The sequence below is a fragment of the Petromyzon marinus genome, unplaced genomic scaffold, assembly GCF_048934315.1.
Source record: "Petromyzon marinus isolate PM22_M1 ecotype Great Lakes invasive population unplaced genomic scaffold, UKy_Petmar_22M1.pri1.0 PM_G_Scaffold_32, whole genome shotgun sequence".
NCBI lineage: Eukaryota > Metazoa > Chordata > Hyperoartia > Petromyzontiformes > Petromyzontidae > Petromyzon > Petromyzon marinus.
In genome coordinates, this window is record NW_027422895.1 from 1,772,825 (window position 1) to 1,844,913 (window position 72,089).

At 48.7% G+C, this 72,089-nt stretch overlaps 3 protein-coding genes and 1 pseudogene across 3 annotated transcripts; 1 reads left to right on the plus strand and 3 right to left on the minus strand.

Moving 5' to 3' along the window:
• Positions 1-1,985: 1,985 nt before the first annotated feature.
• Positions 1,986-4,112, minus strand: LOC142915547 (uncharacterized; annotated as a pseudogene).
• Positions 4,113-7,279: 3,167 nt separating this feature from the next.
• On the plus strand, positions 7,280-13,933 carry LOC142915514 (uncharacterized). The gene is made up of 3 exons (XM_076061271.1): positions 7,280-7,452; positions 9,910-10,569; positions 13,919-13,933. The coding sequence occupies exons 2-3, from the start codon at positions 9,961-9,963 to the stop codon at positions 13,931-13,933; spliced, it is 624 nt and encodes a 207-aa protein (XP_075917386.1). The 5' UTR covers positions 7,280-7,452; positions 9,910-9,960.
• Positions 13,934-16,599: 2,666 nt separating this feature from the next.
• On the minus strand, positions 16,600-24,838 carry LOC142915515 (uncharacterized). Its single transcript, XM_076061272.1, has 2 exons — positions 24,815-24,838; positions 16,600-18,176 (listed from the first exon to the last, which is right to left on the minus strand). Exons 1-2 carry the CDS (start codon positions 24,836-24,838, stop codon positions 17,286-17,288), a joined length of 915 nt encoding a protein of 304 aa, XP_075917387.1. The 3' UTR covers positions 16,600-17,285.
• LOC142915549 (uncharacterized) lies at positions 23,487-33,641 on the minus strand. The gene is made up of 3 exons (XM_076061320.1): positions 32,725-33,641; positions 27,069-27,077; positions 23,487-25,855 (listed from the first exon to the last, which is right to left on the minus strand). Exons 1-3 carry the CDS (start codon positions 33,635-33,637, stop codon positions 25,032-25,034), a joined length of 1,746 nt encoding a protein of 581 aa, XP_075917435.1. The 5' UTR covers positions 33,638-33,641; the 3' UTR covers positions 23,487-25,031.
• Positions 33,642-72,089: the final 38,448 nt, after the last annotated feature.

The following is a 72,089-nucleotide window of genomic DNA, read 5'->3' on the forward strand; positions in this document are numbered from 1 at the left end:
TGTGTGTGTATACACTGTGTGTGTACCCTATGTGTGTACGCTGTGTGTGTGTACACTGTGTATACACTGTGTGTGTGTACACTGCGTATGTGTACACTGTGTGTATAAATTGTGTGTGTACACTATGTGTGTGTACACTGTGTGTGTGTACACTGTGTGTGTACATTGTGTATATTGTGTATACACTGTGTGTACACTGTGTGTACACTATGTGTATACACTGTGTGTGTACACTGCGTGTGTACGCTGTGTGTGTGTACACTATGTGTATACACTGTGTGTGTACACTGCGTATGTGTACACTGTGTGTATAAATTGTGTGTGTACACTGTGTGTGTACACTGTGTACAGACACTGTGTGTGTACACTGTGTGTGTGTACACTATGTGTATACACTGTGTGTGTGTACACTGCGTATGTGTACAGTGTGTGTACACTGTGTGTACACTGTGTGTGTACACTGCGTATGTGTACACTGTGTGTGTACAGTGTGTGTACACTGTGTGTGTGTACATTGTGTGTGTACATTGTGTGTGTACACTGTGTGTGTGTATACTGTGTGTGTACACTGTATACACTGTGTGTGTACACTGTGTATACCCTGTGTGTCACTGTGTGTACACTGTGTGTGTGTATATATACACTGTGTGTACCCTGTGTGTGTACACTGGGTGTATACACTGTATGTACACCGTGTGTACACTGTGTGTGTACACTGTGTATACCCTGTGTGTGTGTACACTGTGTTTACACTGTGTATACACTGTGTATGTGTACACTGTGTGTGTACACTGTGTGTGTGTACACTGTGTGTGTACACTGTGTATACACTGTGTACGCACACTGTGTATATACACTGTGTGTGTGTACACTGTGTGTACACTGTTTGTATACACTGTGTGTGTGTACACTGTCTGTATACACTGTGTGTGTGTACACTGTGTGTATACAGTGTGTGTCACTGTGTGTCGCTGTGTGTGTCACTGTGCTTGGCACAAGCGTCGTGGTGACGTCACCGCCACTTAGTAGCAAATGGCGGTTGTTGTTGTGTCACTGTGTCACTGTGTGTCACTGTGTGTGTGCACTGTCACTGTGTGTGCGTCACTGTGTCACTGTGTGTACACTGTGTGTGCACACACACAGTGTACACACAGTGTACACTGTGTGTGTCACTGTGTCACTGTGTGCGTGTACACTGTGTGTGTACACTGTGTGTGTGTACACTGTTTGTGTTCGCATTGAACCGAACCCCCGGCAAGGCCGTCTACTTAATGACGAGAGAAAATTCACACGAAATGTCCTTTTCAATGAAGTCTTCCAGATGTAAATTGATACAAGCTTTTAATGAAGAAATGAAAATCATCTAATTCAAAACACAACACAATTCAAAGATGTTTCATTTTAAAACTTCAAAACGGAGCACCGGGTGTTTGCGTGAATGCGTCCTTCGTGTGCAAATGTTGTGACTTTCCTGGCCTGAAGGCCGTTAATGTGTTGGACCCTTATTGGTGCACAGCGTCTCAACAACAGCAGTGGGGTTTTCTTCAACCGACAGGTACGAACATCCAGACGTTAATCAGCAAGGTGCATTTCTAGTCCTAGTTAGACAAAATCTACGTCAACACGTAAGACAAAACTACAATTCGTGTTGTAGAGAATGTACCTCCTCCGCTACATGTAACTTTTAAGTGGTATGCCTTGTAACTGATGAATGATCCGAGCGTGCTACCTATTTCAAAGACGATGAGTTGCTCCAGAGGCAGACGCTTCGTGGAACACAAAAACACCATTTGACCTGTATCACAAGAACAACGGGTCCCACCTGAGTTCTCTGTACAAGTTACTTCCAAAACACACACACACACTTTGTCCTAACATCACTTATTCAATGTTTGACCCTTACAGATCAAATGTTACAAGTATGCACAAAATCAAACAAGAATTCATTCTAAATTATTGACAGGCATATTAACAAAATTGGATTACTTCAGTGAAATATACTGCATCACGTTACATCGTATTAACAAGAAGCTTTTAAAAAAAAGTTGCAGTCTGCTTCACAGTGTATGTAAAACATACTATTGTGTCATTCAAAACGAGTAGGCCATTGCATGCTGGCGTCTGAGTGAAAATGTAGCAAATTCTAAGCATTACCTACAAACTACACAACTGAGATGACGCATCAATCATCGCCCCCTACTGACAGGCTCTTGTCCACATGCAGGCCGGTGCAGGGCCACCACCTTGTGCCACACAGGGGCAGCTGCTACTTGGGGATGTTCTTCGAGTGTTTGAGATGAGATACAAAACTCCGAGTTGCTGAGGCGATTAAGCAAGCACCATGTAAAAGCAATTATTATAACATAGTGAATGCTTGGGAGCTTATTGGCTCTTGCTCCTGGTTAGAGATCTACCCAACCCACGGGCCCACAAAGTGTTCAACTTCACATTCCTGTCATTAAAGGCCTGTGACAAAGGTGCATCTATTGGAGCAACATCATATCAAGCTTACACATCTGCCGAGTCTCCACTTGACTTTGTATTGTCTAGGAGCAAGTCCACCCACACCTCCACTTCCGCAAACTGCTGGGAGTTGCCTCGCTCTGCCTCAGTCAGAATTCTCCTCCTGCTTTACAATGTGAAGGTCCCATTTTGGAGTTGAACCTTCATCTTCACATTTTACCATCACTTCTTCGCTCATCACTTCTTCACATTTCACCATCACCTCTTCACATTTCACCATCACCTCTTTATATTTCACCTCGATACCTTTAAAAGTGTCCAAGCTGGGATTTTCTTCCGGTTCATGTTTCATGAGGGATGGGCTTATTGTGGCACTTTGACTTTCACAAGCTGATTTCAGACTACACTCCTTGTGGATCTTCTGATGCTGTGTTCTCTGGTGTACTTGAAGAGTTGATGAACGTGCAAATGCCTTCCCGCACACACTGCACTTGAAGGGTTTCTCTCCTGTGTGTGTTCTCTGGTGTACTTCAAGATTTGATGAACGTGCAAACGCCTTCCCGCACAGAGTGCACCTGAAAGGTTTCTCTCCCGTGTGTGTTCTCTGGTGTGTTTTAAGAGTAGATGACCATGAAAACGCCTTCCCACAAACACTGCACTTGAAGGGTTTCTCTCCCGTGTGTGTTCTCTGGTGTATTACGAGATTATATGACTGTGTAAACGCCATCCCGCACATTGTGCACCTGAAGGGTTTCTCTCCCGTGTGTGTTCTCTGGTGTTTTACAAGCGCAGATGAATGTGCAAATGCCTTCACGCACACACTGCACTTGAAGGGTTTCTTTCCCGTGTGTGTTCTCTGGTGTGTTACAAGATGACATGAATTTGAAAACGCCTTGCCGCACAGAGTACACTTGAAGGGTTTCTCTCCTGTGTGTGTTCTCTGGTGTTTTTTAAGAGCAGATGACCATGAAAATGCCTTCCCACACACACTGCACTTGAAGGGTTTCTCTCCCGTGTGTTCTCTGGTGTATTACGAGATTATATGACTGTGTAAACGCCATCCCGCACATTGTGCACCTGAAGGGTTTCTCTCCCGTGTGTGTTCTCTGGTGTTTTACAAGCGCAGATGAATGTGCAAATGCCTTCACGCACACACTGCACTTGAAGGGTTTCTTTCCCGTGTGTGTTCTCTGGTGTGTTACAAGATGACATGAATTTGAAAACGCCTTGCCGCACAGAGTACACTTGAAGGGTTTCTCTCCTGTGTGTGTTCTCTGGTGTTTTTTAAGAGCAGATGACCATGAAAATGCCTTCCCACACACACTGCACTTGAAGGGTTTCTCTCCCGTGTGTGTTCTCTGGTGTGTTACAAGATTACATGACTGTGTAAACGCCATCCCGCACATCGTGCACCTGAAGGGTTTCTCTCCCGTGTGTGTTCTCTGGTGGTTCTGAAAAACTGATGGCCATGCAAATGCCTTGTTACACACAGTACATTTGAAGGGTTTCTCTCCTGTGTGACTTCTCTCGTGCCGTGTCAGATTTCCAGTCCGGTCCGTGCTGTATGCACGCTGGTCGCATTGTTGACTTGTCGTACCGAGCTGCGCTGAGTGGCTTTGCTCCATCAGACCAATTCTGCAGAGGAAGCGTCAGCTGCAGACATAAAAAAAAAGAATATCCACACCATCTACACGTCAGTATCGATGCACAGAGGAAAGCATATATACACAGTAACACGTGACTTACACGTCTATACTTAGTCATATATTCATGATATAGTGGAAAAGTGTCCCAACTTCATCACACGGGCTGTAATGGCACACAATGAGAGGGCAAATGGTTATAAACATGTCTGGAAGCCCTCGTATCTTCAAAATGAATGTTCACCCAAAACTCCGAGCACACAATTTCAGCTGTCTGGCTTCAAAAGGAATATTTATGAGAGCTAAATTCAGCTGACATAGCAAAGGGTGTTTAAAATAATACTATTTGTGTTATGCAGAAATGCATAAATTAACGTTCAATCGCAACTTAGAGGTGTGAATCCAGGCTCAGATGTCCTTAAATGCTGGGATGAACAGTTCCGACTTCAGCTGAATGTGTGTGCTGTGTTAACTTCCTGTTTCCTTTCTTACAAAGAGTTCCAGAGGAAAACAAAAATAAACTATTGTTACGCTATAACCTCCGTGTTCAACAGAGTTAATAGACGTTACTGCAAACACAAACTGTACACTGTCACTGGGTAATCAGGCGGTGGCGTGTCTAGAATCATGCCTGGCCACCTTCATCTGCTTGGCATGAATGCTTCCTAACTCCACCAAGTAATTAATTGAGGATAAGCGAACACAGCCGAGGCTAACTGGAGTTTGCGTGTCTCTCTCCGTGGTGAGATGTTAACTACCTCACCTGGTATACAGGAAGTCGTGGGTTCGATCCCGACCCTGACGCCTGCTGTATATTTGGAGTTTGCGCGTCACTCCGTTTAGCGTCTTTGACCGATAGACATTGACACACGTATTCTTGTTTCTTTCGGTAAAGTTACGTAGATAGAAAATAACAATAACAGATAATACAATTACATTAAATAAAGACTACTTGTTTTGCGATCAAAACGACGTGAGTTGCTTTTCTTTATTTGGAATTATTCATTTATTTTATTGTTATATTTCATTTTCTATCTACGTGACTTTACCGAAAGAACCAACAATATTAATTCCTGCAGTCACCAAAGTTTTAAGTCAAAACATTCACACACGTTGACAAAGCCTCACCTTGTGTTGTTGTGGGCAGGTCGCTTCTGATAACAAGAGCGGTATAGCAGCTCAAGCGGGCTTGGCCTGGTGAAAAAAATAAAAACTGCATGAATATTTACAATAAAACAAAGTTACAAAGTGGCGAGCCGGGTGAAGACAAATTAAACTTAAGAGAGATAATTAAAGTAAACGCAATCAGGCGAGGGCAAGAGGCAAGGCCCCGCGTGGCTAGGCCCCGCGTTGTAAAGTTCCAACCTGGACATCGATTCCCATGCTCGCTGCTACTCAACTGACATCCCTACGAGAGAGAGCGAGGCTCTACCTTGGTAAACAACAACAACCACCACCACCACAACAACCACAATCGCAATGAGAATTTCTCACCTCGGATTTCAGTGCAGGAAGCGATAGCTTCCTGTTACCTCGTGACGTCACGCGGCAGCAGGTGACATGACGTCACTTCCGGGGAACGGGACACGCTCCTCCCACAATGAGCTTCTCCGTAAATAAATAAATTAGAGTTTGAATAAATTATGTTAATGTTCATTTCGATATTAGTTCATTTTAGTTCATTTGTTCATTTATTTGGTATAGCCCTGTGAGCCATTCGGCTCTTGAATCGGGTGCAACCGCAACAAACAAAAAACATGAACAAGAAAACATCTTAAAATGATTATGTGACTGTGCAAACAGAAAATACAGGAAAAAAATATCAAAATATTCCTGAAATAGCACCGTACACCAACTCTGTGTGCAAAAATCCCAGTGGGATGCAAGTCAAATAACAACAACAACCACAATAGAATCAGAATCAGAAAGGGTTTTATGCGCCATGAAAGTTCACACCGACACGGAATTTACTTTGGCAGGATGGTGCATACATTCAACATATAGGAATCTAAAATCTTAAATAAGTTTTAAACAAGTCTTACTATAATAATAAGGGTTAAAAGTCTAACACCAAGGGGCTGAAGTATATAAAATTTAATAAATATCGAATATAAAATAGCTTTAAGATATAATTTAAAAATAAAAAATACAAATAGGTTAACATAGTTAATATCGGCAAGGTGTCATTATGTAGATAACTAAGATTAAGGCCATCAGTCTAACTCCGTACTACAATAAACATTAACATGGCCTAAACCAAAAAAACTTTTCGAAATCACCAAAATAAAAGCCATAAATGCAATGTAACAGTGATCATAGGGAGTGTGACCGAATTTTTTTTACAATAAACTACATAAATAAATTATAACACCAAAATCTAGAGCCATATTTTAGGCCACTGAATAGCAGTGGCCGCTAGGGGTGTACAACTCCTCTAGAGCAGTTTTGAGTGAAGATCTCATAGGTACTGATTCAAGTTGCAGTTTATTGGCAATAGCATTCCAGACCCTGGGGTCATGAATAGCAAAGGCCCTTCCTCCAGTTTTTGTACGGCAATAGGGAATGTGAAGCTGGTAAATGAGCGAAGACCTGAGGTCAAATTTGTTATTTGAAACAGAGAGGAGATCCAGTAGGTAGTCTGCGGAATTTTTTGTAAGTATATCGTGAATAAATAAGATCTGGTGCACAAGCCGTCAAACATTAAGAGATGTTAAGTTTGACCCAATGTAGAGATCACAGTGGTGAGTCTATGGGGCAGTGTTGAGTCTATGGGCAGTGTTGAGTCTATGGGCAGTGTTGAGTCTATGGGCAGTGTTGAGTCTACGGGCAGTGTTGAGTCTATGGTGCAGTGTTGAGTATATGGGCAATGTTGAGTCTACGGGCAGTGTTGAGTCTGTGGGCAGTGTTGAGTCTACAGGCAGTGTTGAGTCTATGGGCAGTGCTGAGTCTATTATGGTGCAGTGTTGAGTCTATGGTGCAGTGTTGAGTCTATGGGCAGTGTTGAGTCTATGGGCAGTGTTGAGTCTATTGGCAGTGCTGAGTCTATGGGCAGTGTTGAGTCTATGGGCAGTGCTGAGTCTGTGGGCAGTGTTTATCAATTCTACAGAATCTGAGCCTCGCTCGCACTGCGTGTTCGCCTATCCGCACTACGGTTTATAAAAACGCCCTGCTAAGGCCTCACGTGATAACAGCCCAGCCGAGTCGCCTGCCCGTGATTCGAGGCACGGAACGTCGAATCTCCTCCTACACCACGACCACACGAGGACATTGTTTTGTTTGTAACCTCACCACGAAGGAGAATATAGCTCAAGACCCCCTCCCCAGACACCTACGCAGCGTTGCGCTGGTGAGTGCCGTGTTGAGGCCTATTCCGGGAGTGTCACCGGTCTCGGATAGATTGCCCAGCCGGCCGAGGCGGCACTTTGGCCGGCTACAGATGCCGCTGTCATGCGATGGTCTCCATAGAGACCTGGAAGATGGTCTCTAGGTTATGTTGTGGGTTAGCAAGCTTCCAAAGGATGCCTGAAGGCTGCCGCTAGGCTTTTGTAACGAATCTTTGCTGCGTGTTTTAAACTTGAATTATTTGCAATGCACGCGTGTCAATGTGCTCTAGAGGAGTTGTACAACCCTAGCTGCCACTGCTATTCAGTGGCCTAAATTATGGCTCTAGATTTTGGTGTTATAATTTATGTAGTTTATTGTTAAAAATTCGGTCACAGTCCCTATGATCACTGTTACATTGGATTTATGGCTTTTATTTTGGTGATTTCGAAAAAAAATTGTTTTGGCCATGTTTTTGTTTATTGTAGTACGGAGTTAGACTGATGGCTTTAATCTTAGTTGTCTTGTGGTCGTTGTTGTTATTTGACTTGCATCCCACTGGGATTTTTGCACACAGCGTTGGTGTACGGTGCTATTTCAGGAATATTTTGATATTTTTTTCCTGTATTTTCTGTTTGCGCAGTCAACACAAAGTCACTTTAAGATGTTTTCTTGTTCATGTTTTTTGTTTGTTGCGGTTGCACCCGATTCAAGAGCCGAATGGCTCACAGGGCTATACCAAATAAATGAACTATGAACTATGCGTCGCTCAAAGACTTCACTCGAGCGCGTCGTGTTCAAGCTCGCTTTGTCTACCTTAGGAGCTTACAAAGTGCCGCCCAATAATTTACCGTGCGTCTGCCTCTTAGACCGAGTGAATCGCTTGAACAAGTGCACATTCAGAAGCGTAAACTCTGCGAGTATCTCGTTTTGAATTTTGATGTGAAGCTTTCGTGACTGCAGTAATTCATATTCTTCGCTCTTTCGGTAAAGTCACCACGTTGAAGGGGAACAATAAAATAATAAAATGTATATAAAACAATAAAAATTATTACGACGTTTCGACCTGATGACGACCGTTTGTGTTATGGTCGAAACGTCGTGAGAATTTTTATTGTTTTATATATATTTTATTATTTTATTGTTTCCCTTCAACGTGACTTTACCGAAAGAACTAAGAATATCTCGTTTTATTCATAGTCCGTGTTTCCAAGGATAAAACCAATTGCACATTCTCATTACCAACACATCGACCTGGCTGGTGGTCACAGTTGCCAGGAGCCCCTTTCCCTGTCGGCTTGACATTGTTTTCAACTCAATTGTTTTTTTACACAGCTCTTGGACAGATGTGCGGCAGTGTTGGTTTATACCCTGGAAGGTGCTCTCACTCCAGGGGCTGTTTCATTGATGGGGAAAAAAAAACTGAGCTGGGGCTGTAATCAATGTTACTCATTGGTTTTTTAATATAATTTTATTGTATTTCTACAATAAAATGTCTACATACGTGACTTTACCGAAAAAACCAATGAGTAATTTTATGTAGTCACGAAAGCTTTTATACTTTATTATGTAATCAATGTTGTTTTATTGATCTAGTTTAAAAAATCAGCACGAACATCGGTGCCAAACTAACACGATGTCAGGCGCTAGATTTGAAGCTTTCGTGATGTGCAAGGATTCATACTCTTTGGATTTTTTTCGGTAAAGTCGCGGAGGTAAAAAAAATAAAGTTAAACCCAAGTTAAACTTTAGCAGCCTTATAGTTTACAGCAGTATGCTCTGCAAGGCAACCAGTTTGTCAGCTTAACTACTGCCTCTTGCCTCTGGTTCATGTGTGTAACGCTCTTCAACCTGCACACGGCCATCTCTCCGTCCCCCCCCAACCCCCTGCAGCATAACAGAAGGCGGCTTAACTTAGCCCCCCCCCACGGCCCTTCTTGTCTCTCCCCCCCCCCTTAACCTGTATACAATCTCGGGTGTCACTACCACCACCATTACACCACCACTACTACCACCACCACTAGCACCATCACCACCACCACTTCCACCATTACCACCACTACTACCATACACTACCATCACTACCACCACCATTACCACCACTACTACCAGCAACGCTACCACCACCATTACACCACCACTACTACCACCACCACTAGCACCATCACCACCACCACTTCTACCGCCACTTCCACCATTACCAGCACCACCACCACTACTACCATACACTACCATCACTACCACCACCAATACCACCACCACCACTACTACCATACACTACCATCACTACCACCACCAATACCACCACCACCACTACTACCGTACACTACCATCACTACCACCACCATTACCAACATCACTACAATCACTGACCACCACCGCTACTACTAATAACACCACCGCTACCGGGATGTTTGCGCGCTGAATGCTGGAATCTGATCCCGCGTCTCCTCCCTCTCCTCCGGCCCTCCCCCCTCACCAGCGGCCTCCCAGACGGCCTCCCCCAGCCCGGGCCCCGGCCCCGACCCCGGCCATGGCCACGGCCGCCCCCTCCGCGAGGGCTCGCTCCTCCCGGCCCATCCGGGTGCCCAAGCGCTCCACGGACGACGCCGGAGGAGGAGGAGCCGAGTCCCACGCGGCGCCCTCCAAGGTCGCTCGCCCGCTCGGCGACGACGCCGGGGGGCCGGGGCCCGCGCCGGGGCCTCCCCGCCACGACCGTCGTCTTCGTCGCCCCGTGACGTTCCGGGCTCTCGAGGGGGGGCGCCGCCGCCGGGAGACTCCGGCGGCGGCGGCGCCCCCCCAGGAGAGCTCCCGCGGCGGCGTCAGCAGCGGCGCCCGGCCGACGCCGGGAATCAGCCCGAGGGTCGCCCCGGAGCGCGGAGACGGCGGCGGAGAGTCGGGGCCGGCGCTCGGTGCCGACGAGGCGGCGGGCAAGGAGGAGGCGGAGGAGGAGGAGGCGGAGAGACGCAGGGAGGCCGCGGTTGGACCGCGTGCGGCGCGGAAGAGACACTTCGACTTTTGGTGGCAGGGCATGGGCAGGAGGGGGAGCAGCAGGAGGGGCGGAGGAGGCGGAGCGAGAGGAGGAGGAGGAGGGGAAGAGGAGGCCGAGGTGGCGATGAAGGCGGAGGAGGAAGAGGAGGAGGTTTTGGCCGGGCGGTCGCCGCTAAGCAAGCGGCGGGAGGCGGCGGCGGATTGCCCGGTGGGACCGAATCCCGATCCCTGCCCGGGCTCCTCTACCTGCCGCGCTCCTCCGCCTCCTCCTCCGCCGCCGCTGCCGGCGGCGGCGGTCGCGGGCAAGCGGCGCTCGGCCCCACGTGGGGCGACGTTCCACTTCTGCTCGCTGATGCCGCGGCCGCTGGCTGAGCCGCCGCCGCCCACCGAGAGGCGCCGGGGTCGCGCCCTGGAGAAGCAGCGGCAGCGACGGAGACAAATTCAGCAACAATACCGGCAGCAGAGAGCGTCGTCATCGTCCTCCAGCTGTTGGTCGTTCTCGGACGCATCGTCGTTGTCGTCGTCGTCTTCATCGCCGGAGGACGAGGTGGTGGTGGAGGGTGACGAGGTGAAGGAGCGGAGGGGCGAGGAGGAGGAGGTGGTGGAGTCTACGGGGGGCGTCCGCAGGCTGCTGCTGAAGTTTCGCGCCAGCCGCCTGCAGCCGAGCGTCGACAGAGCACGAGACGATGGGGAGGTGGCGGACAACGAGGAGGAGGAGAACGAGGAGGAGAGGAAGACGAGGAGGAGGAGGAAGAAGAAGAAGAAGAGGACGAGGAGGAGGAGGAGGGGACTATGGAGATCACGCAGTGCAGTCGATGATGGCGACTATAAGTCGGGCGACGAGGTGGAGGAGAAGGAGGAGGAGAAGGAGGAGAGGGTGGCGAGTCTCAAGAGGGTGGAGGAGTGCCGGATTCTCAAGCAGATAGACGACATCATGGCTGAGATACCCCAGCTGGAGGGGAGATGCAGGGTGAGGAGGAGGAGATGAGGTGTAGGGTGGTGAGGAGGGGCTGGGTGGTGAGGTATAGGGTGGTGAGGAGGGGCTGGGTGGTGAGATGTAGGGTGGTGAGGAGGGGCTGAGTGGTGAGGTGTAGGGTTGTGAGGAGGGGCTGGGTGGTGAGGTGTAGGGTGGTGAGGAGGGGCTGGGTGGTGAGGTGTAGGGTGGAGAGGAGGAGGGTGAGGAGACTACCGGGCAGCGGGTGAGGGTGTTGGGAGTGGCTCACTCAGTCACTCACTCACTCAGTCACTCACTCAGACACTCACTCAGTCACTCACTCAGTCACTCACTCAGACACTCACTCAGACACTCAGTCACTCACTCAGTCACTCACTCAGACACTCACTCGCTCACTCAGTCACTCACTTAGACACTCACTCAGTCACTCACTCGCTCACTCGAACACTCAGTCACTCACTCAGTCACTCACTCACTCACTCATACACTTACTCAGTCACTCACTCAGTCACTCACTCAGACACTTACTTAGACACTCACTCAGACAGTCACTCACTCAGTCACTCACTCAGACACTCAGTCACTCACTCAGTCACTCACTCAGTCACTCACTCAGTCACTCACTCAGACACTCAGTCACTCACTTAGTCACTCACTCAGACACTCACTCAGACACTCAGTTACTCACTCAGTCACTCACTCAGACACTTACTCAGACAGTCACTCGCTCAGTCACTCAGACACTCACTCAGACACTCAGTCACTCAGACACGTACTCTGACACTCAGTCACTCACTCAGACATTCAGTCACTCACTCAGACACTCAGTCACTCACTCAGTCACTCACTCAGTCACTCACTCAGACACTCACTCAGACACTCAATCAGTCACTCACTCACTCAGACACTTACTTAGACACTCACTCAGTCACTCACTCAGTCACTCACTCAGACACTCAGTCACTCACTCAGTCACTCACTCAGACACTTACTCAGACACTCAGACAGTCACTCACTCAGACACTCACTCAGACACTCAGTCACTCAGACACGTACTCAGACACTCAGTCACTCACTCAGTCACTCAGTCACTCACTCAGACACTCAGTCACTCAGACACGTACTCAGACACTCAGTCACTCACTCAGACAGTCACTCAGTCACTCACTCAGACAATCAGTCACTCAGACACACACTGACACACTGACACACACACACTGACACACACACTAACACACACACACTCAGACACACACTGACACACACACACTGACACAGCAAAAAACAAAGATCCCCCGTATAGCCTTAACAGACTGTAGGGGCAAGTGCTGTTAGCGAGCACCTACACACACTGACACACACACTGACACACACACCATGATACACACACTGACTGGAGGAGGTGGAGCGTGGTCAACACATCTACGCCTGAAACATTTTAGAAAGAAGCGGAGAATACGGAACAACCCACCTGTTGTCCATTTCGATTTCCGTGTTGCCTCTAATCTTCAGTCTTGCTGTGTATCCACCGTCTGCTGGAGCTCACCTTCTATAGCGAGGATATCCATCATCTCCAGTTTGTGTGTCTTTAATAAATTGTCTCGGATATTTCTTGCTGCTCTCTATGTCCTTCATACATGCTGCTGCATTGACATTAAGGTTTCCGCATGGTCCATGAATCATATTTGCGGTCACTACTGCAAACAGATTTTGGGTCTTCCTCTGGATTTGGAAACTCGGCAGATATAACATCGATTTGGATTGGATGATTTTATTCTTTCAGCCAGATTAAAATATGAGCGTGGGGAAGTCATCTACATCATTAGACCACCTTTGGCGGTACCAAAATATAATAATAGGGGTTTTTCCCCTTTTTTCTGGCAACAAAACTGAAACCTTTTTACAAGGATTCATGTTACTGCATTAACCACAATACCTGCAGTCAAAATGCAAACAAAACACACGCACTATGATAATATGTGGCATTGTCCTTGAAACCGATTGGTCCACACCAAGGGACGGCTTTCTTGAGAGCCTCGACCCAATTGGTGCTCGAGCAGAGGACGCCAAAAGGTTTCAGTTTTGTTGCCAGAAAAAATGGGGAAACCCCTATGATGTGTAAGTCCTCGTTTCTGCCACTCAGTTGAGTACATCCAGCATCTTGTTTCTCCAAAAAACACGACTCTCAGTGAATGCTCTCGATGAGTTTGACTTGCTTTCATCTGAACACCCTGGCTGTGAAGTCGTATTGACGGCTGGGTGTCTGGCCGAATGAAAGTTATTACTTTTTTTGTTTTATCTGAGGCCAAGTTGGATTACATGTAAAGGTAATAAATAAGTCGGGGACATCCCTACGCTCGAACGTATGACATGGCACCTTGAGCATATTCGTGCATGCGTCTAGGGCTTCCTGTGAACGTAGCAGACGCCTGGATGCTACAAGGGGGGGGGGGGGGGATGATGTAGTGCCATTGTTGGGCTGTATGCGTATTACCACGGGAGCTGACCTGTAATAGCGGACATGCGTCAACGGGGTGGTATACAGACCAGGTGGGACTAACAGGGCCCCCAGACCCCAAGACCGTGGGGGGGGGGGGGGGGGGGCGTGGCTGGGGGATGTTCCTGGGCCCCCTAGAGAGTTCCAGAAGGCTTGGCCAGGGGCGGAGAGACCCTGGAACAGGGATAAAAGCCGGACCCCTGAACGGGTTTGGTGGTCCTCGTCCACCTGAAGCTCTGAAGAAGACTCTGAGCGCTACCCTGAAGACCCTGAAGACCCTGAAGCGAAGAGCCCAGTGACCCTGGCTAGGGTCGAGTTCAGACATAACCAGTGTAGGGTTAGCGCTCGAACCAGAGTAAGGGCACCGTAGTGTGGAGGGATGGCCTCCTGAGGTTATCGGCTGTGAGGAGTCGTCACCCCTCTGTGCTGTGGTTCCCTTGTTGAATAAACGTGTTGCCTCTAGCGAACCGTCTCGCCTCGTCTTGGACCCACTGCACGTGTCACCTATGGTAATGAAACCTCTTGTCGCAAAAAATTAGCGGCGTGCGAAAGTGAAAGGTGTTAACGAAGTAATAATAAATTTAGATTTAAAGCTTTCGTGACTGCGAGGAATTAATGTTCTTGGTTCTTTCGGTAAAGTCACCACCACGTAGAAGGGAAACAATAAAATAATAAAAATATAAAACAATAAAATTATCACGACGTTTCGACTGCAACACGAGTAATCGTCATCAGGTGTGAAAACCACAGCAAGAAATTTTGAAAAAATTGGTGGGTTTTTTTAACGTTAGCACCACGGAGAGCGATTTGACAGTTTGTTCAGATGGACGAGTCCATCTAAGTTCGGAATAGAGGAGGGGGGAGACGAAAATAATGGATGCTGTCTGAAAGCCACCATAAGCGTGAACAATCAATTAAGACCCGAAATGGTTTATCAAATCTTTCCAATGATTGCTAAGCCAGAATCATCTTCCCAGTTGAAATTGTCTGTATATGTGGATAGCCTCATGAACGAATCTCTCATGGTAGCCAGATGGCTTACAAACAACCTCTGTCTTGGAGAAGTCAATGTCATGTGAGCCTACTGAATTATAACAATGATCTGCCACGGCCGAGGTGTTGGTCCTACCGTGTTTCAGGTCTGCTTTGTGTTCACGAATGCGCTCCGAGACATGGCGTTTGGTTTCTCCAATGTAACTACTACCACAGAGGCAACTTAGTTTGTAGACACCAGGGTACTGTATGTCCGGAATCACATCTTTTACAGACGGAACCAGATCACGGAGTTTATGTAATGTGTTGAATCGGACCTAGATCTTGTGTTTATTCAAGATTTTGGAGATCTTTTTTGTGATCCCCGCAATGTAGGGCAAAGTGATGGTTTTGAAAGGCTCCTCAAGAGGGTCCTTCATGGTTGGAGTGATAGCTTTGCGGATTGTAGTCGGAGTGACCATTAGCCTTAAGAGCTTGGTGTACGTGCTTGAGTTCACTGGCTATGTGTTCCTGGTCGGATATGTATTGGGCTCTATGGTTTAGAGTCTTGATGAGGGAATTCTTCTGGGATGGATGGTGGTGGGAATCCGGTTTCAGCTAAGCATCCATATGGGTAGCTTTCCCGTAGACAGAGTGGCTCATTGAACCATCATTTTTTTTTACCAATTCCACTTTACAATAAAATTGTAGACACGGCACAATATATATTTCTGAATCTTTATTTTTACCAACATTTAAAAAAATATTCTCCGTTAAGGCAAAATTCTGAAATATTGGATTTTTTACAAAGCCTTGTGAATTCACCTTGTATCTGAACAAGTTCAATTTGTGCAAATATTTTTTTCCAAACGTAAAAATAAAAAAGACATTGCTTACAAATATCAGCTCTATGTTTTCAAGTCAATACAGTTTGGGTAGTGAATAAATTAGTCTAAATAAGCTACACATGACGAATTGTAGGCAATTATAGTTATAATCAAATACATTTTTAAACAATCACGTGGTCCCTGTAGTCGCCGTTAGAGACACAATCTGCTTGAAAACAGTTTATCAACATATATGAATACATTGATTCGAATAAGCAGAGTTAATTTCCTATTTATGGCATGCCGGTTATGTGTCAGTTTTCGATATCAACATCACCTTATAAAATAATAACATTTAAAATACGCACAGACAAGTATTCATTCGGAATTATTGACAGGCATATTAACAAAATTGAATTACTGCAGTGAAATATACTGCATCAGGTTACATCGTATTAACAAGAAGCTATTTTTAAAATACGCACCGCCTGCTTAACAGTGTATGTACAACGTACTATTGTAGTGTCATTCAAAACGAGTAGGCCATTGCATGCTGGCGTCTGGGTCAAAATGTAGCAAATTCTAAACATTAGCTACAAATAATAGATCACGGAGTTTAGATCGCAACACAAACAATCGTCATCAGGTGGGACAAGCACAGCAGCAAGAAGACAAAACTGCTGGAGTAGGCGCCTACTTCAGCGTCTTCTTCTTGCTGTGGTTGTCCCACCTGATGACGATTGCTTGTGTTGTGATCTAAACGCCGTGGTCTGTTATGTTTCTACCCACGTGATGACTTTACCAAAATAACTAGACAGTGTGGATTCCTGCAGTCACAAAAGCTTCGAATCAAGATTGCCTACAAACTACACAACCGAGATGACGCATCAATCATCGCCCCCTACTGACAGGCTCTTGTCCACATGCAAGCTGGTGCAGGGCCACCACCTTGTGCCACACAGGGGCAGCTGCTACTTGGGGATGCTCTTCGAGCGTCTCAGACGAGATACGACACAAAACTCCGAATTGCCGAGGCGATTAAGCGAGCAAAGCGTAAAAGCAATTATCATGAGAACATCGTGAATGCTTGGGAGCTTATTGGCTCTCGCTCCTGGTGAGAGATTGACCCAACCCACAGGTCCACAAAGACTGGCCGCTCTTACTCTGCAGGTTGAACCTAAGAACTGAGTGTTCAACTTCACATTCTAGTCATTAAAGGCCTGTGACAAAGGTCCATCTATTGTAGCGACATCGTCTCTGGCTTACACATCTACCGGGTCTCCACTTGACTTTGTATTGTCTCGGAAGTCCACCCACACCTCCACTTCCACAAACTGCTGGGAGTTGCCTTGCTCTGCCTCACAGTCAGAATTCTCCTCCTAATTCACGTTGCCTCCATCGATGTGAAGGTCCGATTTTGGAGTTGAATCTTCATCTTCACATTTCACCTTCACTTCTTCCCTCTTCACCATCACCTCTTCCCTTTTCACCATCACGTCTTCGCTCTTCACCATCACCTCTTCATATTTCACCTCCATACCTTTAAAAGTGTCCAAGCTGGGATTTTCTTCCGGTTCTTGTTTCTGAGGGATGGGCTCATTGCGGCACTTTGACTTTCACAAGCTGATTTCAAACTCCACTCCTTGTGGATCTTCTGATGCTTCTGTGTTCTCTGGTGTACTTGAAGATTTCATGAATGTGCAAATGCCTTCACGCAGAGTGGACCTCAAGGGTTTCTCTCCTGTGTGTATTCTCTGGTGTGTTACAAGAGGAGATGACTGTGCAAACGCCTTCCCACACACACTGCACTTGAAGGGTTTCTCTCCCGTGTGTGTTCTCTGGTGTACTTTAAGATGTGGTGACTGTGAAAACGCCTTCCCACACAGAGTGCACTTGAAGGGTTTCTCTCCCGTGTGTGTTCTCTGGTGTACTTTAAGATGTGGTGACTGTGCAAACGCTTTCCCGCACAGAGTGCACTTGAAGGGTTTCTCTCCCGTGTGTGTTCTCTGGTGTATTACAAGATTACATGAATCTGAAAATGTCTTCCCACACACACTGCACTTGAAGGGTTTCTCTCCCGTGTGTGTTCTCTGGTGTTTTTTAAGAGATGACCGTGAAAATGCCTTCCCACACACACTGCACTGGAAGGGTTTCTCTCCCGTGTGTGTTCTCTGGTGTAATACGAGATTATATGACTGTGTAAACGCCATCCCACACACACTGCACCTGAAGGGTTTCTCTCCCGTGTGTGTTCTCTGGTGTTTTACAAGAGCAGATGAATCTGAAAATGTCTTCCCACACACAATGCACTTGAAGGGTTTCTCTCCCGTGTGTGTTCTCTGGTGTACTTTAAGATGTGGTGACTGTGCAAATGCCTTCCCGCACAGAGTGCACCTGAAGGGTTTCTCTCCCGTGTGTGTTCTCTGGTGGGTCTGAAGAACTGATGACCATGCAAATGCCTTGTTACACACAGTACATTTGAAGGGTTTCTCTCCTGTGTGAGTTCTCTGGTGCCGTGTCAAATTTCCAGTCCGGTCCGTGCTGTATGCACGCTGGTCGCATTGTTGACTTGTCGTACCGAGCTGCGCTGAGTGCCTTTGCTCCATCAGACCAATTCTGCAGAGGAAGCGTCAGCTGCAGATAGAAAAAAATAATATCCACACCATCTACACGTCAGGTACAGAGGAATGCACACGTGACTTACACGTCTATACTTATTAATATATTCATGATGTAGTGAAAAAGTTTCCCAAATTCATCAGATTTGATGAACGTGCAAACGCCTTCCCGCACAGAGTGCACCTGAAGGGTTTCTCTCCACGGGCTGTTATGGCACACAGTGAGAGGGAAAATGTCATGAATATGCCTGGAAGCCCTCGTATCTTCAAAATGAATGTTAACCCAAAACTCCGAGCACACAATTTCGGCTGTCTGACTACAAAGGAATATTTATGAAAGCTAAATTCGGCTGACATAGCAAAGGGTGTTGAAAACAATACTATTTCTGTTGTGCAGAAATGCATAAATTAACGTTCAATCGCAACTCAGGTGTGAATCCAGGCTCATATGTCCTTGAATGCTGGGGATGAACAGTTCCGACTTCAGCTGCATGTGTGTGCTGTGTTCACATCCTGTTTCCATTCTTAGTAAGAGTTCCAGAGGAAAACAAAAATCAACTATTGTTTTGATATAACCTCCGTGTTCAACAGAGTAAATAGACTTTACTTCAAACACAAACTTGACACTGTCACACACTGCCATGAGTAAACAGGTGGCGGTGTGACCAGAACCATGCCTGGCCACCTTCATCTGCTCAGCATTAATTCTTCCTCACTCCACCAAGTAATGAATCGAGGATCAATCAACATAGCCGAGGCTATCCGTGTCTCTGTCTCTCTCTCCCCGTGATGAAGGTGTTCCCCTCCACACATTCAGAGTCAACAGCGGCACGCGCTTAGCGTCTTTGACCGATAGATACATTGACGCACGTATTGTTGGTTCTTTCAGTACTGTCACGTAGATAGAAAATAAAAATAACAGATTAAATTCAATAAGATAAAGACCACTTGTGTTGCGATCGAAACGTCGTGGGTTTTTTGCTTTATTTTCAATTTTTTTATTTTTCATTTAATTTATAATCTGTTATTTTTATTTTATTTTCTATCTATGTGACTTCACCGAAAGAACCAAGAATATTAATTCCTGCAGTCACCAAAGTTTTAAGTCAAAACATTCACACACGTTGACAAAGCCTCACCTTGTGTTGTTGTGGGCAGGTCGCTTCTGATAACAAGAGCGGTATAGCAGCTCAAGCGGGCTTGGCCTGGTGAAAAAAATAAAAACTGCGTGAATATTGACAATAAAACAAAGTTACAAAGTGGCGAGCCGGGTGAAGACAAATTAAACTTAAGCGAGATAATTAAAGTGAATGCAATCAGGCGAGGGCAGGAGGCAAGGCCCCGCGTGGCTAGGCCCCGTGTTGTAAAGTTCCAACCTGGACATCGATTCCCATGCTCGCTGCTACTCAACTGACATCCCTACGAGAGAGAGCGAGGCTCTACCTTGGTAAACAACAACAACCACCACCACAACAACCACAATCGCAATGAGAATTTCTCACCTCGGATTTCAGTGCAGGAAGCGATAGCGATAGCTTCCTGTTACCTCGTGACGTCACGCAGCAGCAGGTGACGTAACGTCACTTCCGGGGTACGAGACACGCTCCTCCCACAATGAGCTGCTCTGTAAATAAATAAATTATAGAATGGATCAATTATGTTAATGTTACCCGTCCCATATGTCGTGAGGTGCTGAACCCGTCGCTAAAAACTCACGACAGCTTTAACGAACACATTATGTTAATGAGCAGCCAGTCACTGGGCGTAGCTTTGCCCAAATAAGGATTGGCACTGGAACGATATCGGCAGTGACCCAAGTGGAGGTGACGTCATGTTCAAGAGCGCGGGGGAGGGGTGAATACCTTGATGACATGACGTCACTAGCGAGGTACACCTCCCCCTGGCGTTTCACGCCGATGAAGTAATGCTGAGTGGTGACGTCACAGAGCGGGATTGGAGTTTAAGTTGATTTAGATTCATTTTACATTGCTCCCTCCCTTGGGTGCGTGGGCTCAGCTACAACAACGTGGACATTATTGTGTATACACTGTGTGTGTGTGTACACTGTGTGTGTGTACACTGTGTGTGTGTACACAATGTGTATACACTGTGTGTGTGTACACTGTGTGTGTGTAAACTGTGTGTGTATACACTGTGTGTATACACTGTGTGTGTGTGTACACTGTGTGTAGTGTGGGGCAGAGGTGGTGCATTGGACAGTCATCTCAGTCAGTCGACCCATAGGATCTTTTCATCAATTTATTTTCAATTTATTACTTTTATTTGTTATTATTTTATTATTAAAATGATAATTTATTATTGCTATCTTTTATTTTTCTATCTACGTGACTTTACCGAAAGAACCAGGAATATGGTAGCGCATTCTCTATTTATTGCCGAGGTTCAAGGTTCAAATCCGACAGGCATATCTGGCTACCCCAGTAACGTTCCCCACAACATGCACAGTCTGCTTAACAGCGGATGTCAAACAAACCACTGTGTCACTCACAACGCACATTGCATGTTGGTGTCACAGTCAATTGTGGCAATTCCAGACACTATCCAGAAATTTCGATTTAAAGCTTTTGTGACTGCAAGGATTCATCTTCTTTGGTTCTTACGGTAAAGTCACGTAGAATGAGAATAAAATAATAAATTGATAAAATAAAATAACACAATAATATTCTCACGACGTTTCGGCCACAACACAAGCGGCCTTCATCAGGTGAAGGGGACGAGACTGTCTGGAGGACAGCGCTGGAGCGAGAAAGCCACGCTGAGATCACGACCTTTAAGCTGTGTGAGAAGAAACAAAGCACCATGACAAAGGAATTAGCATATAATTTAGCATTGAAATGGCTGAGTGATTAGGTTGTGACTGGTCACAGAAAAGGCTATGTTAAAGTTAAAGCAAACACATCCGCAAAGGCACCCCTTGACAAAGGAATTAGCGTAGAATTTAGCATTGAAATAGCTAAGTTAAAGTATACACATCCGCAGAGGCACTCCTTGACAAAGGAATTAGCATAGAATTTAGCATTGAAATAGCTGAGTGATTAGCTTGTAACTGGTCACAGAAATAGCTATGTTAAAGTCAGAGCATATACATTCACCGAGGCACCTAGTACAAATCAAACAGGAGAATTTAGCATTGAAATAACTAGGCGAATTTAGCATTGAAATAACTGAGTGATTAGCTTGTGACTGGTCACAGAAATGGCTATGTTGAAGTTAAGGCCTACACATCTGAGCTATTCACAGTAACTGGGTATACAATACAATATATAATGAATACTATATAGTGAACCAATAAAAAATACTAAAATATAAATTACCTCAATGTTATCAATAAACTCTATATTCTCCAATCTGCTAAGCTACCAACAATAAGTCGTTATATATCACAATGCTATATGGCGAAAAATGGGTGGATTCTTACCCTCAACTTTAGCAACACGGATAGCTACGGGTCCTGTTCAGACGGACGAGTTCATCCATGGTCGGAACAGAGAAGGGGGAGAGAGACAGCTGCGAGGCGTTGTTATACTCCATGTTGTAAACCATACCATTAGCCGTGGTGTGAGAGGTATTAAGAGTCAATGCCAGCGAAAGAGCTGCGGTCTGAAGGTCATCGTAAAATACAATTAATTAAGAACGGAAATGGTTTAAAACATCTTTCCAATGGTTACTAAGCCAGAATCCATCTTCTCGGTTGAAATTGTCTCTGTGCTTGTATATGTGAATGGCCTCATGAACGAATCTCTCATGGTAGCCAGTTTAAGTTGATTTAGATTCATTTTCCATTGCTCCCTCCCTTGGGGTGTGAGCTCAGCAACAACAACGTGGACATTATTGTGTATACACTGTGTGTACACTGTGTGTGTACACTGTGTGTATGTACACTATGTGTATACATTGTGTGTGTGTACACTGTATGTGTACACTGTGTGTGCATGTACACTATGTGTATACACTGCGTGTGTGCACTGTGTGCCACTGTGTGTATACACTGTGTGTGTACACTGTGTATGTACACTATGTGTATACACTGTGTGTCACTGTGTGTCACTGTGTGTGTGTACACTGTGTGTGTGACACTGTGTGTGTGTACACAGAGGAGGAGTTGGAGACGCTGCTGCTGAGACTGGAGCGTGCCACTAAGAGGTGGGGCCTTACCATCAGCCCCACCAAAACTAAGCACCTGCCTGGGTATTTTGTACCATCGGACACTCCACCCCCACAACTCCCAATCGGTGATGGGGCAGTTGTGGAGAGAGTGGAGAGTTTCCCATACCTGGGCAGTGTGCTTATGACTGGCTCCAGTTTAACAGCAGAGGTCTCCCTCCGAATCAGTCGAGCGGCAATATCTTTGCATCGGTTGCGTAACGCTGTGTGGAAGCTACCTGGTCTGTCGCTCCGCACTAAGCTTCAGGTCTTCTTGGCCACGGTCATTCCCTCCCTTCTCTACGCTTGCGAAACGTGGACCCCCCTAATGGAACATCTTCGCCGGTTATAAACATTTAGGCTGGCCTGCCTACGATCCATCCTGGGTTTAACCAGACTGGATTGTGTGAGGAGCTCACAAATCCTTGAAAGATCTGGGCAGGGTCCCATCGGTGAGCTCCTCCGGCAGGCAAGGCTGCGATGGCTGGGTCATGTAGCCCGCATGCCCAGCCACCGCATGCCGAAACAGCTTTTGTTTGGCCGGATTGAGGGGGCTAAGCGGGCGCGGCCCGGGCTAGAGAAGAGATGGAGTGATGTGGTACAGGAGGACGTGGAGCTGAGTGGACTTGCCGATGACTGGTACCAGCGGTGTCAAGATCGGCCTCTATGGAGGAGGCTCGTGAAGGATGCTACTGGGCAGTTGGAGGCAGTCGCCCTCCAACAACAACGGAGGGCGGAGAAGCGACGCTCAGAACGAGTGGAGCGCCGGGTGGCTAAAGCACAGCAGGTTGGCACAGTAGGGGGCACAGGTGGTGCATCAGCCAGTCATCTCAGTCGACCCGTGGCACCTGGGTCTGCCCCGTGACCTCCTGCCAGCGGGCGTTCGACACTTCACGTGGCCTCAGGGTGCACATAGCCTGGCACAAGCGTCGTGGTGACGTCACCGCCACTTAGTGGCGAATGGCGGTTGTTGTTGTGTGTACACTGTGTGTGTGTGTACACTGTGTGTCCGAACCCCCGGCAAGGCCATCTACTTAATGACGAGAGAAAATTCACACGAAATGTCCTTTTCAATGAAGTCTTCCAGGTGTAAATTGATACAAGCTTTTAATGAAGAAATAAAATGATCTAATTCAAAACACAACACAATTCAAAGATGTTTCATTTTAAAACTTCAAAACGGAGCATGGGGTACTTGCGTGAATGCGTCCTTCATGTGCAAATGTTGTGACTTTCCTGGCCTGAAGGCCATCAATGTGTTGGACCATTAAATGGTGCACAGCGTCTCAACAACAGCAGTGGGGTTTGCTTCAACCGATAGGTAACGAACATCCAGACGTGAATCAGCAAGGAGCATTTCTAGTCCTAGTTAGACAAAATCTACGTCAACACATAAGACAAAACTACAATTCGTGTAACTTTCAAGTGGTATGCCTTGTAACTGATGAATGATCCGAGCGTGCTCCCTATTTAAAAGATAATGAGTTGCTCCAGAAGCAGACGCTTCGTGAAACACAAAAGTACCCTTTGACCTGTATCACAAGAACAACGGGTCTCACCCGAGTTCTCTGTACAGGTTACTTTCAAACACACACACTTTGTCCTAACATCACTTATTCAATGTTTGACCCTCAGAGACAAAACGTTACATGTACGCACACAATCAGACAAGTATTCTAAATTATTGAAGGGCATATTAACATTGAATTACTGCAGCGAAATTGACTGCATCACGTTACATCGTATTAACAAGAAGCTATTTTTTTAAAAATACACCATCTGCTTAACAGTGTATGTAAACAAACTATTGTGTCATTCAAAACGAGTAAGCCATTGCATGCTGGCGTCTGAGTCAAAATTTTGCAAATTCTAAACATTACCTACAAACTACACAACTGAGATGACACATCAATCATCGCCCCCTACTGACAGGCTCTTGTCCACATGCAGGCTGGTGCAGGGCCACCACCTTGTGCCACACAGGGGCAGCTGCTACTTGGGGATGCTCTTCGAGTGTTTGAGATGCGATATGATACAAAACTCCGAATTGCTGAGGCAATTAAGCAAGCACCGTATAAATGCAAATATTATAACATAGTGAATGCTTGGGAGCTTATTGACTCTCGCTCCGGGTTAGAGATCTAGCCAAGCCACAGGTCCACAAATACTGGCCGCTCTTACTCTGCAAGTTGACAAAGGTGAATCTATTGGAGCTTCATTGTCTCAAGCTTACACATCGACTAACTGGTCTCCATTTGACTTTGTATTGTCGAAGAAGTCCAGCCACACCTCCACTTCCACAAACTGCTGGGAGTTTCCTCGCTCTGCCTCACAGTCAGAATTCTCCTCCTGCTTCACGTTGCCTCCATCGATGTGAAGGTCACCATTTTGGCGGTGAATCTTCATCTTCACATTTTACCATCATATTTTCGCTCTTCACTATCACTTCACCACATTTCACCATCACCTCTTCATATTTCACCTTGATACCTTTAAAAGTGTCCAAGCTGGGATTTTATTCTGGTTTTTGTTTCATGAGGGATGGGCTGATCACAGCACTTTGACTTTCACAAGATGATTTCAGACTGCGACTCCGCTCCTTGTGGATTTTCTGATGCCTGTGTGACTTCTCTGGTGTGTTTTAAGAGCAGATGACCGTGAAAATGCCTTCCCACACACACTGCACCTGAAGGGTTTCTCTCCCGTGTGTGTTCTCTGGTGTCTTTGAAGAACTGCTGACTGTGCAAATGCCTTCTCACACAGAGTGCACTTGAAGGGCTTCTCTCCTGTGTGTGTTCTCCAGTGTGCTTTAAGAGTAGATGAATCTGAAAATGCCTTCCCACACACAGTGCACTTGAAGGGTTTCTCTCCCGTGTGTGTTCTCTGGTGTGTTACAAGAGCAGATGACCGTGAAAATGCCTTCCCACACACACTGCACTTGAAGGGTTTCTCTCCCGTGTGTGTTCTCTGGTGTGCTTGAAGATTTGGTGACTGTGCAAACGCCTTCCCGCACAGAGTGCACCTGAAGGGTTTCTCTCCCGTGTGTGTTCTCTGGTGTGTTACAAGAGCAACCAACTTTGAAAATGCCTTCACACACATACTGCACTTGAAGGGTTTCTCTTCCGTGTGTGTTCTCTGGTGTGTTTTAAGATTAGACGAATCTGAAAATGCCTTCCCACACACACTGCACTTGAAGGGTTTCTCTCCTGTGTGTGTTCTCTGGTGTGTTACAAGAGCAGATGAGCATGAAAATGCCTTCACACACACACTGCACTTGAAGGGTTTCTCTCCTGTGTGTGTTCTCTGGTGTGTTACAAGAGCAGATGAGCATGAAAATGCCTTCAAACACATACTGCACTTGAAAGGTTTCTCTCCTGTGTGTGTTCTCTGGTGTTTCTGAAGAACTGATGGCCATGCAAATGCCTTGTTACACACACTACACTTGAAGGGTTTCTCTCCTGTGCGAGTTATCTGGTGCTGTGTAAAATTTACAGTCCGATCCGTGCTGTATGCACGCTGGTCGCTTGTTGTACCAAGCTGCTGTGCTGACTGCCTTTGCTCCATCAGACCAGCATCAGCTGCAAACAGAAAAAAGCATATCCACACCATCTACACGTCAGTATCGAGGCACAGAGGAATGCAAATATACACAGTCACATATCACTTACACGTCTTTACTTATTCATATATTCATGATATAGTGAAAAAGTTTCAAAAGTTCATCACACGGGCTGTTGTGGCACACAATGAGAGGGAAAATGGTTATAAACATGCCTGGAAGCCCTCGTATCTTCAAAATGAATGTTCACCCAAAACTCCGAGCACACAATTTCGGCTGTCTGGCTACAAAAGGAATATTTATAAAAGCTAAATTCAGCTGACATAGCAAAGGGTGTCGATGAAGCATGCATAACACGGGGGGGTGGGACCTCAAGGCCAGCACCCAGCGGCAGGGTAAACAGTGGGGTGGGAGGGAAAACCCCCTAGGCAGATAAGAGTTGACTTAAGTTGGAGGGAGCGAGGGGATTATCGATGAGTCAACGGCGAGGAACGCAGGCACAGAGACAATGGGAAGGGGGGGGGGATGACGCGACCCCCCCCCACCCCCCCAACGGCCAGAGCGCTCAAAACGGCTGCAAAGAGGATTCGATTGGATGCGCAGGATGACGTCATGTGCCCCGGGGGTTAAGGGGGGCTTTGGAGACATAAGGGGGCCAGAGGGGCGGATTGAATCAGAGTCCTTCTGGAGCGGCGGAGGAGACCAGCCATCCTCAGCGTCCGTGCGCCGCATGCAAGGTGGAGCTGGAAACGATCGGACAGAAAAAGTCCCCGAGGCGAGCATCTTCCCCAGCCCCCATTGGGCAGCCGAAGAGGTGAGTGGGTACGGGAAGGGGGGCCAATTCAGTCAGCTCGAGCTTGGGGGATAGACGCACTCTGCGACTGCCAGGTGACAGGAGGTTAGGCGCTGTCCGAAGGGTGCTGGCTGGAGGGGGCCATAAACGGGGGTCCCCTATTCGGAAATAAATCTGAGCACAGACTGACGTTGTGACGCGTGGTGCATGTGTGCGTGTGAAGAGCGGTGGGACAGCGGTCGGCGTACAACGGTGTGTGGGTGACTATAAATCAGTGTGGGTGTGTCGCGCGCGCATATTAAAATACCAACGGTTGCTCGCGCCGGTGCGTGTCTGTGCGTGCACCGCAGTGTTAACGGTGAGACACACGAGTGTCACGTGTGTCTGTACGTGCACCGCGGTGTTAACGGTGAGACACACGAGTGTCACTAGTGTCTGTGTGTGCACCGCGGTGTTAACGGTGAGACACACGCGAGTGTCACTAGTGTCTGTGTGTGCACCGCGGTGTTAACGGTGAGACACACGCGAGTGTCACTAGTGTCTGTGTGTGCACCACGGTGTTAACGGTGAGACACACGCTAGTGTCACTAGTGTCTGTGCGTGCACCACGGTGTTAACGGTGAGACACACGCTAGTGTCACTAGTGTCTGTGCGTGCACCACGGTGTTAACGGTGAGACACACGCGAGTGTCACTAGTGTCTGTGTGTGCACCGCGATGTTAACGGTGAGACACACGCGAGTGTCACTAGTGTCTGTGTGTGCACCACGGTGTTAACGGTGAGACACACGCTAGTGTCACTAGTGTCTGTGTGTGCACCGCAGTGTTAACGGTGAGACACACACGAGTGTCACTAGTGTCTGTGTGTGCACCGCAGTGTTAACGGTGAGACACATGCTAGTATCACTAGTGTCTGTGCGTGCACCACAGTGTTAACGGTGAGACACACGTGAGTGTCACTAGTGTCTGTGTGTGCACCGCGGTGTTAACGGTGAGACACATACGAGTGGGTGGGTGGGGGGGGGCATCAGCCCCCACCCATTAGACGTGGCGCCCCCCCCCCGCTCGTGGTGAGAGGGAGATCAGCCCCTACGTAATGGGGAGTGGGGGGGGGCATCAGCCCCCACAAACGCTGGGGATGAACAGATCCGACTTCAGCTGCATGTGTGTGTTGTGTTAACTTCCTGTTTCCATTCGTATAAAGTTCCAGAGGAAAACAAAAATAAACTATTGTTTTGATATAACCTCCGTGTGCAATAGAGTTATTAGACTTTACTGCAAACACAAACTTGACACTGTCACACACTGCCATGAGTAAACAGGTGGTGGTGTGACCAGAACCATGCCTGGCCACCTTCATCTGCTCAGCATTAATTCTTCCTCACTCCACCAATGAATCGAGAATCAATCAACATAGCCGAGGTTATCCGTGTCTCTGTCTCTCTCTCCCCGTGGTGAAGGTGTTCCCCTCCACACATTCAGAGTCAACAGCGGCACGCGCTTAGCGTCTTTGACCGATAGATACATTGACGCATGTATTGTTGGTTCTTTCAGTAAAGTCACGTAGATAGAAAATAAACATAACAGATTAAATTTAATAAGATAAAGACCACTTGTGTTGCGATCGAAACGACGTGGTTTTTGCTTTATTTTAAAAAAATATATTTTTCATTTAATTTATTATCTATTATTTTTATTTTATTTTCTATCTACGTGACTTTACCGAAAGAACCAAGAATATTAATCCCTGCAGTCACCAAAGTTTTAAGTCAAAACATTCACACACGTTGACAAAGCCTCACCTTGTGTTGTTGTGGGCAGGTCGCTTCTGATAACAAGAGCGGTATAGCAGCTCAAGCGGGCTTGGCCTGCTAACAAAAGAAAATAAAAACTGCGTGAATATTTACAATGAAACAAAGTTACAAAGTGGCGAGCCGGGTGAAGACAAATTAAACTTAAGCGAGATAATTAAAGAGAACGCAATCAGGCGAGGGCAGGAGGCAAGGCCCCGCGTGGCTAGGCCCCGCGCTGTAAAGTTCCAACCTGGACATCGATTCCCATGCTCGCTGCTACTCAACTGACATCCCTACGCGAGAGAGCGAGGCGCTACCTTGGTAAACAACAACAACCACTACAACCACCACCACAACAACCACAATCGCAATGAGAATTTTTCACCTCAGATTTCAGTGCCTGTTATCTCGTGACGTCACGCAGCAGCAGGTGACGTGACGTCACTTCCGGGGTACGAGGCACGATCCTCCCACAATGAGCGGCTCCGTAAATAAATAAATTATACAATGAATAAATTATGTTAATGTTGCGTCCAAATGTCGTGGGTGCTGAACCCGTCGCAATAAACTCGCGACGGCTTTAACGATACACATTATGTTAATGAGCCTCCAGTCACTGGGCGTAGCTTTGCCCAAATAAGGATTGGCACTGGAACGATATCGGCAGTGACCCAAGCGGAGGTGACATCATGTGCAAGAGCGCGGTGGACGGGGGAGGGGTGAATACGTTGGTGACATGATGTCACTAGCGAGGTACACCTCCCCCTGGCGTTTCACGCCGATGAGGTAATGCAGAATTTGGACGTCACAGAGTTGGAGTTTAAGTTGATTTAGATTCATTTTCCATTGCTCCCTCCCTTGGGTGTGTGAGCTCAGCAACAACGTGGACATTATTGTGTATACACTGTGTGTGTGTGAGCTCAGCAACAACGTGGACATTATTGTGTATACACTGTGTGTGTGTGTACACTGTGTGTGTGTACACTATGTGTATACACTGTGTCACTGTGTGTCGCTGTGTGTGTCACTGTGTGTCACTGGGTGCGTCACTGTGTGTCACTGTGTGTGTGTCACTATGTCACTGTGTGTGTACACTGTGTGTGTATACACTGTGTGTACCCTGTGTGTGTACACTGTGTATACACTGTATGTACACCGTGTGTACACTGTGTGTGTACACTGTGTATACCCTGTGTGTGTACACTGTGTGTGTGTACACTGTGTGTGTGTACACTGTGTGTATACACTGTGTGTGTACAGTGTATGTGTACACTGTGTGTATACACTGTGTGTATAAACTCTGTGCCACTGCGTGTGTGTACACTGTGTGTATATATACACTGTGTGTGTACCCTGTGTGTGTACACTGTGTGTATACACTGTATGTACACTGTGTGTACACTGTGTATACCCTGTGTGTGTACACTGTGTATACACTGTGTGTGTGTGTGTACACTGTGTATGTGTGTACACTATGTGTATACACTGTGTGTACACTGTGTGTGTACACTGTGTGTGTGTACACTGTGTGTGTACATTGTGTGTACACTGTGTGTCGCTGTGTGTGTCGCTGTGTGTGTCACTGTGTGTGTCACTGTGTGTGTCACTGTGTCACTGTGTGTGTCACTGTGTGTGTGTCACTGTGCCTGGCACAAGCGTCGTGGTGACGTCACCACCACTTAGTTGCGAATGGCGATTGTTGTTGTGTCACTGTGTCACTGTGCGTCTGTCACTGTGTGTGTCAGTGTGTGTACACTGTGTGTGTACACTGTGTATGTGTACACTATGTGTGTACACTGTGTGTGTACACTGTGTGTGTGTACACTATGTGTATACACTGTGTGTACACTGTGTGTGTACAGTGTGTGTAAACTATGTGTATACACTGTGTGTGTGTACACTGTGTGTGTGTACACTGTTTGTGTGTACACTGTGTACACTGTTTGTGTGTGTACACTGTGTCTACACTGTGTGTGTACACTGTGTATACACTGTGTGTATACACTGTGTGTGTGTACACTGTGTATAAACTGCGTGTGTACACTGTGTGTGTACACTGTTTGTGTCCGCATTGAACCGAACCCCCGGCAAGGCCATCTACTTAATGACGAGAGAAAATTCACACGAAATGTCCTTTTCAATGAAGTCTTCCAGATGTAAATTGATACAAGCTTTTAATGTTTAAATGTTGTGACTTTCCTGGCCTGAATGCCGTCAATGTGTTGGACCCTTATTGGTGCACAGCGTCTCAACAACAGCAGTGGGGTTTGCTTCAACCGATGGTTACGAACATCCAGACGAGAATTAGCAAGGTGCATTTCTAGTCCCAATTAGACAAAATCTACGTCAACACGTAAGACAAAACTACAATTCGTGTTGTAGAGAATGTACCTCCTCCTATACGTGTAACTTTCAAGTGGTATGCCTTGTAACTGATTAATGATCCGAGCGTGCTCCCTATTTCAAAGACCATGAGTTGCTCCAGAGGCAGATGCTTCGTGAAACACAAAAGTACCCTTTGACCTGTATCACAAGAACAACGGGTCTCACCTGAGTTCTCTGTACAGGTTACTTCCAAACACACACACACACTTTGACGTAACATCACTTATTCATTGTTTGACCCTCAGGCAAAATGATACATGCACGCGCACAATCAGACAAGTATTCATTCTAAATCATTGACGGGCATATTAACAACATTGAATTACTGCAGCGAAATTGACTGCATCACGTTACATCGTATTAACAAGAAGCTATTTTACAAATACGCACCGTCTGCTTAACAGTGTATGTACAACGTACTATTGTTGCGTCATTCAAAACGAGTAGGCCATTGCATGCTGGCGTCTGGGTCAAAATGTAGCAAATTTTAAACATTACGCTACAAATAATAAATCACGGCGTTTCGATGGCAACACAAGCAATCGTCATCAGGTGGGACAAGCACAGCAGCAATAAGAAACTACTGGAGTAGGCGCCTACTACTTCAGCAGTTTCTCTTGCTGTGGTTGTCCCACCTGATGACGATTGCTTGTGTTGTGATCTAAACGCCGTGGTCAGTTATGTTTCTACCCACGTGGTGACTTTACCGAAATAACTCAAAAATGTGGATTCCTGCAGTCACGAAAGCTTCGAATCAAGATTGCCTACAAACTACACAACTGAGAGGACGCATCAATCATCGCCTCCTACTGACAGGCTCTTGTCCACATGCAGGCTGGTGCAGGGCCACCACCTTGTGCCACACAGGGGCAGCTGCTACTTGGGGATGCTCTTCGAGCGTTTCAGACGAGACACGAAACTCCGAGTTGCTGAGGCGGTTAAGCGAGCAAAGCGTAAAAGCAATTATCATGAGAACATCGTGAATGCTTGGGAGCTGCTTGGCTCTCGCTCCTGGTCAGAGATTGACCCAACCCACAGGTCCACAAAGACTGGCCGCTCTTACTCTGCAGGTTGAACCTAGGAAATGAGTGTTCAACTTCACATTCTTGTCATTAAAGGCCTGTGACAAAGGTGCATCTATTGTAGCGACATCGTCTCTGGCTTACACATCTACCGGGTCTCCACTTGACTTTGGATTGTCTCGGAGGAAGTCCACCCACACCTCCACTTCCACAAACTGCTGGGAGTTGCCTCGCTCTGCCTCACAGTCAGAATTCTCATGCTTCACGTTGCCTCCATCGATGTGAAGGTCCCATTTTGGAGTTGAATCTTCATCTTCACATTTCACCTTCACTTCTTCCCTCTTCACCATCACTTCTTCATATTTCACCTTCACTTCTTCGCTCTTCACCATCACTTCTTCACATTTCACCTTCACTTCTTCGCTCTTCACCATCACTTCTTCCCTCTTCACCATCACCTCTTCATATTTCACCTCGATACCTTTAAAAGTGTCCAAGCTGGGATTTTCTTCCGGTTCGTGTTTCATGAGGGATGGGCTTATTGCGGCACTTTGACTTTCACAAGCTGATTTCAGACTCCACTCCTTGTGGACCTTCTGATGCTTTTGTGTTTTCTGGTGCACTTGAAGATGTTGTTGCTGTGCAAACGCTATCCCGCACGGAGTGCACCTGAAGGGTTTCTCTCCCGTGTGTTCTCTGGTGTATTTGAAGATATGATGAATCTGCAAACGCCTTCCCACACACACTGCACTTGAAGGATTTCTCTCCTGTGTGAGTTCTCTGGTGTTCTACAAGAAGAGATGAATGTGCAAACGCCTTCACGCACACACTGCACTTGAAGGGTTTCTCTCCCGTGTGTGTTCTCTGGTGTATTACAAAAGCAGATGAATATGCAAACGCCTTCCCACACACAGTGCACTTGAAGGGTTTCTCTCCCGTGTGTGTTCTCTGGTGTATTAGAAGAGCAGATGAATGTGCAAACGCCTTCCCACACACACTGCACTTGAAGGGTTTCTCTCCCGTGTGTGTTCTCTGGTGTTCTACAAGAAGAGATGAACGTGCAAACGCCTTCACGCACACACTGCACTTGAAGGGTTTCTCTCCCGTGTGTGTTCTCTGGTGTATTACAAAAGCAGATGAATATGCAAATGCCTTCCCACACACAGTGCACTTGAAGGGTTTCTCTCCCGTGTGTGTTCTCTGGTGTATTACAAGAGCAGATGAATGTGCAAACGCCTTCCCACACACACTGCACTTGAAGGGTTTCTCTCCCGTGTGTGTTCTCTGGTGTTCTACAAGAAGAGATGAACGTGCAAACGCCTTCACGCACACACTGCACTTGAAGGGTTTCTCTCCCGTGTGAGTTCTCTGGTGTTCTACAAGAGCAGATGAACGTGCAAATGCCTTCCCACACACACAGCACTTGAAGGGTTTCTCTCCCGTGTGAGTTCTCTGGTGTTCTACAAGAGCAGATGCACGTGCAAATGCCTTCCCACACACACTGCACTTGAAGGGTTTCTCTCCTGTGTGAGTTCTCTCGTGCTGTGTGAAATCTCCAGTACGATCCGTGCTGTATGCACACCGGTCGCATTGGAGCCTTGTCCTACCGAGCTGTGCTGAGCGCATTTGCTCCATCAGACCAATTCTGCGGAGGAAGCGTCAGAGGAAGCGTCAGCTGCAGACAGAAAAAAATAATATCCACACCATCTACACGTCAGTATCGAGGCACAGAGGAATGCATATATAGTCACATGTGACTTACACGTCTATATTCATATATTCATGATGTAGTAAAAACGTTTCCCAAATTCATCACAGGGCTGTTATGGCACACAATGAGAGGGCAAATGGTTATAAATATGCCTGGAAGCCCTCGTATCTTCAAAATGAATGTTAACCCAAAACTCCAAGCACACAATTTCGGCGGTCTGGCTACAAAAGGAATATTTATGAGAGCTAAATTCAGCTGACATAGCAAAGGGTGTTGAAAACAATACTATTTGTGTTAGGCAGAAATTCATAAATTAATGTTCAATCGCAACTTAGAGGTGTGAATCCAGGCTCAGATGTCCTTGAATGCTGGGATGAACAGTTCTAACTTCAGCTGCATGTGTGTGCTGTGTTCACCTCCTGTTTCCATTCTTATAAAGAGTTCCAGAGGAAAACAAAAATAAACTATTGTTATGATATAACCTCCGTGTTCAACAGAGTTAATAGACGTTACTGCAAACACAAACTGTACACTGTCACTGGGTAAACAGGCGGTGGCGTGTCTAGAATCACGCCTGGCCACCTTCATCTGCATGGCATGAATGCTTCCTCACTCCACCAAGTAATTAATTGAGGATCAACGAACATATCCGAGGCTAACTGGAGTTTGCGTGTCTCTCTCCGTGGTGAGATGTTAACTACCTCACCTGGTATACAGGAAGTCGTGGGTTCGATCCCGACCCTGACGCCTGCTGTATATTTGGAGTTTGCGTCACTCCGTATAGCATCTTTGACCGATAGACATTGACACACGTATTCTTGTTGATTTCGGTAAAGTTACGTAGATAGAAAATAACAATAATTGATAATACAATTACATTAAATAAAGACCACTTGTGTTGCGATCAAAACGACGTGAGTTGTTTTGCTTTATTTGGAATTATTCATTTATTTTATTGTTATTTTTATTTAATTTTCTATCTACGTGACTTTACCGAAAGAACCAAGAATATTAATTCCTGCAGTCACCAAAGTTTTAAGTCAAAACATTCACACACGTTGACAAAGCCCCACCTTGTGTTGTTGTGGGCAGGTCGCTTCTGATAACAAGAGCGGTATAGCAGCTCAAGCGGGCTTGGCCTGGTAACAAAAGAAAATAAAAACTGCGTGAATATTTGCAATAAAACAAAGTTACAAAGTGGCGAGCCGGGTGAAGACAAATTAAACTTAAGCGAGATAATTAAAGTGAACGCAATCAGGCGAGGGCAGGAGACAAGGCCCCGCGTGGCTAGGCCCCGCGCTGTAAAGTTCCAACCTGGACATCGATTCCCATGCTCGCTGCTACTCAACTGACATCCCTACGAGAGAGAGAGGCTCTACCTTGGTAAACAACAACAACAACAACCACCACCACAACGACCACCACCACAACGATGAGAATTTCTCCACCTCGGATTTCAATGCAAGCGCGCACACGGCAGCTTCCTGTTGCCTCGCGACAGCAGGAAGTAGTATGACGTCACTTCCCTCCCACGAGCGGCTCTCTAACTGAATAAATTATATTTTGATTTAAAGCTTTCGTGACTGCAGTAATTCATATTCTTAGTTTTTTCGGTAAAGTCACGTTGAAGAGAAACAACAAAATAATAAAAAATATATAAAACAATAAAAAATTCTCACGACGTTTCGACCATAACTCAAACGGTCATCTTCAGGTGTGTTGGTTTGCATAAATTTATTTAAAAAAAAGATCTCCAAAATCTTGAATAAACACAAGATCCAGGTCCGTTTCAACACATTACATAAAATCCGTGATCTGGTTCCGTCTGTAAAAGATGTGATTCCGGACATACAATACCCTGGTGTCTACAAACTAAGTTGCCTCTGTGGTAGTAGTTACATTGGAGAAACCAAACGCCATGTCTCGGACCGCATTCGTGAACATAAAGCAGACCTTAAACACGGTAGGACCAACACCTCGGCCGTAGTAGATCATTGTTCTAATTCAGTAGGCTCACATGCCATTGACTTTTCCAAGACGGAGGTTCTTTGTAAGCCATCTGGCTTCCATGAGAGATTCGTTCATGAGGCTATCCACATATACAAGCACAGAGACAATTTCAACCGAGAAGATGGATTCTGTCTTAACAATCATTGGAAAGATTTGATAAACCATTTCAGTTCTTAATTGATTGTTCACGCTTACAGTGGCTTTCAGACAGCATACATTATAAAAAAATTTCGTCTCCCCCCTCCTCTTTTCAAAAAATATAGATGGACTAGTCCTGGGCAAACTGCCAAATCGCTGCGCGTGACGCTAACGTTTTTTAAATAAATAAATAAATGCGCCGTTTAAAAATAAATTTATGCAAACCAACACACCTGAAGATGACCGTTTGAGTTATGGTCGAAACGTCGTGAGAAATTTTTTAATTGTTTTATATATTTAATTATTTTGTTGTTTCTCTTCAACGTGACTTTACCGAAAAAACTAAGAATATGAATAAATTATGTTAATGAAACCGGCCCTACGTCGAGGGATGGGGGCGTGGGCGCTGAACCCGTCGCAATAAACTCGCGACGGCTTTAACGGACACATTATGTTAATGAGCCACCAGTCACTGGGCGTAACTGTGCCCAAATAAGGATTGCCACTGGAACGATATCGGCAGTGACCCATGCGGAGGGGACGTCACGCTCAAGAGCGCGGTGGACGGGGGAGGGGTGAATACCTTGGTGACATGACGTCACTAGCGAGGTACACCTCCCCCTGGCGTTTCACGCCGATGAGGTACTGCAGAGTGGTGACGTCACAGAGTTGCAGTTTAAGTTAATTTAGATTAATTTTCCATTGCTCCCTCCCTTTGGTGTGTGAGCTCAGCAACAACGTGGACATTATTGTGCATACACCGTGTGTGTGTATACACTGTGTGTCACTGTGTGTCGCTGTGTCACTGAGTACCTGGTGCGGTGTGTAAATATCGCCACTAGGGAGACAAAGGCGGTCGGGCGTGGTGCTGGCCACCCACCCCCTCGTGTACCGTTCCGGCCTTCATAGGTGCTCGCTAACAGCACTTGCCCCTACAGTCTGTTAAGGCTATACGGGGATCTTTGTCTTTGTGTGTCACTGTGCCTGGCACAAGCGTTGTAGTGACGTCACCGCCACTTAGTGGCGAATGGCGGTTGTTGTTGTGTCACTGTGTGTAACTGTGTGTGTGTACACTGGCTCCAGTTTAACAGCAGAGGTCTCACTCCGAATCAGTCGAGTGGCAATATCTTTTCATCGGTTGCGTAACGCTGTGTGGAAGCTACCTGGTCTGTCGCTCCGCACTAAGCTTCAGGTCTTCTTGGCCACGGTCATTCCCTCCCTTCTCTACGCTTGCGAAACGTGGACCCTCTTAATGGAACATCTTCGCCGGTTAGAAACATTTAGGCTGGCCTGCCTACGATCCATCCTGGGTTTAACCAGACTGGATTGTGTGAGGAGCTCACAAATCCTTGAAAGATCTGGGCAAGGTCCCATCGGTGAGCTCCTCCGGTGGGCAAGGCTGCGATGGCTGGTTCATGTAGCCCACATGCCCAGCCACCGCATGCCGAAACAGCTTTTGTTCGGCCGGATCGAGGGGGCTAAGCGGGCGCGGCACGGGCTAGAGAAGAGATGGAGTGATGTGGTACAGGAGGACGTGGAGCTGAGTGGACTTGCCGATGACTGGTACCAGCGGTGTCAAGATCGGCTTCTGTGGAGGAGGCTCGTGAAGGATGCTACTGGGCAGTTGGAGGTATTCGCCCTCCAACAACAATGGAGGGCGGAGGAGCGACGCTCAGAACGAGCGGAGCGCCGGGTGGCTAAAGCACAGCAGGTTGGCACAGTAGGGGGCACAGGTGGTGCATCAGCCAGTGATCTCAGTCAGTCGACCCGTGGCACCTGGGTCTGCCCCGTGACCTCCTGCCAGCGGGCGTTCGACACTTCACGTGGCCTCAGGGTGCACATAGCTTGGCACAAGTGTCGTGGTGACGTCACCGCCACTTAGTGGCGAATGGCGGTTGTTGTTGTGTACACTGTGTGTGTACACTGTGTCACTGTGTTTGTACACTCTGTGTGTACATACACTGTGTGTGTACCCTGTGTGTGTACACTGTGTGTACACTGTGTACACTGTGTGCACACTGTGTGTGTACATTGTGTGTACACTGTGTATAAACTGTGTGTGTACACTGTGTGTGTACAATGTGTGTGTACATTGTATGTGTACACTGTGTGTATACTGTGTGTACAGTGTGTGTGTACACTGTGTATACTGTGTGTACACTGTGTGCACTGTGTGTACATTGTGTGTACACTGTGTGTGTGCACACTGTGTGTGTTTACACTGTTTGTACACTGTTTGTGGCCGAACCCCCGGCAAGGCCATCTACTTAATGACGAGAGAAAATTCACACGAAATGTCCTTTTCAGTGAAGTCTTCCAGATGTAAATTGATACAAGCTTTTAATGAAGAAATAAAATCATCCAATTCAAAACACAACACAATTCAAAGATGTTTCATTTTAAAACTTCAAAACGGAGCATGGGGTACTTGCGTGAATGCGTCCTTCGTGTGCAAATGTTGTGACTTTCCTGGCCTGAAGGCCGTCAATGTGATGGACTATTATTGGTGCACAGCGTCTCAACAACAGCAGTGGGGTTTGCTTCAACCGATAGGTACGAACATCCGGACGTGAATGAGCAAGGTGAATTTCTAGTCCCAGTTAGACAAAATCTACGTCAACACGTAAGACAAAACTACAATTCGTGTTGTAGAGAATGTACCTCCTCATATAGTGTAACTTTTAAGTGGTATGCCTTGTAACTGATGAATGATCCGAGCATGCTCCCTATTTCAAAGACAATGAGTTTCTCCAGAGGCCGACGCTTCGTGAAACACAAAAGTACCCTTTGACCTGTATCACAAGAACAACGGGTCTCACCTGAGTTCTCTGTACAGGTTACTTCCAAACACCCACACACACTTTGTCCTAACATCACTTAATCTAGATTTGACCCTCAGACAAAATGTTACATGCACACGCACAATCAGACAAGTATTCATTCTAAATTATTGACAGGCATTTTAACAAAATTCAATTACTGCAGTGAAATAGACTGCATCAGGTTACATCGTATTAACAAAAAGCTATTTTAAAAATATATGCGCCGTCTGCTTAACAGTGTATGTACAACGTACTATTGCCATTTGCATGCTGGCATCTCGGTCAAAATTGATAACATTCTAAACATTACCTACAAAGTCACGTAGAAGGGAAATAATAAGATAATAAAATAATCAAATAAAATTCTCACGACGTTTCGGCTTCTTGCGAACGTCGTGAGAATTTTATTTTATGTTTAATTTTTATTATCTTATTATTTCCCTTTTACGTGACTTTACCGAAAGAACCAAGACGAAGAATCCCTGCATTCACGAAAGCTTTAAATAGAAAAATTACCTACAAACTCCACAACTAAGATGCCAAATCAACCAACACCCGCTACTGACAGGATCTTGTTCACATGCAGGCCGGTGCAGGGCCACCACCTTGTACCACACAGGGGCAGCTGCTACTTGGGGATGCTCTTCGAGTGTCTGAAACGGGATACAAAACTCCGAGTTGCTGAGGTAATCTTGATTTGAAGTTTGTGACTGCAGGGATCCATACTCCTTGGTTCTTTCGGTAAAGTCACGTAGGGGCGATTAAGCAGGCACCATATAAATGCAATTGATAAAATAGTGAATGCTGGGGAGCTTATTGGTTCTCGCTCCTGGTTAGAGATCAACCCAACCCACAGGTCCACAAAGACTGGCCGCTCTTACTCTGCAGGTTGAACCTAGGACCTGAGTGTTCAACTTCGCATTCTTTTCATTAAAGGCCTGTGACAAAGGTGCATCTATTGTAGCGACATCGTCTCTGGCTTACACATCTACCAGGTTTCCACTTGACTTTGTATTGTCTCGGAGAGTCCACCCACACCTCCACTTCCACAAACTGCTGGGAGTTGCCTCACTCTGCCTCAGTCAGAATTCTCCTCCTGCTTCACAATGTAAAGGTCCCATTTTGGAGTTGAATCTTCATCTTCACATTTTACCTTCACTTCTTCGCTCATCACTTCTTCCCTCTTCATCATCACCTCTTCATATTTCACCTTGATAACTTTAAAAGTGTCCAAGCTGGGATTTTCTTCCGGTTCTTGTTTCATGAGGGATGGGCTCATTGCGGCACTTTGACTTTCACAAGCTGATTTCAGACTCCACTCCTTGTGGATCTTCTGATGCTTCTGTGTTCTCTGGTGTACTTGAAGATTTGATGAATGTGCACATGCCTTCCCGCAAACACTGCACTTGAAGGGTTTCTCTCCCGTGTGTGTTCTCTGGTGTGTTTTAAGAGCAGATGACTGTGAAAATGCCTTTCCACACACACTGCACCTGAAGGCTTTCTCTCCCGTGTGTGTTCTCTGGTGTTTTTTAAGAGTAGATGAATCTGAAAATGCCTTTCCACACACACTGCACTTGAAGGGTTTCTCTCCCGTGTGTGTTCTCTGGTGTGTTTTAAGAGTAGATGAATCTGAAAATGTCTTCCCACAAACAGTGCACTTGAAGGGTTTCTCTCCCGTGTGTGTTTTCTGGTGTGCTTGAAGATTTGGTAACTGTGCAAACGCCTTCCCGCACAGAGTGCACCTGAAGGGTTTCTCTCCGGTGTGTGTTCTCTGGTGTGTTTTAAGATTAGACAAATCTGAAAATGCATTCACACACACACTGCACTTGAAGGGTTTCTCTCCTGTGTGTGTTCTCTGGTGTATTTTAAGAGCAGATGACTGTGAAAATGCCTTCCCACACACAGTGCACTTGAAGGGTTTCTCTCCCGTGTGTGTTCTCTGGTGGGTCTCAAAACTGATGGCCATGCAAATGCCTTGTCACACACAGTGCACCTGAAGGGTTTCTCGCCTGTGCGAGTTCTCTGGTGCTGTGTAAAATTTCCAGTCCGATCCGTGCTGTATGCACGCTTTTCGCATTGTTGGCTTGTTGTACCAAGCTGCTGTGCTGACTGCCTTTGCTCCATCAGACCAACATCAGCTGCAGACAGAAAAAAGAATATCCACACCATCTACACGTCAGTATCGAGGCACAGAGGAATGCAAATATACACAGTCATATATCACTTGCACGTCTTTACTTATTCATTATATAGTGAAAAAGTTTCAAAAATTCATCACACGGGCTGTTGTGGCACACAATGAGAGGACAAATAGTTATAAACATGCCTGGAAGCCCTCGTATCTTCAAAATGAATGTTCACCCAAAACTCGGTGCACACAATTTCGGCTGTCTGGCTACAAAAGGAATATTTATAAAAGCTAAATTCAGCTGACATAGCAAAGGGTGTTGATGAAGCATACACAACACGGGGGGGTGGAACCTCAAGGCCAGCATCCAGCGGCAAGGTAAACAGTGGGGTGGGAGGGAAAAGCCCCTAGGCAGATAAGAGTTGACTTAAGTTGGAGGGAGCGAGGGGATTATCGATGAGTCAACGGCGAGGAACGCAGGCACAGAGACAATGGGAAGGGGGGGGATGACGCGACCCCCCCCCCCCAACGGCCAGAGCGCTCAAAACGTCCGAAAAGAGGATTCGATTGGATGCGCAAGGATGACGTCATGTGACCCGGGGGTTAAGGGGGACTTTGGAGATGTAAGGAGGCCGGAGGGGCGGAATGTATCAGAGTTCATCTGGAGCGGCGAAGGAGACCAGCCGTCCTCAGCGTCCGTGCGACGCATGTGGGGTGGAGCTGGAAACGATCGGCCAGAAAAAGTGTCCGAGGCGAGCATCTTCCCCAGCCCCCATGGGCAGCTGAAGAGGTGAGTGGGTACGGGAAGGGGGGCCAATTCAGTCAGCTCGAGCTTGCGGGATAGACGCACTCTGCGATGGCCAGGTGACAGGAGGTTAGGCGCTGTCCGAAGGGTGGGGCTGGAGGGGGCCATAAACGGGGGTCCCTATTCGGAAATAAATCTGAGCACAGACTGACGTTGTGACGCGTGGTGCATGTGTGCGTGTGAAGAGCGGTGGGACAGCGATTGGGGTACGACGGTGTGTTGGTGACTATAAATCAGTGTGGGTGTGTCGCACGCGCATATTAAAATACCAACGGTTGCCCGCTCCGGCGCGTGTCTGTGCGTGCACCAACGGTGTTAACGGTGAGACACACGCACGAGTGTCACTAGTGTCTGTGCGTGCACCGCAGTGTTAACGGTGAGACACACGCTAGTATCACTAGTGTCTGTGTGTGCACCGCGGTGTTAACGGTGAGACACACGCGAGTGTCACTAGTGTCTGTGAGTGCACCGCAGTGTTAACGGTGAGACACACGCGAGTGTCACTAGTGTCTGTGTGTGCACCGCAGTGTTAACGGTGAGACACACGGGAGTGTCACTAGTGTCTGTGTATGCACCGCAGTGTTAACGGTGAGACACACACGAGTGTCACTAGTGTCTGTGTGTGCACCGCAGTGTTAACGGTGAGACACGCACGAGTGTCACTAGTGTCTGTGTCTGCACCGTGGTGTTAACGGTGAGACACACGTGAGTGTCACTAGTGTCTGTGTGTGCACCAACGGTGAGACACACGAGTGTCACTAGTGTCTGTGTATGCACCGCAGTGTTAACGGTGAGACACACACGAGTGTCACTAGTGTCTGTGTGTGCACCGCGGTGTTAACGGTGAGACACACGCGAGTGGGTGGGTGGGGGGGCATCAGCCCCCACCCATTAGACGTGGCGCCCTCCCCGCTCGTGGTGAGAGGGAGATCAGCCCCCACGTAATGGGGAGTGGGGGGGGGCATGAGCCCCCACAAACGCTGGGGATGAACAGATCCGACTTCAGCTGCATGTGTGTGTTCTGTTCACCTCCTGTTTCCATTCCTATAAAGAGTTCCAGAGGAAAACAAACATAAACTATTGTTTTGATATAACCTCCGTGTTCAACAGAGTTAATAGACTTTACTGCAACCACAAACTTGACACTGTCACACACTGCCATGAGTAAACAGGTGGTGGTGTGACCAGAACCATGCCTGGCCACCTTCATCTGCTCAGCATTAATTCTTCCTCACTCCACCAAGTAATGAATCGAGGATCATCAACATAGCCGAGGCTATCCGTGTCTCTGTCTCTCTCTCTCCGTGGTGAAGGTGTTTCCCTCCACACATTCAGAGTCAACAGCGGCACGCGCTTAGCGTCTTTGACCGATAGATACATTGACGCACGTATTGTTGGTTCTTTTAGTAAAGTCACGTAGATAGAAAATAAAAATAACAGATTAAATTCAATAAGATAAAGACCACTTGTGTTGCGATCGAAATGTCGTGGGTTTTTTGCTTTATTTTCATTTTTATTTTATTGTTATTTTTATTTTATTTTCTATCTACGTGACTTCACCGAAAGAACCAAGAATATTAATTCCTGCAGTCACCAAAGTTTTATGTCAAAACATTCACACACGTTGACAAAGCCTCACCTTGTGTTGTTGTGGGCAGGTCGCTTCTGATAACAAGAGCTGTATAGCAGCTCAAGCGGGCTTGGCCTGGTAACAAAAGAACGACAATAAAAACTGCGTGAATATTGACAATAAAACAAAGTTACAAAGTGACGAGCCGGGTGAAGACAAATTAAACTTAAGCGAGATAATTAAAGTGAATGCAATCAGGCGAGGGCAGGAGGCAAGGCCCCGCGTGGCTAGGCCCCGCGTTGTAAAGTTCCAACCTGGACGTCGATTCTCATGCTCGCTGCTACTCAACTGACAACCCTACGAGAGAGGCTCTACCTTGGTAAACAACAACAACAACAACCACCACCATGAGAATTTCTCACCTCGGATTTCAGTGCAAGCGTGGTTCGGCAGCCTCCTGTTACCTCGTGACGTCACGCGTGTAAGCAGGTAATATAACGTCACTTCCGGAGTAAGACACGGCCCTCCCACAAAGAGCGGCTCTGTAACTGAATAAATTATGTTAATGAGCCTTGGCTATACGTCGAGGGATGGGGCGTGGCTGCTGAACCCGTCGCAATAAACTCTCGACGGCTTCAACGGATACATTATGTTAATGAACCGCCAGTCACTGGGCGTAGCTTTGCCCAAATAAGGATTGGCACTGGATTGATATCGGCAGTGACCCAAGCGGAGGTGACGTCACGCTCAAGAGCGCTGTGGACGGGGTTGGGGGAGTGTGAATACCTTGGTGACATGACGTCACTAGCGAGGTACACCTCACCCTGCCACGTCATGCCGTTGAGGTCATGCTGACTGGTGACGTCACAGAGCGGGGATGGAGTTTAAGTTGATTTAGATTCATTTTCCATTGCCCCCTCCCTTGGGTGCGTGAACTCAGTAACAACAACTTGGACATTATTGTGTATACAGTGTTTGTGTGTACACACTGTTTGTGTGTAGTGGGGGGCAAAGGCGGTGCATTGGCCAGTCATCTGAGTCAGTTGACCCATGGCATCTTATCAATTTATTTTTTAAAATTAATTATTTTTATTTGTTATTTGTATAAATTTTTTGTATTTTTTAAATCTTTTATTTTGTTTTCTATCTACGTGACTTTACCGAAAGAACCAGGAATATGGTAGCGCATTCTCTATTTGTTGCAGAGGTTCAAAGTTCAAATCCGACAGGCACACTTGGCCACCCCAGTAACATTCACCACATTATGCGCTGTTCTGCTTCACGGCGGATGTCAAACAGAGTATTGTGTCACTCACAACGCACAGGTCATTGCATGTTGGTGTAACGGTCAAAATTGTGGTAATTCCAAACATTATCCGGAAACTCCACAACGTAGATGACGCGTCAATGATCGCCCCCTACCGACAGACTCATGTCCACGTGCAGGCCGGTGGAGGGCCACCTTGTGCCACACAGGGGCAGCTGCCACTAGGGGGCGCCCTTCCATTGTTTGAGATGAGATTCGATACAAAACACCGAGTTGCTGAGGCAATTAGGCAAGCGACTTATGAGTGCAAATGTTGTCTATAACGTAGTGAATGCTTGGGAGCTTAATTGTCTCTCGCTCCTGCTCACAGATTTACCCAGCTCACAGATCTTACATATGAAAAGCTAATGGTCAGTGAGGTCAGCAGCACTGTAGGTTCTGGTGTCAAGGACATGGGCCTGCATTCGCTGGTCCACTGCTATATAGTCCAGCGGATGTTCTTGCTTGGACCCGGCGTGAATCCATGATGTTGTCTGGATGCACAGATGCCAGAACAGCGTGTTGGCAATGACAAGCTCACAGGCTGCACAGAAGTCTAACAGCCTCCTACCGTTGTTATTGAGTTGATCTGGCCCATGCCTTCCAATCGCTCCAGACCAGGTGCCAGCATCATCACCAAGTCGGGCATTGAAGTCACCCAACATGATGACTCTATCCCAAGGGGCCACTTTTAGCTAACACCTGTGACAGGTTATAGAAGGAATCTGAATCCACGGGCTTGCCTGCATCCCTCCACTGATGTTCGTCTTCGGTGGGGGCGTAAGCAGCCACCACCACCATTCTCTGCCTCCTGTTGATGGGGAGGCGAGCCCAAAGTAGCCTGGGGCTTACAGCTTCCCACACCTCGCCGCCACCTTCCCACGCCGCCTTCATTCTTTTTTTCAGAATAAGAGCCACTCCTTGTTGTTTGGCAGTCTCCTGCCCCGAGTGGAGGACTCTGCACCCCTCATGATGATTGGAGTCAGAGCCGGTCCACTGGATCTCCTGAATGCCACAGAGATCCAGGCGGTACCGGTCCAGCTCTGTACAGAGTAGCAGCCTCTCCTCCACGTGGCCACTCTCAGTGACTTTTTGCCATTTCTAGAGGAACCCCAAGGGTAAGGATTCAGGCATTGCTCCTTACAATGTTATCGTCTGGCATCACAACCACCAACAACACACTGTCTTTGAATTGCAAGTAACTTTAATGAACACAACGCAACAAAAACAACCGTTCGTTTGAAAAACATAATATCCTTAATATTTCCGTTCTTCTCCGTGTGAGTCCCACACCACACACACCCGCTGCATTTAAATTCCAAATCGTGTTCATAAACACACCGCCGTCATTTGAAACCGAGTCGGCGCTTAGAGGGTGGCCCAGGACCGGTTGAGATAATCGTCACCGTTGTTGTTGGCCAGGAGCGGGAATCGAACTGGGGTCTCTGCCATGTTGGTAGTGCAGTGTAGCCTGAATCTCTGCGCCGCTGCTTTCTCCTCACCCCCCTCAAAGTCCCCCCTCCCTGCAAACATCATCTATCAGCGGTCATTGATGCAACGACGACGACAAGCCGGGCTCTTGTCGCTCTCTCTCCCTCCCTCTCTGTCCACCCACCTTCGCCCCCTGTTCCCAAGACCCAGCACCCTATCTACCACTCCCACCAAGCGGTTCTCTCTCGCGATATGCCGCATCATGTGCATTAACTGTCCCCTCCCTCCTCCCTCTCCCCCTTCTCTCATCCTCCCCTCCCCCCTCTCCCTTTGCCGTCTATCTCTCTCCGCGACTCCTCTGTCTCTCGCGACCGCCTCCCGCCCCGCCCCGCCCCCCGGTCTCGACCCCTCTCGGCCTCCACGACTCTCCACGCTCTGTCCAAGTATCGCCTAACCCTCTCGATCGACACTTCTACCTCTCTGCCACCTCTGATCCTTCCAGCCCCCTCCATGCCCCTGTGTGCCAACTCTCTCTCATTTCTTCTATCTACCTCTCTCCCTCCCCTCCTTCCAAGCCCCTCTCTCTCCCACCTTAGCATCTCTCCCGCTCTCTCTCTTATCTGCTGCTCTCTACCCTGGCCACCGGCCCCTCTGACTCTGTCTGCGTGTCGCCGTTCGCCGACATCTCTCTCCATCGCCGTCACGCCGCCAGCCGGAATCGTGGCCAAGAAGAGCCGGCACAGTGACGAGACGTAACGTGGAGAGTCATTTGGTGAGACGTGCGTAGCGAGCGAGGTAGCGGCGCGTGGTCCGGTGAGAAGGAGCGAATGAGGACGCGTACGGGGCGACAAGTCAAATGAAGTCAGGGGTGGTCCCCCCCTCCCGCACGAGGGGAAAAAGGAAAGGGGGCGGATGGCTGAGTGGAGAGCGTGCGGGAACGTGAACGTGGAGAGTGAGCGGCCGGGTAATTTGCAGTTTGAACGCCGCAATGGACGTGAGGTTCAGAGCGAACGCTAAGTGAGGGCTCGTGGGTAGAACATCGTCAGCGGTCTGACGAACGCCGCTGCAATGGACGCATGTCGCTACGGGTACATGTCGCTTTTGGAGCAGGCACAGCACGTGGCGACCACCTGCTGGGTCATGGGGAAGGAGCCGGGTTACGCCGAGAGGTCCTGGGAGAGGCGGCTGGGAGGCGGTGTCGCGGCAGGGGCTGGGCATATTCTCAGAGGATTCGCATCGCTGAGGATGTTGTGGGCGAGCTGACACGCCACCTCCCGTGCTCCCTCCTCACTGGAGCTCAGAAATGCGGGGAAGATGCCGGCGCCTTCTCCCATCCCGGGAATCGACACCTTATAGAGGAGGCCCGTGGGCATCCCGGGCTCCGAGTGAGCGTGCAGCTCGAAGGTCGGGTAGCTGACGCCGGCGGTCCGGCACAGCATCCACAGCCGCGCCTGCCACGACAGCATGCCCGCCTGCGGCAGCGCCTCGAGAGCCACGGGCATGGGCCGCAGGTGGTGAGGTACCCACCACAGCCACGTGCTTGCCCCCCAGCACCCAAACAGGCTGTGCGCGGCCTTGCCGGTGGCCGTGCACTCTGGCTGCAGCAGGTCTGGCACCACCGCCTCCGTCTCCTCCTCGTCTTCCGCCGCCGCGGCCGCGGCCGCCCGTTCCGGGATGGCCCAGTCCACCTTGACGGTCCGGCCCCACGGCCGGAAGGCGATTCGAAGGAGCTTCTTCCGGGCCATGGCGGCCGCGCGATGGCTCCCGTACTCGACGAACGCGTAGCCTTGGTTGAGGGTTTTGTCCCAGTAACAGACGCTCATCTTGACGTCCACCACGCCCTCCGTGGCACCGCTCATCGCCATCATCACCTCCGCTCGCTTCTTGTCTTTTGGCAGCCCCCCAATGAAGAGGCGGCGATTGTCCATGCTGATGCAGACTGCAATGCGGCGTCCGGGACGGATCTCTACCTTGTCGAGTTTCTTGACGGCATCCGTGGCTTGGGCGAGCGTCGCGTAGGTAGCGAACGCGTAGCCGCGGTTCTCTCCGCTATAATCCATCATGAGGTGGAGCTGGTAGAGCTTCCCCACCGTCTCCAGCACGGGCACCAGCTCATCCTCGTAGAGGTCGCGCGGGATCCTCCCCAGAAACACCTCGCAGCCACGGGCGGGAGGGGGCCCCCGCCAGTCGGGCGGCGGTCCGAACCTCCTCTGTCCGTTCTCCCGGACGATGTTGTACCCCGTGCGCAACATGAGGTCCAGCAAGACCTTCATATAGGCCATGCCGAGCACCGGTGGTTTGGCTGCTACGGTGGTGCTGGGGCAGCGGCTTGGGGCCCGGTGGAGCCCTTGACGCTCTGCGCGGTCGCCTCGTGCCGACAAAGCCACGGGGGGAATCAACCCCTGAAGAGCCAAATCCCTGGCAGGAACTCGCTCGGGCCCGAACCTACAGGGGATAGGAAGAGAGGGAGAGAGTGGAGACAGAGATGGATGGAGAGAGAGAGACGCGTTTAAGCAGAGCTACCTATATAAACTCATAATAAAGGTTTTTGGGTTAGATCGCGTTATGTATAAATGTGTCGTAACCCTCCACCACCCGACACGGCCAATCAGCAAAAAAAAGTGTCACATTGACAAAAGACAAATAGTTCACTACTTTAGCCCACCGGTGTGTTAAAGAGTGAATCCACAACATTTAAAGTTTGAGTAGTGTGACGTTTCGCTGGTAATTACATCCAGCATCATCGGGCAATTCGCCAGAATGGTAAAGACCCTCTCCACTTGCTCCCGGTCTTAAATAGAGCAGCAGCAGGGTGACGTCATCATTTAACTCATATCAGGTGCAGTGATTTGAGGCGGAGGGGGGGGTATTGTAATTATATAATCGAATAGTAATCAGTCAATGGTTACGATTAGTAATGAGTTGTAGATTAGTAATTAGTTGTAATGTGTTAGTGATTATATGCTATGTTAGTAATCCGTTAATTAGTATGTGTTTCCCCTATAAGGACACAAACGGTCATCATCAGGTGTGTGTGTGTGTGTACAGGTGTGTGTGTGTACAGGTGTGTGTGTGTGTACAGGTGTGTGTGTGTACAGGTGTGTGTGTGTACAGGTGTGTGTGTGTACTGGTGTGTGTGTGTGTACAGCGATAGTGTAGCGGTTAGCGCGCTGCGCTATGAACCTGGCGACCCGGGTTCGATTCCCGCTCACGGCCAACACCAGTGACGATTATCTGAAACGGTCCCGGGCCTCCCCTAGGTCGACTCAGCCTCAAATGAGTACCTGGTGCGGTGTGTAAACATCGCCACTAGGGAGACAAAGGCGGTCGGGCGTGGTGCTGGCCACCCACCCCCTCGTGTACCGTTCCGGCCTTCAAACCGACACACCTGATGACGACCGTTTGTGTTATGGTCGAAACGTCGTGATAATTTTTATTGTTATATATATTTTATTATTTTATTGTTTCCCTTCAACGTAACTTTACCGAAAGAGCTAAGAATATGAACTTCCAAGTCGCTTACCCCCACCACCCCCCCGGTTCCTGCCATGACCCACGATCCCTACCGCTCTCTCCGCGTCACGAAGGGCAGCGTCCAAACATCGTTAACCCCCCCCCGTGTGTCCGTGGTGCGTTCCGCATCGTCCCTGTCGCGTCTAAAAATCATCGAAGGCCGCGTCTAAAAAAACTTATAAATACGGCGATTTCTTTGTACAAACTCCGTGGCGATGCATTGCAAGTTGTTGTTGACGTCCCGTGTTAACGTCCGGGCCGCGGCCCTTCATGTCGCGTCTTCACCTCGCCTCTAAAAGTAAAATGTTTTTTCCGCCCGCCTGCGCGTCAGTCCGCGCACGCAGCAAACCGTCGTCGCGTTCGCGCGTCAACGAAACCACGCGGTGTCGCACCACGCGGCGTCGCACCACGCGGCGTCGCACCACGCGGCGCGGTCAGGCCGGAGACGAGGCGGTCGCAGGAGGCGCCCGCTCCGCCCTCTTTAGTCTTCGTCGTCGTCGTTGTCGTCGTTGTTGTTGTTGCCGAGCTCACGCCACCGCTGGGGGCCCCCCCCCTCTCTCTCTCCGCTGCCGCACGCCTCGTCCCGGACACGGCCCTCTCCGCGCCGCGCCCACGGCGGTCGACCGCGCGATAATCGGGCGAAGGCGGCGAGGACGAGACGAGGAGACGAGACAAGGAGACTTGTCCACTCCCGGAATCGGCAGCCCGGAGCTCTCAGCGCGGTTCGACTCGGCCCCCGGCCTGCGCCTCGCCTTCCCGAGCCTACCGGAGGGTTCCAGGGGCTTCCGCGCGAGGTCTTGTCGCGACCCTCGCCCCGGTTCCTCCGCCCTGCCAGCACGCGGCGCGATGTCACTGCACGAGTGCGGCGTCAGCCGGTGAGGATTTATCGCGTTGTTTCATTTTGTCGATTTATTATTTTATTCTCATTCTACGTGGTGGTGACTTTACCGAAAGAACCAAAGAAGACTTAGCCAGTGGTGTGTGTCGGAGAGCCAAGCCGCGGCGTTTTACAATCCGAGTATGACCTTTCGCGTGCGATTACGAGCTTCGCGAGGCGACGGCCGGGTTTCCTTCGCGCGAACTTCCTGCGGTGCGCTCGTTCCTGCGGCTTGGGTCGAGGCGAGTCCCACGTGAGGTCCGTCTAAAAAGCGCCGCCCGGAGTGCTGAAACGACGACGGCCGTGCGTTATTGTCTCCTGAAGGGTCGTCCTCCTCAAATCCTCGCCAATAGTAGTGGTCTATGTGTCTCTATGAGTAGTGGTCTATGGGTCTCTATGAGTAGTGGTCTATGGGTCTCTATGAGTAGTGGTCTATGGGTCTCTATGAGTGCTTAAACGACGATGGTCGTGCGTTATTGTCAAACGCCCGCATCTCCTGAAGGGTCGTCCTCCTCAAATCCTCGCCAATAACGACGACGACGACGACCGCCATTCGCCACTAATTGGCGGTGACGTCACCGCGACGCTTGTGCCAGGCTAGGTGCACCTTGAGGCCACGTGAAGTGTCGAACGCCCGCTGGCAGGAGGTCACCAGACAGACCCAGCAGGTGCCACGGGTCGACTGAGATGACTGGCTGATGCACCACCTGTGCCCCCTACTGTGCCAACCTGCTGTGCTTTAGCCACCCGGCGCTCCGCTCGTTGTTGTGAGCGTCGCTCCTCCGCCCTCCGTTGTTGTTGGAGGGCGACTACCTCCAACTGCCCAGTAGCATCCTTCACGAGCCTCCTCCACAGAGGCCGATCTTGACACCACTGGTACCAGTCATCGGCAAGTCCACTCAGCTCCACGTCCTCCTGTACCACATCACTCCATCTCTTCTCTAGCACGTGCCACGCCCGTTTAGCCCCCTCGATCCGGCCGAACAAAAGCTGTTTAGGCATGCGGTGTCTGGGCATGCGGTGTCTGGGCATGCGGTGTCTGGGTATGCGGTGTCTGGGCATGCGGTGTCTGGGCATGCGGTGTCTGGGCATGCGTTGTCTGGGCATGTGGACTGCGTGGCCCAGCCATCACTAAAACCACCTCCATCGTCTCGTCATCAAAGGTAATTCAACAACGTTCTTTTTAATGGATTATTCATCGCAGTAATTGCTATAAAACATTTACCATTCCCCCCCACACACCACTATGCTCACTCGTACCAGGAACATCAAGTGATTTGTCTTGAAAACGAGGTCTTCACTAACGGTGTAAGGCCTCACACAGTAAACTAAACACATGAAGCAATGTGTTTCATTTCACCAGGTGTAAGGCCACACTGAGCTGCTGTTTAGATCGTTTTTTTAGAAACGACCCTGGCCGTCACAAATGACAGCTCAACTTAGTGGCTTATCGTTGTTATCATCACGTGGGAACGTAAAGCAGCGGCCAGATACTGTAAACGCGCAAACGTTGACTTCAAACGTGGAGGGGAAAATCTGAGGACGCGGAGAAATATCAACAGAACCAGGGGGAGAACACGCATACCCCAAATATACAGCAGCGGGCGTCAGGGTCGGGATCGAACCCACGACTTCCTGTATACCAGGTGAGGGAGTTAACATCTCCTAGCCACCGTGGTGATGATGAGAGAAACACAAATTCCAAAAATACAGCGGGTGTCAGTATCAATCCGACAAAATTATGTATACCAGGTGAGGGGTTAACATCACCTAGCCACACTGATGATGAGAGAGACGCAAACTACAAATATACAGCAGATGTCAGGGTCAGGATCGATTCCACGACCTCCTGTATACCAGGCGAGGTAGTTAACATCCCCTAGCCCCCGTGGTGATGATGAGAGAGAAAGACGCAAACTCCAAAATATACAGCAGCAGGCGTCAGGGTCGGGATGGACTCACGACCTCCTGCGTACCAGGCGAGGTAGTTAACATTTAGCCACAGTGATGATGATGATGATGGGCAAAAATGTTGTGATTGTTTTAATGCGGTGGATCGCTGCCCGTATCATTCGCCATTGTGTCCGCTCTGCGTGATGATGATGTTGACGACGGTGGTGATGTGCTACGCACGCATTTTAACCTTACCTTCTCTGCCTATTTAAGGCGACTTCACTCTGTGCTGGTTCGCTTTGCTTGGATGTCTATGTGTGTGTGTGCGGTCTGTATTTTAAAATTTCATACTTAACTTGCAATTTAGCAATCTTTGAAATAGCGTAATCAACCAGACTATGCGTTAATTGTGTTTTGACCGACCGTCTGTGTTGCTTTACATGGTTTCCAAATTTTGCTAAACCCTGTTTGGTGTGATTCTCTCTCTGTGTCCCCTGTTGTATCTGTATTAGTTCCCCCTACTTGGGTGTCTGTGTATGCATCTGAGGTTATGTGTCTCCCCTCTCTCGTAAATGTAGCTCTTCTGTACCTGATGATGGCTGCTTGTGTTGCAACCGAAACGTCGTACGCTATTATGTCATTTTATTATTTCTCATTTATACGTGACTTTACCGAAAACACCAAAGAGTAATAATTCCTGCAGTCACGAAAGCTTCGAATCGAGTCGAAGAGATGCTCGTTTACATTTTTTTCCGTTTAGGCTTTGCCATCGAGACGGACGCAGCGGCGAACGAGCGCGGTGAGGTGCCGGAGTAGCAAAAGTAGCTGCTACGTGTGCAGCTACGGGCCGCGCACTTTCAAGGGCCCCCTTGCTAATTTATTCGTCTCTGTTGCGAGTGGCTTTGTACGGTGAACTTCTTACGCGCCGTACGTGGCCAAACGTGCGGGTGTAGCCATTTGTCCAGCCGCTGGTATCGGTTGGGTATCTGGTAAACCTAGATTTGAAGCTTTTGTGACTGCAAGGATCCACACTCTTTGGTTCTATTCGGTAAAGTCACGTAGGTTAAAAAAATAAAACAAAAATCACGACGTTTCGGCCACAACACAAGCAGCCTTCATCAGGTGAAGGGACCGTACTGTCACGAGGACAGCGCTGGAGTGAAACGCAGCCAAGCTCAGACCGCGACCGCTCATCATTGCCGCGTGGACACCCACCGCGGCCCCAATTGCTCCCCGATATCGCGACGTTGAATCTAAATGCGAAGAGGAAAACCTGGAGGAGCCGCAAGTGTCACGAGGGTTAGGGGTTGTTGAACCCACGACCTCCCGTAGACGAGGCGAGGTTTGTCAACGCGATCGCGTCGGTGTTTGGAGCGGCGGTGCAGCGGTCGGCGCTACGCCGCCGCTACCAACCCGGAGGGAAAAATCCACGCGACCACATGAAGAGAGAGTGTGTACGTGTGTACGTGTGTATGTGTGTGTGTACGTGAGTGTGTTTGTATACGTGTGAGTGTGTGTCTGTGTACGTGTGCGTGTGTGTACGTGTGAGTGTGTACGCGTGTGTGTCTGTGTACGTGTGTGCGTGTGTCTGTGAGTGTGTGTACATGTGTGTGTATGTGTGTACATGTTTGTGTGTTGTGGGGAGCGGCGGTGCAGCGGTCGGTGCTACGCCGCGCTACGAACCCGGCGACGCGGGTTCGATTCCCGCTCGCGGGCAAAAGCACCGGTGACGATTATCCGGACCGGTCCCGGGCCTCCCCTAGGTCGACTCGGCCTCAAACGAGCACCCGGCGCGGCGGCCGGGCGCGGTGCTGGACACCCACCCGCTCGTGTGCCACAGTGCCGGCCTTCGTAGGTGCTGCTGCTCGCTAACGGCACTCGCCCCTACGGCCCGTTGAGGCTACACGGTGGGGGATCTTTGTCTGTGCGTGTGGAAGATCTGGTCGGGCGTTTGCAGGCCCCGACGTCGTGCAAAGTTCGCATGGAGCAGGAGACGTGCACCAGGGTGTTCGTGCCGTGATGCCACTTGGCGGCGTGATGGGCCCTCTCGCCGTGATGCCACCAGGTGGCGTGATGTGCCCTCTCGCCATGATGCCACCAGGTGGCGTGATGGGCCCTCTCGCTGTGCTGAAAACGCCTAAAATGCAACTGCGTTATTTGCGAATGTGTTGAGTTTGTGTTACCTCTTGAAGCCGGTAAGTGTGTGAGACTCTATATATCTAAAGTAACGTAACGATGACTGTACTCTACTGTACACCGTTTTGGCAAGAGATTTCCTTCGGCACGGGATTTATGTTTGTTTTCTCTCACGGAGTCCCCGAACGCGCCGTGTGATTACATTACGTGGCGGAGTTAACGCGTTCCTGTCAAGTCAGATCACGAATTGCAGTCACGTTGCCTAATTATTCGTAGAGCAGCCCGCCGCAATTTGTAGCGCCTTGTGATCAAGCCGCGTTTTTGTTATTGTTGTAATTAATTGTCAGGGGCAAAATGTCTATCGTTGCCAAATGGCACGCGACTGTGATAACCAAAGACACGCAAATCATTAGTGAACAGCACGGTGGCCTTGCAATAGCAATAACATGTATGAAAGGCGACGTTTCGGGCAGTGACCCTTCATCGTAGCACGTGGACGAAACGTTGCCTATTACATGTTTAGACGCATCTATATTTTAACCGCGTGTGTGTTCTCGTCTCAGGGCAGGGCCACTTGACAAATGTTGTTGAGTGTTTAGTTTTCTGACAAAGCTGCCCGAGTTGTGAAGAGCTTTGCTGACACGTGACGGGCGACACGTGTGTGTTCCACAATCACGTCCGTTTTGCGAATTACAAATTCTGTGGGTGACGTGGAGCGATTTAATTAGACCCCCCAAACAAAAAGTGAGTACATTGGATCCGCGGGTGAAAGTCTGACACACTCCGTTACAATGGCACGAGGCAATAAGACAAAGATCCCCCGTGTAGCTTTAACAGACTGCTGGGGCAAGTGCTGATAGCGAGCAGCACCTACGAAGGCCGGAACGGTACACGAGGGGGTGGGTGGCCAGCACCACGCCCGGCCGCCTTTGTCTCCCTAGTGGCGATGTTTACACACCGCACCAGGTACTCATTTGAGGCTGAGTCGACCTAGGGGAGGCCCATGACCGGTTCAGAGAATCGTCAGCGGTGGTGTTGGCAGTGAGCGGGAAACGAACCCGTGTAGACGTGTTCGTAGCGCGGCGCTAACCGCTGCGCCACCGCTCCGCTCTCACACACATAGAAGCAAATACAAAGGCAAAGGTCCCTGTATAGCCTGCACAGGCTGTTGGGGCAAGTGCTGTCAACGAGCGTTGCCTCGTTAACATCGTCACGCAGCCAGTTCGCATGTCGCTGTGTAGACTGTCATCAGCGGTGCTCGCTAGCATCGACACACACACAGCATCGACATTTAATGTCGACCTGCAGTCGATACTATCTATTTACTTAGCCTCTCTAGAGGCTATGTATATAGATAGTATATAGTATATAGATAGTATCTACTGAGGCTATGTAGAGCCTATAGACTATATTCTTGATTCTTTCGGTAAAGTCACCACGTAGAAGGGAAGCAATAAAATAATACAAATATAAAACAATACAATTTTATTTTTATATATAAAAAATATTTTTTATTATTTTATTGCTTCCCTTCTACGTGGTGACTTTACCGAAATAATTGATGACTAGCTGTTACTGCCCAGCTTAGCCCGGGACTTGGATCCACCACGCCCGGCCTCCTTTGTCTCCCCAGTGGCGATGCTCACACACCACACCAGTTACTCGTTTGAGGCCGAGTCGACCTAGGGGAGGCCCAGGAGCGATTGAAATAATCGTCACCGGTGGTGGCCGGGAGCGGGAATCGAACTCGGGTCGCCGGGTTCGTAGCGCGGCGTAGCGCTAACCACTACATACACACACACACTCACACACACACAGACACACACACAGACACACATACACACATGCGCACACAGACACACACACAGACACACATACACACATGCGCACACAGACACACACACACAGACAACAACAACCGCCATTCGCCACTAAGTGGCGGTGATGTCACCACGACGCTTGTGCCAGGCTGTGTGCACCCTGAGGCCACGTGAAGTGTCGAACGCCCGCTGGCAGGAGGTCACGGGGCAGACCCAGGTGCCATGGGTCGACTGACTGAGATGACTGGCTGATGCACCACCTGTGCCCCCTACTGTGCCAACCTGCTGTGCTTTAGCCACCCGGCGCTCCGCTCGTTGTTCTGAGCGTCGCTCCTCCGCCCTCCGTTGTTGTTGGAGGGCGACTGCCTCCAACTGCCCAGTAGCATCCTTCACGAGCCTCCTCCACAGAGGCCGATCTTGACACCGCTGGTACCAGTCATCGGCAAGTCCACTCAGCTCCACGTCCTCCTGTACCACATCACTCCATCTCTTCTCTAGCCCGTGCCGCGCCCGCTTAGCCCCCTCAATCCGGCCGAACAAAAGCTGTTTCGGCATGCGTTGGCTGGGCATGCGGGCTACATGACCCAGCCATCGCAGCCTTGCCCGCCGGAGGAGCTCACCGATGGGACCTTGCCCAGATCTTTCAAGGATTTGTGGGCTCCTCACATAATCCAGTCTGGTTAAACCCAGGATGGATCGTAGGCAGGCCAGCCTAAATGTTTCTAACCGGCGAAGATGTTCCATTAGGGGGGTCCACGTTTCGCAAGCGTAGAGAAGGGAGGGAATGACCGTGGCCGAGAAGACCTGAAGCTTAGTGCGGAGTGACAGACCAGGTAGCTTCCACACCGCGTTACGCAACCGATGAAAAGATATTGCCGCTCGACTGATTCGGAGTGAGACCTCTGCTGTTAAACTGGAGCCAGTCATAAGCACACTACCCTGGTATGGGAAACTCTCCACTCTCTCCACAACTGCCCCATCACCGATTGGGAGTTGTGGGGGTGGAGTGTCCGATGGTACAAAATACCCAGGCAGGTGCTTAGTTTTGGTGGGGCTGATGGTAAGGCCCCACCTCTTAGTGGCACGCTCCAGTCTCAGCAGCAGCGTCTCCAACTCCTCCAACTCCTCCACAGACACATAACAAAGAAACAAAGATCCCCCATATAGCCTTAACAAACTGTAGGGGCAAGTGCTGTTAGCGAGTACCTATGAAGGCCGGAACGGTACACGAGGGGGTGGGTGGCCAGCACCACGCCCGACCGCCTTTGTCTCCCTAGTGGCAATGTTTACACACCGCACCAGGTACTCATTTGAGGCTGAGTCAACCTAGGGGAGGCCCGGGAACGGTTCAGATAATCGTCACTGGCGTTGGCCGTGAGCGGGAATCGAACCCGGGTCGCCAGGTTCATAGCGCAGCGCGCTAACCGCTACACTACCGCTCCCCACACACACAGACACACACACACAGACAGCGCGCTAACCACTACGCAGCAATGCGTGACCCTTCCACGTGCGTGGGTCACGTGACAGATTTGACGTCACAGCTCACTTGCCTTGCAAAAATTAAATGCATTTTTGAGCTCCCCCCCCCGCCTAAAAAAAAAAGTGTATTTTTATAATTGTTGCACGGTGTACAGTCTGGAAAGTACCCACATGGCAAATGTAAAGTTTGTTGCATGTCTGGAAGTACGCTAAACATTTTGAACAGACACACACAATCACAACTTTGCCTTTTATATGTGTGGAGATAATACGTTGCAGTAGCAAGTAACCATCTCCCGTGGGCTCAACAGATCCAAAACAAAGCGTTCATAACCATCAACAATCAATTCGATGCGGCTCATTTTCAGACCATTACAGAGCTCCATTCCTTCAACAGTTCTGGAGCTTTGATGTAAAGCTGCAGTGACTGCAGTGATTCATATTCTTGGTTCTTTCGGTAAAGTCACCACGTTGAAGGGAAACAATAAAATAATACAATATATATAAAACAATAAAATTATCACGACGTTTCGACTGCAACACAATCAACGGCAAGAACATTTGTAGTAGTGAGTCAGGACCAGGATGCAGTTCCATATCTCCTATGAAGAACAACATGAAGACTCAATGTTTACATTGGGCGACGATACTTGTAGGATGGATAAAATCTGTTCGGTGGTGGCGCACTTAATAAATATGACTTTTAGGAAAGTGTTTTTTTTTCAAATTTTATTGCTGTGGTTTTCACACCTGATGATGACTGCTTGTGTTGCGGTCGAAACGTCGTGAGAATTTTTATTGTTTTATATATATTTTATTATTTTATTGTTTCCCTTCAATGTGACTTTACCGAAAGAACCAAGAATAAATAGTTCTGGAGCTGATAAATTACCTGCCTTTTGCTTTAATCGCTGTGGGTGACTTCATTTTCAGGCCCCTAACCCGTATATTTAATTTGTCCATTGCAGAAGCCTCAGTTACCCTGTTGAATGAACAACTGAATTTGTTCGCCACCTTCGCAAAAGAGCGCCTACAAATTATCCTCAACATTAAAATCGGCCAATATTTCTTTAAATGTGTCCCTTCGATGTGAATATTTCCGTTTCCTCACCCTTCCTTCACCTCCTTGCTTCTCTTCTTTCCCCCTTCTAGCCCAGTTGCAGCGCAGAAGAAACTCCTCCACCACGGGACTCTCACTTGACACCTTTCACGCGGCCCTCACGTCCCTCCTCTTCTCGACTGCTTCCTCTCTTCCGCTGCCTCCACCCCTACACCGGTGCCTCCACCCGAACCTCAAACCCACTTGCAATCCTCCTCCTCCTCCCTCCTCCTCCAACTCCAATTCCTGACCCGGCTTCCACGTGACTTTCTATGTGCACCAGACCACATTCCCTCCCCAGCCCTACGCTGTGCACCTCCATAAGCTCAACTATCTTCTTTGGTTCTCTCGGTAAAGTCACCACGTAGAATGAGAATAAAATAATAAATTTATAAAATACAATAACACAATAATATTCTCACGACGTTTCGGCCACAACACAAGCGGCCTTCATCAGGTGAAGGGACGAGACTGTCTGGAGGACAATGACCACACTGGGAAGCTTGTGTTGTGGCCGAAACGTCGTGAGAATATTATCGCGTTATTTTATTTTATCAATTTATTATTTTATTCTCATTCTACGTGGTGGTGGTGGTGACTTTACCGAAAGAACCAAAGAAGATGAATCCTTGCAGTCACGAAAGCTTTAAATCGAAAAGCTCAACTATCCTGCCGCCAGACCTCTGCCACGATCACCCTTCGCCTCCTCTCACCCACGCACGTGTCACCGCTTCACGCACGTGCCCCGCACCTCGCTCGTCCACGCTGCGGCACCGATCGGACACCCTCACTCGCCATTACACTTCCACTTTGTTCCACCTTTGCTACCCCGGACATCGGCTCCGTTCCCATTCAGTCACCGTCCTTACTAACTGCCGTCAGCTCACGTTGTAAAGTGGCCTGGAAAGGGCGCTGTATGAATCCAAAATAGACTACGATATTATCACCATTGTTAAAACTACCTGAACATTTACTAAATACGCAAATTGGTTAACTTTCAGAAAATAAGCTGTTACATCCCAAACAATCAGGCTTCCATGAAAAATATACAGACTCCCTAAATGTTGTTTTTAATAATCCAATGACCACGCTGGGAAGACTGAAAAAATAAAAAACTGTCTCTCTTTAGACACAAACATTGTTTCCCAGCTACACTCCATTTAGAGTTGGTAAGGGTTACCGTAATGTCTTAATTTGATTACTGCGATATTATTTATCATTGTGCCTCCCAATACATCGTTCATTAAGCTCAACCCTATATATCATTCTGCTCTGAGATTTGCTCTGGACGCCTCTTATAAAACGCAACATTGAGACCTGTCCAAAGAAGCAGGGGCTAACGACCCTTCACGGTCGCAAGAATAATTAATCAGGCCTTGTTTATTCACAATCTCCTTTGTAACAATTCAGGAGAATATTTGTTGCAGCTGCCGACACCAACGGACGGCAGACCTAACCCGAGGAGCTCACCGTCGCTTATGTTGAATGTTCCTATGTGAAAAAAATAACCAAGCCTGGGTTCTTTCAGTGGCTTATTTTTTTGGTATGATATCACCACGCGGCTCGATTTACAGTCACAGCTGGGGGCTTGCTGCCGCTTCCGCCCCGGCACGCAGCGCGCACCACGCAGCGCACGCCGCCACGCAGTGCAGCACACCACGAATGGCCCCAACGTAAGCGACGCCACGCCCATCAGACCTGACGAAGGGGCGCTCAGTCACGGCGACCGTCCCCTCTTCTGACGAGGAGCAGGCTGGCGGGGAGGGGGGTCACGAGAGCAGAGGAGAGTGCAGCAGCAGCAGCGGCGGCGAACATTATAGGTCACCCATGACGCGACCTTTGACCTTTGATCTCCATAAAAAACTGGACCAGATATATTTCCACTGCCTTGGTAACCCTGCCGACAGAGTGCAGTGCTGACCCCGTGGGATTGGTTTCTCTTTCATAATCAGCAGCCACGACCCATCTACTGATACAGGAACCCCCCCCCTGGAGACTCAACAAGCCATCACCGTCTTTTGCGCAACGATCCATCCGCCTCCGTTGAAGCTGTTCGGTAAATACAAAAAACATCGTGGACTTTTCCCACAAAGTTTTACTTCCAATGTTTGTACGGTGTACAGTCTGGAAAGTACCCACATGGCAAATTTCCAGTTTGTTGCATGTCGCGAAGTACGCTAAACATTTTGAACAGACAACACACACAATCACAACTTTGCCTTTTATATATATTTGGAGATGCAGTGAAAAACTTTCCCAAAATCCATCACGCGGTTTCAGTTTTTTTATTTTCAGTTTGATTTATTTTGGTTATAGTCCCGTGAGCCATTCGGCTCTTGAATCGGGTGCAACCACAGCAAGCAACAAAACAAAAACACGACCAAGAAAAACATCTTACAGTGACTATGTGTGACTGTGCAAACAGCACTGTCATGGCACGCAATGAGAGGGCAAATGTCATAAATATTCCTGTAAGCCCTCGCATTTTCAACATTAATGTTGCCATAGAAACATTGTGGGGTTTTTTTGCTTCATTGTAAAAAAAAAATGATTATCTGTTATTTTTATTACATTTTTTATCTACGTGACTTTACCGAAAGAACCAAGAATATTAATTCCTGCAGTCACCAAAGTTTTAAGTCAAAACATTCACACACGTTGACAAAGCCTCACCTTGTGTTGTTGTGGGCAGGTCGCTTCTGATAACAAGAGCGGTATAGCAGCTCAAGCGGGCTTGGCCTGCTAACAAAAGAAAATAAAAACTGCGTGAATATTTACAATAAAACAAAGTTACAAAGTGGCGAGCCGGGTGAAGACAAATTAAACTTAAGCGAGATAATTAAAGTGAATGCAATCAGGCGAGGGCAGGAGGCAAGGCCCCGGGTGGCTAGGCCCCGCGTTGTAAAGTTCCAACTTGGACGTCGATTCCCATGCTCGCTGCTACTCAACTGACATCCCTACGAGAGAGAGAGGCTCTACCTTGGTAAACAACAACCACGACCACCATGAGAATTTCTCACCTCGGATTTCAGTGCAAGCGCGGATAGGCAGCCTCCTGTTACCTAGCGACGTCACGCGGGTAAGCAAGTAACATGACGTCACTCCCGGGGTAAGAGACACGCCCCTTCCACAATGAGCGGCTCTGTACTGAATAAATTATGTTAATGGTTCGGCCCATATGTCGAGCATTGGGGGCGTGGCTGCTGAACCCGTCGCAATAAACTCTCGACGGCTTTAACGGATACATTATGTTAATGAGCCGCCAGTCACTGGGCGTAGCTTTGCCCAAATAAGGATTGCCACTGGATTGATATCGGCAGTGACCCAAGCGGAGGTGACGTCACGCTCAAGAGCGCTGTGGACGGGGGAGGGCTGAATACCTTGGTGACATGACACCACTAGCTGCCACTTCATGCCGAAGAGGTCACGGGGATGGAGTTTAAGTTGATTTAGATTCATTTTCCATTGCCCCTCCCTTGAGTGCATGAACTCAGCAACAACGTGGACATTATTGTGTATACGTACACACTGTGTACACTTTGAGGCCACGTGAAGCGTCAAAGGCTCGCTGGAAGGAGGAAGTCGCGTGACAGACTCAGCAGTTGCGATGGGTTAACTGACGGATGGCTATCGATTAGAAATCACATATCCCCGAGTCTCACCTGTGAGTGGCACCGCCTCACGCTGTTGTGGATCCCCACGTGGCTCGGAGCCTCAAAAGCTCCGTGACTCCTGGGTGGTGATACAAAGACAAAGATCCCCCGTGTAGCCTTAACAGACTGTTGGGGCAAGTGCTGTTAGCAAGTATCAGCTCCACCTATGAAGGCCGGCGCGGCACGCGAAGGGAATGGGTAGCCAGCACCGTGCCCGACCGCCTTTGTCTCCCCAGTAATGATGTTTGCACACCGCACCGGGTACTCACTTGAGGCTGAGTCGACCTAGGGGAGGCCCAGAACCGGTTCAAATAATCGTCACTGGGTGTTGGCTGTGAGCGGGAATCAAACTCGGGTCGTTATGTTCGTAGAGCAGCGCACTAACCGCTAGACTACCGCCACACACGTTACACACACACACTACACACACACACGCACAGTACACACACACAGTACACACACACACGCACAGTGCACACACACACAGTACACACGCACAGTACACACACACAGTACACACACACGGTACCCACACACGCACGACACATACGCACAGTACACACACACACGCGCAGTACACACGCACGCACACAACAACAACCGCCATTCGCCACTAAGTGGCGGTGACGTCACCATGACGCTTGTGCCAGGCTATGTGCACCCTGAGGCCACGTGAAGTGTCGAACGCCCGCTGGCAGGAGGTCACGGGGCAGACCCAGGTGCCACGGGTCGACTGACTGAGATGACTGGCTGATGCACCACCTGTGCCCCCTACTGTGCCAACCTGCTGTGCTTTAGCCACCCGGCGCTCCGCTCGTTGTTCTGAGCGTCGCTCCTCCGCCCTCCGTTGTTGTTGGAGGGCGACTACCTCCAACTGCCCAATAGCGTCCTTCACGAGCCTCCTCCACAGAGGCAGAACTTGACACCGCTTGTACCAGTCATCGGCAAGTCCACTCAGCTCCACGTCCTCCTGTACCACATCACTCCATCTCTTCTCTAGCCCGTGCCGCGCCCGCTTAGCCCCCTCAATCCGGCCGAACAAAAGCTGTTTCGGCATGCGGTGGCTGGGCATGCGGGCTACATGACCCAGCCATCGCAGCCTTGCCCGCCGGAGGAGCTCACCGATGGGACCCTGCCCAGATCTTTCAAGGATTTGTGAGCTCCTCACACAATCCAGTCTGGTTAAACCCAGGATGGATCATAGGCAGGCCAGCCTGAATGTTTCTAACCGGCGAAGATGCTTCATTAAGGGGGTCCACGTTTCGCAAGCGTAGAGAAGGGAGGGAATGACCGTGGCCGAGAAGACCTGAAGCTTAGTGCGGAGCGACAGACCAGGTAGCTTCCACACAGCGTTACGCAACCGATGAAAAGATATTGCCGCTCGACTGATTCGGAGTGAGACCTCTGCTGTTAAACTGGAGCCAGTCATAAGCACACTGCCCAGGTATGGGAAACTCTCCACTCTCTCCACAACTGCCCCATCACCGATCGGGAGTTGTGGGGGTGGAGTGTCCGATGGTACAAAATACCCAGGCAGGTGCTTAGTTTTGGTCGGGTTGATGGTAAGGCCCCACCTCTTAGTGGCACGCTCCAGTCTCAGCCCGCTCACCATCATGAAGGTCCTTAATGATCGTGAGCAGAGGGTCAGGTACTCCAAAAGCACGAAGAACGACCCAGAGCCCAGGCCTACTGATGGTATCATAGGCCTTGACCAGGTCAATAAAGCAGAGATGTAGGTCTTGTTGGAATTCCCTACACCTCTGCTGTAGCAGACGGACAGAAAATATGGCATCTGTGCAGGACCGCCCTTTCCTGAAACCGCATTGGGGCTCCGCAAGCCTCTCCTCAGCGTGCCTGGCAAGGCGATGCTGAATAATCCTTGCCAGGACCTTTCCCGGCACACTGAGCAGTGAGATGCCCCTGTAGTTGTTACAGTCTGTGCGGTCCCCCTTCTCAAAAAGGGGGACCACCAGGGCATCCTTCCAATCCTGCGGAACCCGTCCAGTGGTCCAGACTGTTGTTATGATGTCATATAGGGCAGTCTGTGCACAAACGCCACCCTCCCTCAGCATTTCGCTTGGGAGATCATCTCTGCCCGCTGCCTTTCCTGGTCTCAGACTCCGGATCGCCTTCAGTACTTCAACAGATGGCACCTCAGCCAGCCACTCACAGGGGGTGACTTCTTCCAATATGAGGCACCGCAGCCTCAGCAGGGTCATCCTCACTTTGTGCCACGATGTTTTCCTGGCTGAGGGATTTTCCCTCCCCCAGGACCTCACAGAAATGCTCAGCAAATCTGCAAACCTGTTCCTGGGGGTCGGAGATTGGATCACCGTTTTTTCCCCTAATGATGGTAATAGGTGTGGCGCTGCAGGTTACTTTTTTGATGGAGTTAAATAGAGATTTGTGATCACGGTCCACTGAGGCAGACTCCATCTCCTCAGCAACCCGCGACCACCACCCATCCTTGCAGCGCCTCACGGCTCTCCGAACCTCCGAGCGAAGGCTGCGGTAAGCCTCCTCATTCTCTGACGTGGGATTCTGTAGCCGATGGCAGTGGGCCTGTCGCTTTTTCTCAACCATCCTGAACACCTCCTCTGTCAGCCAGGGTCTCTGGGGAGGTCTGGACCGCGTACCCAAAGCAGCCATTACAGCTGCATGAGTCACAGTCCTAAACCTCGCCCATTTACCCTCGACATCAGGAGTCGGGGACGATGCCAATCCCAGCCGCAAGCGATGATGAAATTCTCGCTTGCAACTTTCATCAGATAACTGAGACCAGGCCACTTCAGGTCGGAATGGGGTCCTGGGTGTACACCCACCACCGGAGTGGAAGAATGGCAGGCGCATCTTACAGATGACTAGTCGATGGTCAGAGGGCAGATCAGCTCCACGGTAGGTCCTGGTGTCAAGGACATGGGCTCGCATCCACTGGTCCGTCACTATGTAGTCCAGCAGATGTTCTTGCTTGGACCCGGCATGCATCCATGATGTTGTGTGGATGCGCCGATGCCGGAACAGCGTGTTGGTAATTACAAGCCCATGGGCTGCACAAAAATCTAGCAGCCTCCTACCGTTGTTATTGAGCTGATCTGGCCCATGCCCTCCAATCACTCCAGACCAGGTGCCAGTATCATGACCAACTCGGGCATTGAAGTCACAGACACAACACACACAGAGACACACACACACAGAGACACACACACAGCGACACACAACACACACAGACACACACACACTGAGACGCGCACACAGAGACAGACACAACACAAATGTCTCCCCGTGTAGTCTCCCTGACGGGCTGCGCGAGGCTTACAGACACACACACAGACACACACACACACAGAGACACACACACAGACACAATACACACAGACACACACACAGACAGACACAACACAAATGTCTCCCCGTGTAGTCTCCCTGACGGGCTGCGTGAGGCTTACACACACAGAGACACACACACACAGAGACACACACACAGAGACACACACACAACACACAGACACACACACAGACACACACACACAGAGACACACACACAGAACACACACACACAGAGACACACACACAGAGACACACACACACAGAGACACACACAGAGACTCACACAGATACACACACAGACACAGAGACACACACACACACAGAGACACACACACAGAGACACACACACACAGAGACTCACACAGATACACACAGACACACACACAGACACAGAGACACACACACACCCACACACAGAGACACACACACAGAGACACACACACAGAGACACACAGACACACAGAGACACACACACAGAGACACACACACAGACACACACACAGAGACACAACACAGAGACACACAGACACACACACAGACACACACACAGATACACACACAGATACACACACAGATACACACACAGAGACACACACAGACAGAGACACACACACAGACACACAGAGACACACACACAGAGACACACACACACAGAGACACACACACAGAGACACACACACAGAGACACACACAGAAACACACAGAGACACACACACAGAGACACACACACACAGAGACACACACAGAGACACAGACACACACAGAGACACACACACAGAGACACACACACAGAGACACACACACAGAGACACACACAGAGACACACAGAGACACACACACAGAGACACACACACAGAGACACACACAGACACCCACAGAGACACACACAGAGACACACACACAGAGACACACACACAGACACACACACAGACATACACAGAGACACACACAGAGACACACACACAGAGACACACAGAGACACACACACAGAGACACACAGAGACACACACAGAGGCACAGACACACACAGAGACACACACACAGAGACACACACAGACACACACAGAGACACACACACAGACATACACAGAGACACACAGAGACACACACACAGAGACACAGACACACACAGAGACACACACAGAGACACAGACACACACAGAGACACACACACAGAGACACACACAGACACACACACAGACACACACACAGAGACACACACAGAGACACACAGAGACACACACACAGAGACACACACACATAGACACACACACAGAGACACACACACAGACACACACACAGACATACACAGAGACACACAGAGACACACACACAGAGACACAGACACACAGAGGCACAGACACACACAGAGACACACACAGACACACACAGAGACACACACACAGACATACACAGAGACACACAGAGACACAGACACACACAGAGACACACACAGAGACACAGACACACACAGAGACACACACAGACACACACAGAGACACACACACAGAGACACACAGAGACACACACACAGAGACACACACACACACAGAGACACACACACAGACACACACACACAGACACACAGAGACACAGACACAGAGACACACACACACAGAGACTCACACAGATACACACAGACACACACACAGACACACACACACACCCACACACAGAGACACACACACAGAGACACACACACAGAGACACACAGACACACAGAGACACACACACAGAGACACACACACAGACACACACACAGAGACACAACACAGAGACACACAGACACACACACAGACACACACACAGATACACACACAGATACACACACAGAGACACACACAGACAGAGACACACACACAGACACAACACAAATGTCTCCCCGTGTAGTCTCCCTGACGGGCTGTGTGAGGCTGACAGAGCCCGCGCGTCTTTGTGGGCCTCAGGCTGTGAGGGCGAGAGGTCGGCTCCACTCTCTCACTCACCGCCCTCCTTGTTGTGTCGCTCGCTCTCGTTCACGTTTTTGTTTTATTATAGTCGTAGTAGTTGTTGATATTACAGTTTTAGTTATTATAGCAGTTCATGTTTTATTACTATTGTAATTGTTTATATTATTGCTGTTGTAAGTTGTTGATGTTATTATTAGTGTTATAGTTATGATTGTAGATGTTGTTGTTATTATAGTAGTTATACTTATGATTATAGATATTGTGGTGGTGGTGGTTGTTAGTCTCCTCAGAACACACAGCCGCCTTCTCCCGCCAAAACGCGACACTTTGGTGGAGGGAGAGGGTCGTGGGCGAAACCAACGCGAGCAGCGGGCGAGGGAGGGGTGAATGCCACCGGCGAACTTAAATTGTTTTAATTTAGGGGGGTACACAGCAAACCCCACCTTTCACTAACGCTAGTGAGCCCCTCTTGCTTCTTGTCGCTATGGATGAAATAATTAAACATCAAACAAATTCGCTACATTTATTCAGCGCGTCTTGAGTTTTGATGCTTTAAATCCCCCTCCCCCTCTTCCGGGCTATGCTTGGTATAGTCTGAAACGCAGCAGCGCCTTATCTAGTCTATGCTATTTACCATGGGCCTTAATCCGGGCTATGAAATAAAGTTCAATGTCACGTGCAATGGAGCTGACCAATTAAAAAACACCCACAAAATATCAACACCACGTGACTCGTGGTAGGAGGGGGGTTGCCATCTTGGTAAGGGAGAAGCCACCACACACACCCCCCTACCCAAAATGACCGCCCACACGTTGTTTGACTGGTTGTTGGGGAGAACCTCTGATAGCCAATAGCGACTATTAGGCGACTATTCACACTCGAATATTGCGGAGCTGTAGAAGCCCATCACGCTTTTACCCCGTCGTGGTCTTTGCGCAAGCAAAGTGAGTTCTCAGGCCCGTACGGGCGTACAGCCGTTTCAATACGGGCAAACAACAATACAAATCCGTGTCGATTTGTTTGTGTTTCTTCCTTGTGATGGGACTTTGTAGGATTAACGTTGAGATTTATAAGGGGCACGGGGTGATCAGTAAGGTCTGAATTGGTCTGTAATAAGGTAGGGCACTGATAAGGGGTTGACAGCTGTGTAGTGTATAGTGTAGTATAATGTATAGGATGAACGTTGAGATTTATAAGGGGCACGGGGTGATCAGTAAGGTCTGAAATTGGTCTGTAATAAGGTAGGGCACTGATAAGGGGTTGACAGCTGTGTAGTGTATAGTGTAGTATAATGTATAGGATGAACGTTGAGATTTATAAGGGGCACGGGGTGATCGACAAGGTCTGAATTGGTCTGTAATAAGGCAGAGCGCCGATAAGGGGTTGACAGCTGTGTAGTGTATAGTGTAGTATAATGTATAGGATGAACGTTGAGATTTATAAGGGGCACGGGGTGATCAGTAAGGTCTGAGTTGATCTGTAATAAGGTAGGGCACTGATAAGTGGTTGAGAGTTATGCTACTGACACTAACGGTGTGACTATGCATACGTAGCCATTCAGAGTGTTCAACGTCGGCCTGGGTGCTGCGGTCGTCCAGGCGGGCACCGTTCTGGCCCACGCAGTGGCCGCGTGTCGTGGGGAGGCCGGCGAGGCGACCACAGATGTCTCGTGGCCATGGTGAAGCGGAGGAGCGAGCCGGACGAATCATGGATGGACGCGCTGCGCTGCAAGAATTCCGATTTTATCCGGCGAGCGGCGGGGCGAATTTTCAAAACATTTTCAGTCAGGGTAAATATGACACTTTGGCCGCACGTCCCTGATGGCAGCACCGCATTGACACGGGCAACGCCGCTTCCGTACACCAGAATTCACACGGGCTCAGTCGTCAGGAAGAGGACCACGTTCGCCGCTGCGGTCGACGAGGGGAGCTCTCGTTGTTCCCGTTAAGAAACACGATGGGAGTCTGCGGCTTCGCGTGGATTTCCACCAATTGAACAGGGTCTCCGTGGCAGATGCACACCCGCTCCCACGGATGGACGATTCATTGGATGCCCTGTTGGCCGTGTGGGTTTTCTACCACACTTGACTTGTCGTCGGGGTGTTGGCAGTTGCCTCTTGATGAGAGCTCTAAACCAAATCCTGCGTTTTGAACACCTCGGGCTCTGTTCCAGTTTAATTGTCTCCCGATGGGACTCCACTCGGCTCCGGTCACGTTCCAGCGACTCACGCAGCTGGACCTAGCAGGCCTCCAATGGGACTCATACATTATTTATTTGGACCACGTGATCGTCTTCGGATGCATGTTCCAGGAGCAGCTGCAGCGGTCGCGATCGGTGTTTGTTAAACGTTCAGGCGGCCAATCTTACGTTTAAACCACAGGAGTGTCATCTCCTGCAGACATCAGTTCGCTACTTGGGGCACATCGTCAACAAGTCCGGGATAGCCACGGACCCCAACAAAACTGTGTGCGTGCGCAACATGGCCAACCCCCACGTCGGTGGGTGACGTTTGCAGCTTTGTCGTATTACCGCCGCTTTGTGCCCAAATTTTGCAAAAATTGCAAAACCGCTCCACGCTCTCACCGCGGAAAGGCCAAAGATTTCGGTGGGGAGGGGGGGTGGAGGAGGAAACCGCATTTGTCGCGCTGTGGGACGGCCTCGTGACTGCTTTGTGACGTCCTACACCAACGTGCATTGGGGCCCTTATAAGGACTGCTTTGTGACGTCATACACTAACGTGCATTGAGGCCCTTATAAGGACTGCTTTGTGACGTCACACACCAACGTGCATTGAGGCCCTTGTAAGGACTGCTTTGAGACGTCACACACCAACGTGCATTGAGGCCCTTGTAAGGACAGCTTTGTGACGTCATACACCATTTGCCATGACGTCCAAGCCATTAAACACCGGAACAACGAACGTGCCATTCAAGTACATCTTGAAACCCATTATCTGAAGTAGTTTGTATTAAACAATAACTAAATAATAGAAACACGTTTACAATATTGAGCGAAGTTATAGTCACGGACTTTTTCCAACTTTACCTCAACTGGACCACAAAAGCTCAAATATGTGGTTCATAATAAATTAATCAATCTTATTGCAATCATGAACTGGCCAAACACTTTTCGATTTCAACATCACTTTATAAAATAACATTTTAAATATAAGAGCACAACTTTATCTATCTGTGATGAGCGCTGCACTTTCCGTTGTTTTCATGCAGGGGGCGCTGCAAACCTACGCACCCCCTGCATGGACGACGGAGGCGCAGGGACAGACGTTCAATTACGTTGGAATCGATCTGCAGACGGCGGTCTTCTCGCACGGCCAGCAGCTCCGTGTCGCCTTATCTCGATCCCGCAATCCCAAACAGGTGAAAGTCCGCATCGAACCGAACCCCCGGCAAGGCCGTCTACTTAACGTTGAGAGAAAATTCACAAAAAAATGTCCTTTTCAATGAAGTCTTCCAGATGTAAATTGATACAAGCTTTTAATGAAGAAATAAAATAATCTAATTCAAAACACAACACAATTCAAAGATGTTTCATTTTAAAACTTCAAAACGGAGCATGGGGTACTTGCGTGAATGAGTCCTTCGTGTGCAAATGTTGTGACTTTCCTGGCCTGAAGGCCGTCAATGTGTTGGACCCTTATTGGTGCACAGCGTCTCAACAACAGCAGTGGGGTTTGCTTCAACCGATAGGTACGAACATCCAGACGTCAATCAGCAAGGACCATTTCTAGTCCCAGTTAGACAAAATCTACGTCAACACGTAAGACAAAACTACAATTCGTGTTGTAGAGAATGTACCTCCTCCTACACGTGTAACTTTCAAGTGGTATGCCTTGTAACTGATGAATGATCCGAGCGTGCTACCTATTTCAAAGACAATGAGTTGCTCCAGAGACAGACGCTTCGTGAAACACAAAAGTACCCTTTGACCTGTATCACAAGAACAACGGGTCTCACCCGAGTTCACTGTACAGGTTACTTCCAAAACACACACGCACTTTGTCCTACCATCACTTATTCAATGTTCGACCCTCAGACAAAATGTTACATGCACACGCACAATCAGACAAGTATTCATTCTAAATCATTGACGGGCATATTAACAACATTGAATTACTGCAGCGAAATTGACTGCATCACGTTACATCGTATTAACAAGAAGTAATTTTACAAATACGCACCGTCTGCTTAACAGTGTATGTACAACGTACTATTGTTGCATCATTCAAAACGAGTAGGCCGTTGCATGCTGGGGTCTGGGTCAAAATGTAGCAAATTTAAAACATTACGCTACAAACAATAAATCACGGCGCTCCGATGGCAACACAAGCAATCGTCATCAGGTGGGACAAGCACAGCAGCAAGAAGAAGAAACTGCTGGAGTAGGTGCCTACTACTTC

Coding starts and splice junctions, on each gene's coding strand:
- LOC142915515 (XM_076061272.1), bottom strand. CDS start 24,838: ATGGTGACCTTCACATCGATGGAG. Junction 18,177..24,814: donor TGACCTTCACATCGATGGAG/GCAACGTGAAGC, acceptor ACACGGCACCAG/AGAACTCACACAGGAGAGAA.
- LOC142915549 (XM_076061320.1), bottom strand. CDS start 33,637: ATGGAGCAAATGCGCTCAGCACAGCTCGGTAGGACAAGGCTCCAATGC.
- LOC142915514 (XM_076061271.1), top strand. CDS start 9,961: ATGGCCACGGCCGCCCCCTCCGCGAGGGCTCGCTCCTCCCGGCCCATC.